The sequence below is a fragment of the Nothobranchius furzeri genome, chromosome 6, assembly GCF_043380555.1.
Source record: "Nothobranchius furzeri strain GRZ-AD chromosome 6, NfurGRZ-RIMD1, whole genome shotgun sequence".
In the NCBI taxonomy this organism is placed as follows: Eukaryota; Metazoa; Chordata; class Actinopteri; order Cyprinodontiformes; family Nothobranchiidae; genus Nothobranchius; species Nothobranchius furzeri.
In genome coordinates, this window is record NC_091746.1 from 2,664,748 (window position 1) to 2,736,836 (window position 72,089).

Consider the following 72,089-nt stretch of genomic DNA (forward strand, 5'->3'; position numbering starts at 1 on the left):
ACAAATCGACCCAGAATGATGTGAAATTGTGCTTCGTGCAACATAATTCTGGGTGCCATTTACAAACCACAAGTGCTCATGACTCCATTCCTTTTTGTGGTTGTAGGGGCTGTTGATTGGAGTACACTAAAACAAACCTGATCTCTCTAGGACATTCAGAAGCCAAGTTATAAGCCCACAAATGTGTAACTGGACTACTTCTTTAAATTGACACCAGATCCGGTGACCTTTGGGACATGGTTTGACCCCCTTAGGAAAGTGCTATCATCATGAAACGTTCAGATCACTTACAACTCAATAGATTCTACCTTCTTGTAACGTTTCAGCCTGATTGGACCTTGTTTTTACACAAATGAACCCAGAATGATGTGAAATTGTGCTTCGTGCAACATAATTCTGGGTGCCATTTAAAAACCATAAGTGCTAATGGCTCCATTCCTTTTTGTGGTTGTAGGGGCTGTTAATTGGAGTACTCTAAAACAAACCTGACCTCTCTAGGATATTCAGAAGCCAAGTTATAAGCCCACAAAGGTGTAACTGGACTACTTCTTTAAAGTGACACCAAGCCCGGTGACCTTTGGGACATGGTTTGAACCCCTATAGGAATGTGTAATCATCATGAAACGTTCAGATCACTTACAACTCAATAGATTCTACCTTCTTGTAACGTTTCAGCCTGATTGGACCTTGTTTTCACACAAATGGACCCAGAATGATGTGAAATTGTGCTTCGTGCAACATAATTCTGGGTGCCATTTACAAACCATAAGTGCTAATGACTCCATTCCTTTTTGTGGTTGTAGGGGCTGTTGATTGGAGTACACTAAAACAAACCTGATCTCTCTAGGACATTCAGAAGCCAAGTTATAAGCCCACAAATGTGTAACTGGACTACTTCTTTAAATTGACACCAGATCCGGTCACGTTTGGGACATGGTTTGACCCCATTAGGAAAGTGCTATCATCATGAAACGTTCAGATCACTTACAACTCAATAGATTCTACCTTCCTGTAACGTTTCAGCCTGATTGGACCTTGTTTTCACACAAATGGACCCAGAATGATGTGAAATTGTGCTTCGTGCAACATAATTCTGGGTGCCATTTACAAACCATAAGTGCTAATGACTCCATTGCTTTTTGTGGTTGTAGGGGCTGTTGATTGGAGTACTCTAAAACAAACCTGATCTCTCTAGGACATTCAGAAGCCAAGTTATAAGCCCACAAATGTATACCTGGACTACTTCTTTAAAGTGACACCAGGCCTGTTGACCTTTGGGACATGGTTTGACCCCCTATAGGAAAGTGCTATCATCATGAAACGTTCAGATCACTTACAACTCAATAGATTCTACCTTCCTGTAACGTTTCTGCCTGATTGGACCTTGTTTTCACACAAATGAACCCAGAATGATGTGAAATTGTGCTTCGTGCAACATAATTCTGGGTGCCATTTAAAAACCATAAGTGCTAATAACTCCATTCCTTTTTGTGGTTGTAGGGGCTGTTGATTTGAGTACACTAAAACAAACCTGATCTCTCTAGGACATTCAGAAGCCAAGTTATAAGCCCACAAAGGTGTAACTGGACTACTTCTTTAAAGTGACACCAGGCCCGGTGACCTTTGGGACATGGTTTTACCCCCTATAGGAATGTGTGATCATCATGAAACGTTCAGATCACTTACAACTCAGTAGATTCTACCTTCTTGTAACGTTTCAGCCTGATTGGACCTTGTTTTCACACAAATGGACCCAGAATGATGTGAAATTGTGCTTCGTGCAACATAATTCTGGGTGCCATTTACAAACCTTAAGTGCTAATGACTCCATTCCTTTTTGTGGTTGTAGGGGCTGTTGATTGGAGTACATTAAAACAAACCTGATCTCTCTAGGACATTCAGAAGCCAAGTTATAAGCCAACAAAGGTGTAACTGGACTACTTCTTTAAAGTGACACCAGGCCCGGTGACCTATGGGACATGGTTTGACCCCCTATAGGAATGTGCGATCATCATGAAACCTTCAGATCACTTACAACTCAATAGATTCTACCTTCTTGTAACGTTTCAGTCTGATTGGACCTTGTTTTCACACAAATGGACCCAGAATGATGTGAAATTGTGCTTTGTGCAACATAATTCTGGGTGCCATTTACAAACCATAAGTGCTAATGACTCCATTCCTTTTTGTGGTTGTAGGGGCTGTTGATTGGAGTACACTAAAACAAACCTGATCTCTCTAAGACATTCAGAAGCCAAAATATAAGCCCACAAATGTGTAACTGGACTACTTCTTTAAATTGACACCGGATCTGGTGACGTTTGGGACATGGTTTGACCTCCTTAGGAAAGTGCTATCATCATGAAACGTTCAGATCACTTACAACTCAATAGATTCTACCTTCCTGTAACGTTTCAGCCTGATTGGACCTTGTTTTCACACAAATGAACCCAGAATGATGTGAAATTGTGCTTCGTGCAACATAATTCTGGGTGCCATTTACAAACCATAAGTGCTAATGACTCCATTCCTTTTTGTGGTTGTAGGGCCTGTTGAATGGAGTACACTAAAACAACCCTGATCTCTCTAGGTCATTCAGAAGCCAAGTTATAAGCCCACAAATGTGTAACTGGACTACTTCTTTAAAGTGACACCAGGCCTGGTGACCTTTGGGACATTGTTTGACCCCCTATAGGAATGTGTGATCATCATGAAACGTTCAGATCACTTACAACTCAGTAGATTCTACCTTCTTGTAACGTTTCAGCCTGATTGGACCTTGTTTTCACACAAATGGACCCAGAATGATGTGAAATTGTGCTTCGTGCAACATAATTCTGGGTGCCCTTTAAAAACCATAAGTGCTAATGGCTCCATTCCTTTTTGTGGTTGTAGGGGCTGTTAATTGGAGTACACTAAAACAAACCTGATCTCTCTAGGACATGCAGAAGCCAAGTTATAAGCCCACAAATGTGTAACTGGACTACTTCTTTAAATTGACACCAAGCCCGGTGACCTTTGGGACATGGTTTGACCATCTATAGGAATGTGTAATCATCATGAAATGTTCAGATCACTTACAACTCAATAGATTCTACCTTCTTGTAACGTTTCAGCCTGATTGGACCTTGTTTTCACACAAATCGACCCAGAATGATGTGAAATTGTGCTTCGTGCAACATAATTCTGGGTGCCATTTACAAACCACAAGTGCTCATGACTCCATTCCTTTTTGTGGTTGTAGGGGCTGTTGATTGGAGTACACTAAAACAAACCTGATCTCTCTAGGACATTCAGAAGCCAAGTTATAAGCCCACAAATGTGTAACTGGACTACTTCTTTAAATTGACACCAGATCCGGTGACCTTTGGGACATGGTTTGACCCCCTTAGGAAAGTGCTATCATCATGAAACGTTCAGATCACTTACAACTCAATAGATTCTACCTTCTTGTAACGTTTCAGCCTGATTGGACCTTGTTTTTACACAAATGAACCCAGAATGATGTGAAATTGTGCTTCGTGCAACATAATTCTGGGTGCCATTTAAAAACCATAAGTGCTAATGGCTCCATTCCTTTTTGTGGTTGTAGGGGCTGTTAATTGGAGTACTCTAAAACAAACCTGACCTCTCTAGGATATTCAGAAGCCAAGTTATAAGCCCACAAAGGTGTAACTGGACTACTTCTTTAAAGTGACACCAAGCCCGGTGACCTTTGGGACATGGTTTGAACCCCTATAGGAATGTGTAATCATCATGAAACGTTCAGATCACTTACAACTCAATAGATTCTACCTTCTTGTAACGTTTCAGCCTGATTGGACCTTGTTTTCACACAAATGGACCCAGAATGATGTGAAATTGTGCTTCGTGCAACATAATTCTGGGTGCCATTTACAAACCATAAGTGCTAATGACTCCATTCCTTTTTGTGGTTGTAGGGGCTGTTGATTGGAGTACACTAAAACAAACCTGATCTCTCTAGGACATTCAGAAGCCAAGTTATAAGCCCACAAATGTGTAACTGGACTACTTCTTTAAATTGACACCAGATCCGGTCACGTTTGGGACATGGTTTGACCCCATTAGGAAAGTGCTATCATCATGAAACGTTCAGATCACTTACAACTCAATAGATTCTACCTTCCTGTAACGTTTCAGCCTGATTGGACCTTGTTTTCACACAAATGGACCCAGAATGATGTGAAATTGTGCTTCGTGCAACATAATTCTGGGTGCCATTTACAAACCATAAGTGCTAATGACTCCATTGCTTTTTGTGGTTGTAGGGGCTGTTGATTGGAGTACTCTAAAACAAACCTGATCTCTCTAGGACATTCAGAAGCCAAGTTATAAGCCCACAAATGTATACCTGGACTACTTCTTTAAAGTGACACCAGGCCTGTTGACCTTTGGGACATGGTTTGACCCCCTATAGGAATGTGCGATCATCATGAAACGTTCAGATCACTTACAACTCAATAGAGTCTACCTTCTTGTAACGTTTCAGCCTGATTGGACCTTGTTTTTACACAAATGAACCCAGAATGATGTGAAATTGTGCTTCGTGCAACATAATTCTGCGTGCCATTTAAAAACCATAAGTGCTAATGACTCCATTTCTTTTTGTGGTTGTAGGGGCTGTTGATTGGAGTACATTAAAACAAACCTGATCTCTCTAGGACATTCAGAAGCCAAGTTATAAGCCAACAAAGGTGTAACTGGACTACTTCTTTAAAGTGACACCAGGCCTGGTGACCTTTGGGACATGGTTTGACCCCCTATAGGAATGTGCGATCATCATGAAACGTTCAGATGACTTACAACTCAAGAGATTCTACCTTCTTGTAATGTTTCAGCCTGATTGGACCTTGTTTTCACACAAATGGACCCAGAATGATGTGAAATTGTGCTTCGTGCAACATAATTCTGGGTGCCATTTACAAACCATAAGTGCTAATGACTCCATTCCTTTTTGTGGTTGTAGGGGCTGTTGATTGGAGTACATTAAAACAAACCTGATCTCTCTAGGACATTCAGAAGCCAAGTTATAAGCCCACAAAGGTGTAACTGGACTACTTCTTTAAAGTGACACCAGGCCTGGTGACCTTTGGGACATGGTTTGACCCCCTATAGGAATGTGCGATCATCATGAAACGTTCAGATCACTTACAACTCAATAGATTCTACCTTCTTGTAACGTTTCAGCCTGATTGGACCTTGTTTTCACACAAATGAACCTAGAATGATGTGAAATTGTGCTTCGTGCAACATAATTCTGGGTGCCATTTAAAAACCATAAGTGCTAATGACTCCATTCCTTTTTGTGGTAATGGGGGCTGTTAATTGGAGTACTCTAAAACAAACCTGACCTCTCTAGGATATTCAGAAGCCAAGTTATAAGCCCACAAAGGTGTAACTGGACTACTTCTTTAAAGTGACACCAAGCCCGGTGACCTTTGGGACATGGTTTGAACCCCTATAGGAATGTGTAATCATCATGAAACGTTCAGATCACTTACAACTCAATAGATTCTACCTTCTTGTAACGTTTCAGCCTGATTGGACCTTGTTTTCACACAAATGGACCCAGAATGATGTGAAATTGTGCTTCGTGCAACATAATTCTGGGTGCCATTTACAAACCATAAGTGCTAATGACTCCATTCCTTTTTGTGGTTGTAGGGGCTGTTGATTGGAGTACACTAAAACAAACCTGATCTCTCTAGGACATTCAGAAGCCAAGTTATAAGCCCACAAATGTGTAACTGGACTACTTCTTTAAATTGACACCAGATCCGGTCACGTTTGGGACATGGTTTGACCCCCTTAGGAAAGTGCTATCATCATGAAACGTTCAGATCACTTACAACTCAATAGATTCTACCTTCCTGTAACGTTTCAGCCTGATTGGACCTTGTTTTCACACAAATGGACCCAGAATGATGTGAAATTGTGCTTCGTGCAACATAATTCTGGGTGCCATTTACAAACCATAAGTGCTAATGACTCCATTGCTTTTTGTGGTTGTAGGGGCTGTTGATTGGAGTACTCTAAAACAAACCTGATCTCTCTAGGACATTCAGAAGCCAAGTTATAAGCCCACAAATGTATACCTGGACTACTTCTTTAAAGTGACACCAGGCCTGTTGACCTTTGGGACATGGTTTGACCCCCTATAGGAATGTGCGATCATCATGAAACGTTCAGATCACTTACAACTCAATAGATTCTACCTTCTTGTAACGTTTCAGCCTGATTGGACCTTGTTTTTACACAAATGAACCCAGAATGATGTGAAATTGTGCTTCGTGCAACATAATTCTGCATGCCATTTAAAAACCATAAGTGCTAATGACTCCATTGCTTTTTGTGGTTGTAGGGGCTGTTGATTGGAGTACATTAAAACAAACCTGATCTCTCTAGGACATTCAGAAGCCAAGTTATAAGTCAACAAAGGTGTAACTGGACTACTTCTTTAAAGTGACACCAGGCCTGGTGACCTTTGGGACATGGTTTGACCCCCTATAGGAATGTGCGATCATCATGAAACGTTCAGATCACTTACAACTCAAGAGATTCTACCTTCTTGTAATGTTTCAGCCTGATTGGACCTTGTTTTCACACAAATGGACCCAGAATGATGTGAAATTGTGCTTCATGCAACATAATTCTGGGTGCCATTTACAAACCATAAGTGCTAATGACTCCATTCCTTTTTGTGGTTGTAGGGGCTGTTGATTGGAGTACATTAAAACAAACCTGATCTCTCTAGGACATTCAGAAGCCAAGTTATAAGCCCACAAAGGTGTAACTGGACTACTTCTTTAAAGTGACACCAGGCCTGGTGACCTTTGGGACATGGTTTGACCCCCTATAGGAATGTGCGATCATCATGAAACGTTCAGATCACTTACAACTCAATAGATTCTACCTTCTTGTAACGTTTCAGCCTGATTGGACCTTGTTTTCACACAAATGAACCTAGAATGATGTGAAATTGTGCTTCGTGCAACATAATTCTGGGTGCCATTTAAAAACCATAAGTGCTAATGACTCCATTCCTTTTTGTGGTAATGGGGGCTGTTAATTGGAGTACTCTAAAACAAACCTGACCTCTCTAGGATATTCAGAAGCCAAGTTATAAGCCCACAAAGGTGTAACTGGACTACTTCTTTAAAGTGACACCAAGCCCGGTGACCTTTGGGACATGGTTTGAACCCCTATAGGAATGTGTAATCATCATGAAACGTTCAGATCACTTACAACTCAATAGATTCTACCTTCTTGTAACGTTTCAGCCTGATTGGACCTTGTTTTCACACAAATGGACCCAGAATGATGTGAAATTGTGCTTCGTGCAACATAATTCTGGGTGCCATTTACAAACCATAAGTGCTAATGACTCCATTCCTTTTTGTGGTTGTAGGGGCTGTTGATTGGAGTACACTAAAACAAACCTGATCTCTCTAGGACATTCAGAAGCCAAGTTATAAGCCCACAAATGTGTAACTGGACTACTTCTTTAAATTGACACCAGATCCGGTCACGTTTGGGACATGGTTTGACCCCCTTAGGAAAGTGCTATCATCATGAAACGTTCAGATCACTTACAACTCAATAGATTCTACCTTCCTGTAACGTTTCAGCCTGATTGGACCTTGTTTTCACACAAATGGACCCAGAATGATGTGAAATTGTGCTTTGTGCAACATAATTCTGGGTGCCATTTACAAACCATAAGTGCTAATGACTCCATTGCTTTTTGTGGTTGTAGGGGCTGTTGATTGGAGTACTCTAAAACAAACCTGATCTCTCTAGGACATTCAGAAGCCAAGTTATAAGCCCACAAATGTATACCTGGACTACTTCTTTAAAGTGACACCAGGCCTGTTGACCTTTGGGACATGGTTTGACCCCCTATAGGAATGTGCGATCATCATGAAACGTTCAGATCACTTACAACTCAATAGATTCTACCTTCTTGTAACGTTTCAGCCTGATTGGACCTTGTTTTTACACAAATGAACCCAGAATGATGTGAAATTGTGCTTCGTGCAACATAATTCTGCGTGCCATTTAAAAACCATAAGTGCTAATGACTCCATTGCTTTTTGTGGTTGTAGGGGCTGTTGATTGGAGTACATTAAAACAAACCTGATCTCTCTAGGACATTCAGAAGCCAAGTTATAAGTCAACAAAGGTGTAACTGGACTACTTCTTTAAAGTGACACCAGGCCTGGTGACCTTTGGGACATGGTTTGACCCCCTATAGGAATGTGCGATCATCATGAAACGTTCAGATCACTTACAACTCAAGAGATTCTACCTTCTTGTAATGTTTCAGCCTGATTGGACCTTGTTTTCACACAAATGGACCCAGAATGATGTGAAATTGTGCTTCATGCAACATAATTCTGGGTGCCATTTACAAACCATAAGTGCTAATGACTCCATTCCTTTTTGTGGTTGTAGGGGCTGTTGATTGGAGTACATTAAAACAAACCTGATCTCTCTAGGACATTCAGAAGCCAAGTTATAAGCCCACAAAGGTGTAACTGGACTACTTCTTTAAAGTGACACCAGGCCTGGTGACCTTTGGGACATGGTTTGACCCCCTATAGGAATGTGCGATCATCATGAAACGTTCAGATCACTTACAACTCAATAGATTCTACCTTCTTGTAACGTTTCAGCCTGATTGGACCTTGTTTTCACACAAATGAACCTAGAATGATGTGAAATTGTGCTTCGTGCAACATAATTCTGGGTGCCATTTAAAAACCATAAGTGCTAATGACTCCATTCCTTTTTGTGGTAATGGGGGCTGTTAATTGGAGTACTCTAAAACAAACCTGACCTCTCTAGGATATTCAGAAGCCAAGTTATAAGCCCACAAAGGTGTAACTGGACTACTTCTTTAAATTGACACCAGATCCGGTGACCTTTGGGACATGGTTTGACCCCCTTAGGAAAGTGCTATCATCATGAAACGTTCAGAACACTTACAACTCAATAGATTCTACCTTCCTGTAACGTTTCAGCTGATTGGACCTTGTTTACACACAAATGAACCCAGAATGATGTGAAATTGTGCTTCGTGCAACATAATTCTGCGTGCCATTTAAAAACCATAAGTGCTAATGACTCCATTCCTTTTTGTGGTTGTAGGGGCTGTTGATTGGAGTACACTAAAACAACCCTGATCTCTCTAGGACATTCAGAAGCCAAGTTATAAGCCCACAAATGTGTAACTGGACTACTTCTTTAAATTGACACCAGATCCGGTGACCTTTGGGACATGGTTTGACACCTTATAGGAATGTGCGATCATCATGAAACATTCAGATCACTTACAACTCAATAGATTCTACCTTCTTGTAACGTTTCAGCCTGATTGGACCTTGTTTTCACACAAATGGACCCAGAATGATGTGAAATTGTGCTTCGTGCAACATAATTCTGGGTGCCATTTACAAACCATAAGTGCTAATGACTCCATTCCTTTTTGTGGTTGTAGGGGCTGTTGATTGGAGTACATTAAAACAAACCTGATCTCTCTAGGACATTCAGAAGCCAAGTTATAAGCCCACAAAGGTGTAACTGGACTACTTATTTAAAGTGACACCAGGCCCGGTGACCTTTGGGACATGGTTTGACCCCCTATAGGAATGTGCGATCATCATGAAACGTTCACATCACTTACAACTCAATAGATTCTACCTTCTGCTAACGTTTCAGCCTGATTGGACCTTGTTTTCACACAAATGAACCCAGAATGATGTGAAATTGGGCTTCGTGCAACATAATTCTGGGTGCCATTTAAAAACCATAAGTGCTAATGACTCCATTCCTTTGTTTGGTAATGGGGGCTGTTAATTGGAGTACTCTAAAACAAACCTGACCTCTCTAGGTTATTCAGAAGCCAAGTTATAAGCCCACAAAGGTGTAACTGGACTACTTCTTTAAATTGAAACCAGATCCGGTGACCTTTGGGACATGGTTTGACCACCTTAGGAAAGTGCTATCATCATGAAACATTCAGATCACTTACAACTCAATAGATTCTACCTTCCTGTAACGTTTCTGCCTGATTGGACCTTGTTTTCACACAAATGAACCCAGAATGATGTGAAATTGTGCTTCGTGCAACATAATTCTGGGTGCCATTTAAAAACCATAAGTGCTAATGACTCCATTCCTTTTTGTAGTTGTAGGGGCTGTTGATTGGAGTACACTAAAACAAACCTGATCTCTCTAGGACATTCAGAAGCCAAGTTATAAGCCCACAAAGGTGTAACTGGACTACTTCTTTAAATTGACACCAGATCCGGTGACCTTTGGGACATGGTTTGACCCCCTTAGGAAAGTGCTATCATCATGAAACGTTCAGATCACTTACAACTCAATAAATTCTACCTTCTTGTAACGTTTCAGCCTGATTGGACCTTGTTTTCACACAAATGGACCCAGAATGATGTGAAATTGTGCTTCGTGCAACATAATTCTGGGTGCCATTTACAAACCACAAGTGCTAATGACTCCATTCCTTTTTGTGGTTGTAGGGGCTGTTGATTGGAGTACATTAAAACAGACCTGATCTCTCTAGGACATTCAGATGCCAAGTTATAAGCCCACAAATGTGTAACTGGACTACTTCTTTAAATTGACACCAGATCCGGTGACATTTGGGACATGGTTTGACCCCCTTAGGAAAGTGCTATCATCATGAAACGTTCAGATCACTTACAACTCAATAGATTCTGCCTTCCTGTAACGTTTCAGCATGATTGGACCTTGTTTTCACACAAATGGACCCAGAATGATGTGAAATTGTGCTTCGTGCAACATAATTCTGGGTGCCATTTACAAACCATAAGTGCTAATGACTCCATTCCTTTTTGTGGTTGTAGGGGCTGTTGATTGGAGTACTCTAAAACAAACCTGACCTCTCTAGGATATTCAGAAGCCAAGTTATAAGCCCACAAAGGTGTAACTGGACTACTTCTTTAAAGTGACACCAAGCCCGGTGACCTTTGGGACATGGTTTGAACCCCTATAGGAATGTGTAATCATCATGAAACGTTCAGATCACTTACAACTCAATAGATTCTACCTTCTTGTAACGTTTCAGCCTGATTGGACCTTGTTTTCACACAAATGGACCCAGAATGATGTGAAATTGTGCTTCGTGCAACATAATTCTGGGTGCCATTTACAAACCATAAGTGCTAATGACTCCATTCCTTTTTGTGGTTGTAGGGGCTGTTGATTGGAGTACACTAAAACAAACCTGATCTCTCTAGGACATTCAGAAGCCAAGTTATAAGCCCACAAATGTGTAACTGGACTACTTCTTTAAATTGACACCAGATCCGGTCACGTTTGGGACATGGTTTGACCCCCTTAGGAAAGTGCTATCATCATGAAACGTTCAGATCACTTACAACTCAATAGATTCTACCTTCCTGTAACGTTTCAGCCTGATTGGACCTTGTTTTCACACAAATGGACCCAGAATGATGTGAAATTGTGCTTCGTGCAACATAATTCTGGGTGCCATTTACAAACCATAAGTGCTAATGACTCCATTGCTTTTTGTGGTTGTAGGGGCTGTTGATTGGAGTACTCTAAAACAAACCTGATCTCTCTAGGACATTCAGAAGCCAAGTTATAAGCCCACAAATGTATACCTGGACTACTTCTTTAAAGTGACACCAGGCCTGTTGACCTTTGGGACATGGTTTGACCCCCTATAGGAATGTGCGATCATCATGAAACGTTCAGATCACTTACAACTCAATAGATTCTACCTTCTTGTAACGTTTCAGCCTGATTGGACCTTGTTTTTACACAAATGAACCCAGAATGATGTGAAATTGTGCTTCGTGCAACATAATTCTGCGTGCCATTTAAAAACCATAAGTGCTAATGACTCCATTGCTTTTTGTGGTTGTAGGGGCTGTTGATTGGAGTACATTAAAACAAACCTGATCTCTCTAGGACATTCAGAAGCCAAGTTATAAGTCAACAAAGGTGTAACTGGACTACTTCTTTAAAGTGACACCAGGCCTGGTGACCTTTGGGACATGGTTGGAACCCCTATAGGAATGTGCGATCATCATGAAACGTTCAGATCACTTACAACTCAAGAGATTCTAACTTCTTGTAATGTTTCAGCCTGATTGGACCTTGTTTTCACACAAATGGACCCAGAATGATGTGAAATTGTGCTTCATGCAACATAATTCTGGGTGCCATTTACAAACCATAAGTGCTAATGACTCCATTCCTTTTTGTGGTTGTAGGGGCTGTTGATTGGAGTACACTAAAACAAACCTGATCTCTCTAGGACATTCAGAAGCCAAGTTATAAGCCCACAAATGTGTAACTGGACTACTTCTTTAAATTGACACCAGATCCGGTCACGTTTGGGACATGGTTTGACCCCCTTAGGAAAGTGCTATCATCATGAAACGTTCAGATCACTTACAACTCAATAGATTCTACCTTCCTGTAACGTTTCAGCCTGATTGGACCTTGTTTTCACACAAATGGACCCAGAATGATGTGAAATTGTGCTTCGTGCAACATAATTCTGGGTGCCATTTACAAACCATAAGTGCTAATGACTCCATTGCTTTTTGTGGTTGTAGGGGCTGTTGATTGGAGTACTCTAAAACAAACCTGATCTCTCTAGGACATTCAGAAGCCAAGTTATAAGCCCACAAATGTATACCTGGACTACTTCTTTAAAGTGACACCAGGCCTGTTGACCTTTGGGACATGGTTTGACCCCCTATAGGAATGTGCGATCATCATGAAACGTTCAGATCACTTACAACTCAATAGATTCTACCTTCTTGTAACGTTTCAGCCTGATTGGACCTTGTTTTTACACAAATGAACCCAGAATGATGTGAAATTGTGCTTCGTGCAACATAATTCTGCGTGCCATTTAAAAACCATAAGTGCTAATGACTCCATTGCTTTTTGTGGTTGTAGGGGCTGTTGATTGGAGTACATTAAAACAAACCTGATCTCTCTAGGACATTCAGAAGCCAAGTTATAAGTCAACAAAGGTGTAACTGGACTACTTCTTTAAAGTGACACCAGGCCTGGTGACCTTTGGGACATGGTTTGACCCCCTATAGGAATGTGCGATCATCATGAAACGTTCAGATCACTTACAACTCAAGAGATTCTACCTTCTTGTAATGTTTCAGCCTGATTGGACCTTGTTTTCACACAAATGGACCCAGAATGATGTGAAATTGTGCTTCATGCAACATAATTCTGGGTGCCATTTACAAACCATAAGTGCTAATGACTCCATTCCTTTTTGTGGTTGTAGGGGCTGTTGATTGGAGTACATTAAAACAAACCTGATCTCTCTAGGACATTCAGAAGCCAAGGGTACCACTTTACAATAAGGCTCCCTTATAATTGGCTAATAAATGGTTTATAAATGTCTTATTAATCCATCTATAATGCCTTATATATGACTAATAAACATTTATTATGCATTAATTAAGGGTGAAAAAGACACTAAACTTACTAGTTTCTTGCCAAATAGTGAACCAAATCTGTTGACTTATGTACTTTATCTAGACTTCATATATTAAACATTTCAAACTAAGAAACTACCTTTTAAGCACTATTAGCATTTGTAAACAAGGTTTTGGGCAACTAATAATGTACCTTATAACTGCATTATAAATACTTACAATGATTAAAGGGAGGCTTATTGTAAAGTGTAAAATATGTCTTTATTCATTAATAGTTAATAAACATTTATAAATACAAACTGGAGCCTTATTGTAAAGTGTAAAACATGTCTTTATTTATTAATGATTAATAAACATTTATAAATACAAACTGGAGCCTTATTGTAAAGTGTAAAATATGTCTTTATTTATTAATAGTTAATAAACATTTATAATTACAAAAGGGAGCCTTATTGTAAAGTATAAAACATATCAGTGTTTATTAATGACTCTTAAACATTTTTAAATGTAAAATGAAACTTTTTTAGTATGAAACTAGTTAACATTTATTTATAACCAGTAAACTTTTTGAAGACTAGGGGCCTTACTATGAAAAGTATAACAAGCTGCCTTATAACATTAGACAATACTCTATCTTAACAAGTGCAGTTGTTTTGGTTACTCTTAGGACACACAAAACCTTCTAAACAAAAATGACAAGAAAAATCTTTGTTGTGTGGAAACTGAACACATAACTGAACAGATCGTTAAAAAATTACCAGTTTCACACACATCTGTTCTATAGCTAAATATGCTGAAACAGAACAAGTCAGATAACTGAGTAGGCTTTCAGACAGACTTGCCTCTTCGAATTGGAAGCAAAGTACCATCAGCCTTCATGCTTTCTATTTTGTTTTTCACTTCATCATTGCTTTGAATCTCTTCCTCACATCGCTTAGCAAAATGGAGTACCGTCTCTCCACTGGGCTTGTTGGAGATCAGCTCCTGGTAAACAAGAGGAGCTGCGATAGCGAGCTCAGCAACTGATGCCGTGGACACAACTGTGTTTCTGTCAATCCCATGCTTCTGAAAAGCTTTGGACAAGGTCTTCATCTTTGGAAATGTCTTGAGGAGGGACTTGTATCTCTGCACAATCTCACTTGGTGTTCGGACTGAGAATCAAATTAAAACAAAGAAAACTGTTAGAAACAAATGCTCATGGCACACAATACAATCTGTTACTATAATTTACACACACACATGCATATACGTGTGTGTGTGTGTGTGTATGCATTTCTAAAAATGCGCATCAGTCCAAACCTTATATTCAAGTTTGGTGTCAAATACAATGTAGTTTGAAGAAAATGTTTAAATGGTAATTTTATCTCCAAAGAACATATCTTCTAGCCTGGCCTGCCAGACTAGACTTCTGCACAGAGAGTCTGGTAACTCACAGGCAGAGAGGCACATGAGGGGCGGGATTAGCCAGCTCAAAAATGACCAATCAAAAAAAAAAAAAAGGTGGAAATGCCAACTGTACCATGTGACACAGTAGTTTTTTTAGCTGTAGTAAAAAATGGAGCCTGGTAATGGCGCAAACATCTTTCTTTAGAAGAAAGATTTTTAGCGGTTCTTGTTGTGGTTTCAAAGACATGTCCAAGTCTTTTACAACAGAGGAAAGAGCCGCGGTGAACTCCGCTTCAGACATAATTGTTTATGAGAATTTGAGCTTCACTGTGTGTGTGACATACGCTGCTCAGTGATGATTGGTTTGGTTAGCATTTTCAGGGGGGTGGGGTTATTTACATAGGAGAGTTACCAGACTCTTTCTCTGTGCAGAATTAAACAGAGGAGGACTCTGGCAGGCCAGGCTACATATCTTCTGAATATAAGTATTTTGCTCACCACGCTGCCGGAACTTCTTTTCCTCCTTCTTGTATTTCTTGGCTTTTGAATGCTTGTTTTTGAATTTGCGCTTTTGCTTCTTTGGGGGTGAAGATGAGGATGAGGATGACCACTCAGATGATGCAGATGAAGATGTGGAAGATGAATCCAAGTTTTCAGAAGGATTGTTGAAAAACGTATCATTTAATGGTTCGTCTTTAGGTTGCGCTGCAGAAAAAAATGGATGAATTTAGAATTTTTTTTAACACATATCAGGTAACACAGAGTGAAACAAACATGCAAAGTAGCTGCCAATTTCATTTCATTACACAATGGATGATTTTGTCAGCTTATGTGCTTTGACAGAATGAGAATGATGCACCCTTCTGAGTGAAATAATATACATGTGGCTGGGCAAATCTAATTTTTGTAGACTATAGAATAATAAAACAGTATAATGACTGAGTGTTGTTGTCCAATACAACATTAAATGTCAATAATTGGCAGTAATTACCTATTACCGTGGTGTTTAAAGGAGAAAAAGGGGAAAACTAAGTTGCTGGTACTAAGAGATAAAGTGGCACAACTACAAACCATCTAAATGAACACTTTGATGTCGAAATGTGTATTTTAAATTAATTATTAAAGTATGTAAATGAAAATGTATTTATTCGTGAGAGCACAGACAACTGTAAGAAAACAGATAATAAACAGATAATAGGTAATGGCATAATACATGCCAATTAATTAATCAATAGGTTTAAACCCAATTAGAACAAGTTATTTTTAAGAGTTAACTGGCATAACACCAAAGAGTAACAATTTTTTTTATCAACACAGTGACAATAAGGGATCTTCATGTATATTTATAAATTATCTGATTTTTATCACAATAATCTAAAATTAAACAATGTTTATGAAACTAGTTTAATGTCATACTTGACAGAGATGATAGCTGACTTCGGAGGAAATCCCTCTCTCCTTCCAGTTCTTCAATTCTCATCTTTTGCCACTCCAGCTTCTCCTTAAGAAAAGCAACTTCCTGTCTCTCCTTATTAAGAAGCACAGTTGCAGTAGGGGCAAGGCCAGAAGAAGTATCTAAAAAAGACAAAATTTAGACACACATTAACAACAGTAGCAGAATCTCTAATCTAAACTAGGCAAACTAAATGACAGCAGAAACAAAAATATCTACTTTAAATGGTAACAATACAAATGTAAAAAAAGTTCTGAGACAAACACCTGTTGTAGAGCAGACACTTCCAGAACAAAATAAATTATTCCTCCATGTTACCACACTGGGGTTATTCATAATGATATAAATGTATATACATTTACTAACTATTAAAAAATATAAAACTTTGTGAGGTGTCACTTTCGTAATAATTAATAGTACCAGAGATAGCTAGGCACTGTAGCAGCCAAATGGTTCATTGTTAGCATTAAAACATTCCTCACCATCACGTTTCTCTGTTGACAGCGTTGGTTTAGTGTTAACGTTATCCAGTCGCTGCTTTTTGTTTTTCTTTGAACGCGTGCTGACCGCAGGTGTCGCAGTGGAACAGGAATCTTTCTCTTCAGGTCCATCCATGGCGCTGCCGTAGCTAGCGTCAGTCCGTGTCGGTTTGACTGGTGGATCCACCTCAGCTCCGACGCACACCGATGGGAGGGACTTCCGTATTAAGATTCACTGTGATTGGATGTTTGCACTAAGCTCATCTCTGTATGGCTAATTTTCGTTTTATTCCCTTTGGCGCGACGATGGCTAGTTTTCATATGCAACCTAAAAATCCAGCGGGAAACGCTTCATAACTGAGTCCAATGCACTATAAGAGGTAAGCAAATTGTTTTATTTTTTGTATGCAGGGTTGTTCTTTTAATTATAATTCACTTTTAAATATTACTTTAGCTGATGAAGAAAAATCATTTTTAAGAATGAAAATGTTTTGTGTAAATGTAGCATGTTTTGTATTAACTTAACTAAATATTCTTGTTCCTGTTGTGTTAGCCATTTTTACATTTTTCTTTGAAAATTATCAGCATTTACAAGTTCGCTTGCAGGGAAGAGTAGTCATAAATAATGATAATTAACATATTTATTAAAAACCCATTTATCTTTCTTTTTTTGGTCATTCTTAGTAAGTCAACATAATTATAAATTCAGGTTTTTATTTAGCAAGTGTTACTTCCTGTTGAGCTGTGTATTGTAAAAAGAAAAAAAAAACAACACAAATAGATTGCAGAGGCAATACAGTTAGTAACTGTATGTGCTGTGTTTTTTAAGTAAGTAAAATAAACTGGAACTAGAAATGTTTATATCTTGATTTTTTTTGTGTGTTGAATTTTTTGGTCAAATTAATGGTTTTACATTTTTCCTTGACTTTTCAAAGAATGCTTTGAGAATTATACAAAGACTTGATCTGTTGCTATATCAGTGACCTTTTTTTACCTATGACATTCTGAAGATACCAGTATTTCAATGTAATAATATAATTAAATAAATCTATAATTTTTCCTACTAGAATGCCTCTTGGGATGAAGTTGCGCACTCATACAGAGGGAAAACAAACTAAAAAGAAGACTCTGAGGCTGATTAAATGGCTGCAAAAGAAACACCTTCTAAAGAAGAAGCTGAGATGCCCTGTTTGCCACCATAAGATGAAAATGATATCTGTGGTGAAGAAAGACCAATTTATGTGGTATGAATGCATGATAATGTAGAACATTTAACATCACATTCTGATATTAAAGGCAGGGTACGTAAGTTGGAATTGTTAAAATAATTTTGACCATCTGACCTTGTTCTATGAGAAAAAGTGTGATCTTTCATATTTTATTTTTCTCCTAAGTCCCTCCCCTGGCTTTACAGCTAAACTAATAATTTCTGCAAGCCTACCACATTGGCCAATAGCACTACATTTCAGATGTTCTCTCACTTGACTCGGCTTTCCCTGCATGTGCACGTTAGGAGGCGTGGCTTTCGGCTCATTCAGGAAGGTCGGGGATAGAGCAACAGCCCTTCAAATTTTAAAAGCAAGACACAGTGCTAACTTTATCTCAATACTTATTTATTTTTTAATATAATTTTGTGATAATGTTTATAGGTTCATTTATTTACCTCACTTTTTGGTTTGTTCTCAGGTGCTGCAAAAGAGCAAGTCATAGAAAAGTCTCCAGAACAATTAGAACTGGCTCCCTCTTTGAGAAATCAAAATCTTCTCTTTTCAGTTGGATGAAGTTCATCTACAGGTAGCCTGTGTGTATAAATGTCAACAGGAATAGCAGTTAATAATAGGGCCTCAGTGAGTTTTGATTGGTTTTCATTTCTGTCGCAGATTTTCACAAGGGCTCAGGCTCAGGCAGATAGATATGATTGATGATGATGTGGCTGGCAGCTCCAAAACATTAAGTGCCATGGCAAAGCGTATTCGACAAGTCTGCATCAGTGCAATGGAAAGACACGGAGTAAATAAAGGGCACTGTCTTGGTGGTCACAAAGAATTTGTGGTTATGGATGAAAGCTGTCTCCGTCATCAGCGAAAGGTTGTAAACTCTCAGACCCCTTTGTTATTATCAGTCCAGATCTGAACATGTCCCCTAAACATATAAGTTTTAAGTTTTTACCATTACATTTAAGAATCAATATAGTAAAACTGTTACAACCAAACAAAAACAATCTGTTAATAAACATATTATTATATCAATTACTATGATGATTTGAATCACTTGAGTCAGAATTTAACTAAATTAAAGTTTGTAAAAGTAGTCAATTAATCCATAAAGGAAATGAATGACAGAAAACAGCTTTTTTATTCAACATCTTTGTCATGCTGTTAATAAAGTTAAAATACAATTTACTTTAATAACAGCAATTCAATTAAAATGTTAAGATGCAAACTGCATTTAAGAATATACTTTGTAAATATTCTGTTTAACCTTAATCTTTTTTTATTTTCAGTATGCACGTGGACGCTTCGGAAATGCTTGGAAAAGAAAGAAATGGGTCTTTGGACTGATGGGAGTGAAAGACAAAAGGCGAAGGCTCGTGTTAAAACTTGTAGAGAAACGAACAAGGCGTCACCTTGTTCCTCTGATCAGACAGCATGTTAAGTCAGGTAGTGCCATTATCAGTGATGAGTGGAGAGCCTACAAGAATGTCTTGACAAACATGGGGTACAAACATTACACAGTAAATCACAGCAGGTGGTTTGTTGATCCTCACTCGGGCAGTCATACACAACATATTGAAAGAGCTTGGATGACAATTAAAGGACATATTCGCAGACTAAGAGGAAATCGTACAGAGATGTTGTTGGAGGAACATCTTAAAGTTCTCGAATGGTCATCTTGGCTTGGTTCAAAACATCCTGATGGACCACTGGGACGCTTATTCAAGGACATATGGAAATCATTCCCAGTTTAACCTGAATCTCTTCTACAACAGTTTTTTTTAGGGAGGGGGTATTTGGTGTGTTTGATGAGTTTGGATGTTAAATGTGCTACACTTACAATACATGACCATTTTTGACAGTAGTTAACATGGTTTGTACAAATATTTTAAGCATTTAGTGTAACTCTGAAGTTTAACAAATTTAAACATTTAAGACTAATTTTTAGTATTTATAAATGTTTATTAGTCATTAATAAATAAAGATATGTTTTATACTTTACAATAAGGCTCCAGTTTGTATTTATAAATGTTTATTAATCATTAATAAATAAAAACATGTTTTACACTTTACAATAAGGCTCCAGTTGTATTTACAAATGTTTATTAATCATTAATAAATAAAAACATGCTTTGCACTTTATAATAAGGCTCCCTTTTGTATTTATAAATGTTTATTAATCATTAATAAATAAAGACATGTTTTACACTTTACAATAAGGCTCCAGTTTGTATTTATAAATGTTTATTAATCATTAATAATCATTAATAAATAAAGACATGTTTTACACTTTATAAGAAGGCTCCAGTTTGTATTTATAAATGTTAATTAATCATTAATAAATAAAGACATGTTTTACACTTTACAATAGCGCTCCCTTTAATCATTGTAAGTATTTATAATGCAGTTATAAGGTACATTAATTATTTGCCCAAAACTGTGTTTACAAATGCTAATAGTGCTTAAAAGATAGGTTCTTAGTTTGAAATGTTTAATATATGAAGTCTAGATAAAGTACATAAGTCAACAGATTTGGTTCACTATTTGGCAAAAAACTAGTAGGTTTAGTCTCTTTCTCACCCTTAATTAATGCATAATAAACATTAATTAGTCATATATAAGGCATTATAGATGGATTAATAATACATTTATAAACCATTTATTAGCCATTCATAAGGGAGCCTTATTGTAAAGTGGTACCAAGCCAAGTTATAAGCCCACAAAGGTGTAACTGGACTACTTCTTTAAAGTGACACCAGGCCTGGTGACCTTTGGGACATGGTTTGACCCCCTATAGGAATGTGCGATCATCATGAAACGTTCAGATCACTTACAACTCAATAGATTCTACCTTCTTGTAACGTTTCAGCCTGATTGGACCTTGTTTTCACACAAATGAACCTAGAATGATGTGAAATTGTGCTTCGTGCAACATAATTCTGGGTGCCATTTAAAAACCATAAGTGCTAATGACTCCATTCCTTTTTGTGGTAATGGGGGCTGTTAATTGGAGTACTCTAAAACAAACCTGACCTCTCTAGGATATTCAGAAGCCAAGTTATAAGCCCACAAAGGTGTAACTGGACTACTTCTTTAACCCTTTGGTGCATAATGGTCACTACAGTGGACAGGTACTCAAAATTGTTATTTATTTATTTTTGCTATTAAGCACAGCTGTTGAAGACTTTATTGCATGTGAGCCCCTCCATTTGGACTTCAGTAAGTCAAGCCAACATATTTCATGTTCAGAATGCACGCTGTCCACTGAGATGGACATGTAATAAACTATGTGTAAATTAAATGTTACAAAAAATGTGTAAATATGAAATTTTTTTCATTCACACCTAAAGATGAATGAAAAAAATTGTTTAAAAAATCATGGTTGAAGATTTCATAATTCATGCATCAAAGGGTTAAAGTGACACCAAGCCCGGTGACCTTTGGGACATGGTTTGAACCCCTATAGGAATGTGTAATCATCATGAAACGTTCAGATCACTTACAACTCAATAGATTCTACCTTCTTGTAACGTTTCAGCCTGATTGGACCTTGTTTTCACACAAATGGACCCAGAATGATGTGAAATTGTGCTTCGTGCAACATAATTCTGGGTGCCATTTACAAACCATAAGTGCTAATGACTCCATTCCTTTTTGTGGTTGTAGGGGCTGTTGATTGGAGTACACTAAAACAAACCTGATCTCTCTAGGACATTCAGAAGCCAAGTTATAAGCCCACAAATGTGTAACTGGACTACTTCTTTAAATTGACACCAGATCCGGTCACGTTTGGGACATGGTTTGACCCCCTTAGGAAAGTGCTATCATCATGAAACGTTCAGATCACTTACAACTCAATAGATTCTACCTTCCTGTAACGTTTCAGCCTGATTGGACCTTGTTTTCACACAAATGGACCCAGAATGATGTGAAATTGTGCTTTGTGCAACATAATTCTGGGTGCCATTTACAAACCATAAGTGCTAATGACTCCATTGCTTTTTGTGGTTGTAGGGGCTGTTGATTGGAGTACTCTAAAACAAACCTGATCTCTCTAGGACATTCAGAAGCCAAGTTATAAGCCCACAAATGTATACCTGGACTACTTCTTTAAAGTGACACCAGGCCTGTTGACCTTTGGGACATGGTTTGACCCCCTATAGGAATGTGCGATCATCATGAAACGTTCAGATCACTTACAACTCAATAGATTCTACCTTCTTGTAACGTTTCAGCCTGATTGGACCTTGTTTTTACACAAATGAACCCAGAATGATGTGAAATTGTGCTTCGTGCAACATAATTCTGCGTGCCATTTAAAAACCATAAGTGCTAATGACTCCATTGCTTTTTGTGGTTGTAGGGGCTGTTGATTGGAGTACATTAAAACAAACCTGATCTCTCTAGGACATTCAGAAGCCAAGTTATAAGTCAACAAAGGTGTAACTGGACTACTTCTTTAAAGTGACACCAGGCCTGGTGACCTTTGGGACATGGTTTGACCCCCTATAGGAATGTGCGATCATCATGAAACGTTCAGATCACTTACAACTCAAGAGATTCTACCTTCTTGTAATGTTTTAGCCTGATTGGACCTTGTTTTCACACAAATGGACCCAGAATGATGTGAAATTGTGCTTCATGCAACATAATTCTGGGTGCCATTTACAAACCATAAGTGCTAATGACTCCATTCCTTTTTGTGGTTGTAGGGGCTGTTGATTGGAGTACATTAAAACAAACCTGATCTCTCTAGGACATTCAGAAGCCAAGTTATAAGCCCACAAAGGTGTAACTGGACTACTTCTTTAAAGTGACACCAGGCCTGGTGACCTTTGGGACATGGTTTGACCCCCTATAGGAATGTGCGATCATCATGAAACGTTCAGATCACTTACAACTCAATAGATTCTACCTTCTTGTAACGTTTCAGCCTGATTGGACCTTGTTTTCACACAAATGAACCTAGAATGATGTGAAATTGTGCTTCGTGCAACATAATTCTGGGTGCCATTTAAAAACCATAAGTGCTAATGACTCCATTCCTTTTTGTGGTAATGGGGGCTGTTAATTGGAGTACTCTAAAACAAACCTGACCTCTCTAGGATATTCAGAAGCCAAGTTATAAGCCCACAAAGGTGTAACTGGACTACTTCTTTAAATTGACACCAGATCCGGTGACCTTTGGGACATGGTTTGACCCCCTTAGGAAAGTGCTATCATCATGAAACGTTCAGAACACTTACAACTCAATAGATTCTACCTTCCTGTAACGTTTCAGCTGATTGGACCTTGTTTACACACAAATGAACCCAGAATGATGTGAAATTGTGCTTCGTGCAACATAATTCTGCGTGCCATTTAAAAACCATAAGTGCTAATGACTCCATTCCTTTTTGTGGTTGTAGGGGCTGTTGATTGGAGTACACTAAAACAACCCTGATCTCTCTAGGACATTCAGAAGCCAAGTTATAAGCCCACAAATGTGTAACTGGACTACTTCTTTAAATTGACACCAGATCCGGTGACCTTTGGGACATGGTTTGACACCTTATAGGAATGTGCGATCATCATGAAACATTCAGATCACTTACAACTCAATAGATTCTACCTTCTTGTAACGTTTCAGCCTGATTGGACCTGGTTTTCACACAAATGGACCCAGAATGATGTGAAATTGTGCTTCGTGCAACATAATTCTGGGTGCCATTTACAAACCATAAGTGCTAATGACTCCATTCCTTTTTGTGGTTGTAGGGGCTGTTGATTGGAGTACATTAAAACAAACCTGATCTCTCTAGGACATTCAGAAGCCAAGTTATAAGCCCACAAAGGTGTAACTGGACTACTTATTTAAAGTGACACCAGGCCCGGTGACCTTTGGGACATGGTTTGACCCCCTATAGGAATGTGCGATCATCATGAAACGTTCACATCACTTACAACTCAATAGATTCTACCTTCTGCTAACGTTTCAGCCTGATTGGACCTTGTTTTCACACAAATGAACCCAGAATGATGTGAAATTGGGCTTCGTGCAACATAATTCTGGGTGCCATTTAAAAACCATAAGTGCTAATGACTCCATTCCTTTGTTTGGTAATGGGGGCTGTTAATTGGAGTACTCTAAAACAAACCTGACCTCTCTAGGTTATTCAGAAGCCAAGTTATAAGCCCACAAAGGTGTAACTGGACTACTTCTTTAAATTGAAACCAGATCCGGTGACCTTTGGGACATGGTTTGACCACCTTAGGAAAGTGCTATCATCATGAAACATTCAGATCACTTACAACTCAATAGATTCTACCTTCCTGTAACGTTTCTGCCTGATTGGACCTTGTTTTCACACAAATGAACCCAGAATGATGTGAAATTGTGCTTCGTGCAACATAATTCTGGGTGCCATTTAAAAACCATAAGTGCTAATGACTCCATTCCTTTTTGTAGTTGTAGGGGCTGTTGATTGGAGTACACTAAAACAAACCTGATCTCTCTAGGACATTCAGAAGCCAAGTTATAAGCCCACAAAGGTGTAACTGGACTACTTCTTTAAATTGACACCAGATCCGGTGACCTTTGGGACATGGTTTGACCCCCTTAGGAAAGTGCTATCATCATGAAACGTTCAGATCACTTACAACTCAATAAATTCTACCTTCTTGTAACGTTTCAGCCTGATTGGACCTTGTTTTCACACAAATGGACCCAGAATGATGTGAAATTGTGCTTCGTGCAACATAATTCTGGGTGCCATTTACAAACCACAAGTGCTAATGACTCCATTCCTTTTTGTGGTTGTAGGGGCTGTTGATTGGAGTACATTAAAACAGACCTGATCTCTCTAGGACATTCAGATGCCAAGTTATAAGCCCACAAATGTGTAACTGGACTACTTCTTTAAATTGACACCAGATCCGGTGACATTTGGGACATGGTTTGACCCCCTTAGGAAAGTGCTATCATCATGAAACGTTCAGATCACTTACAACTCAATAGATTCTGCCTTCCTGTAACGTTTCAGCATGATTGGACCTTGTTTTCACACAAATGGACCCAGAATGATGTGAAATTGTGCTTCGTGCAACATAATTCTGGGTGCCATTTACAAACCATAAGTGCTAATGACTCCATTCCTTTTTGTGGTTGTAGGGGCTGTTGATTGGAGTACACTTAAACAAACCTGATCTCTCTAGGACATTCAGAAGCCAAGTTATAAGCCCACAAATGTGTAACTGGACTACTTCTTTAAAGTGACACCGGGCCTGGTGACCTTTGGGACATGGTTTGACCCCCTATAGGAATGTGCGATCATCATGAAACGTTCAGATCACTTACAACTCAATAGATTATACCTTCTTGTAACGTTTCAGCCTGATTGGACCTTGTTTTCACACAAATGGACCCAGAATGATGTGAAATTGTGCTTCGTGCAACATAATTCTGGGTGCCATTTAAAAACCATAAGTGCTAATGGCTCCATTCCTTTTTGTGGTTGTAGGGGCTGTTAATTGGAGTACTCTAAAACAAACCTGACCTCTCTAGGATATTCAGAAGCCAAGTTATAAGCCAACAAAGGTGTAACTGGACTACTTCTTTAAAGTGACACCAAGCCCGGTGACCTTTGGGACATGGTTTGACCCCCTATAGGAATGTGTAATCATCATGAAACGTTCAGATCACTTACAACTCAATAGATTCTACCTTCTTGTAACGTTTCAGCCTGATTGGACCTTGTTTTCACACTAATGGACCCAGAATGATGTGAAATTGGGCTTCGTGCAACATAATTCTGGGTGCCATTTACAAACCATAAGTGCTAATGACTCCATTCCTTTTTGTGGTTGTAGGGGCTGTTGATTGGAGTACACTAAAACAAACCTGATCTCTCTAGGACATTCAGAAGCCAAGTTATAAGCCCACAAAGGTGTAACTGGACTACTTCTTTAAATTGACACCAGATCCGGTGACGTTTGGGACATGGTTTGACCCCCTTAGGAAAGTGCTATCATCATGAAACGTTCAGATCACTTACAACTCAATAGATTCTACCTTCCTGTAACATTTCAGCCTGATTGGACCTTGTTTTCACACAAATGGACCCAGAATGATGTGAAATTGGGCTTCGTGCAACATAATTCTGGGTGCCATTTAAAAACCATAAGTGCTAATGACTCCATTCCTTTTTGTGGTTGTAGGGGCTGTTGATTGGAGTACACTAAAACAAACCTGATCTCTCTAGGACATGCAGAAGCCAAGTTATAAGCCCACAAATGTGTAACTGGACTACTTCTTTAAATTGACACCAGATCCGGTGACCTTTGGGACATGGTTTGACCCCTTATAGGAATGTGCGATCATCATGAAACATTCAGATCACTTACAACTCAATAGATTCTACCTTCTTGTAACGTTTCAGCCCGATTGGACCTTGTTTTCACACAAATGGACCCAGAATGATGTGAAATTGTGCTTCGTGCAACATAATTCTGGGTGCCATTTACAAACCATAAGTGCTAATGACTCCATTCCTTTTTGTGGTTGTAGGGGCTGTTGATTGGAGTACACTTAAACAAACCTGATCTCTCTAGGACATTCAGAAGCCAAGTTATAAGCCCACAAATGTGTAACTGGACTACTTCTTTAAAGTGACACCAGGCCTGGTGACCTTTGGGACATGGTTTGACCCCCTATAGGAATGTGCGATCATCATGAAACGTTCAGATCACTTACAACTCAATAGATTCTACCTTCTTGTAACGTTTCAGCCTGATTGGACCTTGTTTTCACACAAATGGACCCAGAATGGTGTGAAATTGTGCTTCGTGCAACATAATTCTGGGTGCCATTTACAAACCATAAGTGCTAATGACTCCATTCCTTTTTGTGGTTGTAGGGGCTGTTGATTGGAGTACACTAAAACAAACCTGATCTCTCTAGGACATTCAGAAGCCAAGTTATAAGCCCACAAAGGTGTAACTGGACTACTTCTTTAAATTGACAACAGATCCGGTGACCTTTGGGACATGGTTTGACCCCCTTAGGAAAGTGCTATCATCATGAAACGTTCAGATCACTTACAACTCAATAAATTCTACCTTCTTGTAACGTTTCAGCCTGATTGGACCTTGTTTTCACACAAATGAACCCAGAATGATGTGAAATTGTGCTTCGTGCAAAATAATTCTGGGTGCCATTTAAAAACCATAAGTGCTAATGACTCCATTCCTTTTTGTGGTTGTTGGGGCTGTTGATTGGAGTACACTAAAACAAACCTGATCTCTCTAGGACATGCAGAAGCCAAGTTATAAGCCCACAAATGTGTAACTGGACTACTTTAAATTGACACCAGATCCGGTGACCTTTGGGACATGGTTTGACCCCTTATAGGAATGTGCGATCATCATGAAACATTCAGATCACTTACAACTCAATAGATTCTACCTTCTTGTAACGTTTCAGCCCGATTGGACCTTGTTTTCACACAAATGGACCCAGAATGATGTGAAATTGTGCTTCGTGCAACATAATTCTGGGTGCCATTTACAAACCATAAGTGCTAATGACTCCATTCCTTTTTGTGGTTGTAGGGGCTGTTGATTGGAGTACACTTAAACAAACCTGATCTCTCTAGGACATTCAGAAGCCAAGTTATAAGCCCACAAATGTGTAACTGGACTACTTCTTTAAAGTGACACCAGGCCTGGTGACCTTTGGGACATGGTTTGACCCCCTATAGGAATGTGCGATCATCATGAAACGTTCAGATCACTTACAACTCAATAGATTCTACCTTCTTGTAACGTTTCAGCCTGATTGGACCTTGTTTTCACACAAATGGACCCAGAATGGTGTGAAATTGTGCTTCGTGCAACATAATTCTGGGTGCCATTTAAAAACCATAAGTGCTAATGGCTCCATTCCTTTTTGTGGTTGTAGGGGCTGTTAATTGGAGTACTCTAAAACAAACCTGACCTCTCTAGGATATTCAGAAGCCAAGTTATAAGCCAACAAAGGTGTAACTGGACTACTTCTTTAAAGTGACACCAAGCCCGGTGACCTTTGGGACATAGTTTGACCCCCTATAGGAATGTGTAATCATCATGAAACGTTCAGATCACTTACAACTCAATAGATTCTACCTTCTTGTAACGTTTCAGCCTGATTGGACCTTGTTTTCACACAAATGGACCCAGAATGATGTGAAATTGTGCTTCGTGCAACATAATTCTGGGTGCCATTTACAAACCATAAGTGCTAATGACTCCATTCCTTTTTGTGGTTGTAGGGGCTGTTGATTGGAGTACACTTAAACAAACCTGATCTCTCTAGGACATTCAGAAGCCAAGTTATAAGCCCACAAATGTGTAACTGGACTACTTCTTTAAAGTGACACCAGGCCTGGTGACCTTTGGGACATGGTTTGACCCCCTATAGGAATGTGCGATCATCATGAAACGTTCAGATCACTTACAACTCAATAGATTATACCTTCTTGTAATGTTTCAGCCTGATTGGACCTTGTTTTCACACAAATGGACCCAGAATGATGTGAAATTGTGCTTCGTGCAACATAATTCTGGGTGCCATTTAAAAACCATAAGTGCTAATGGCTCCATTCCTTTTTGTGGTTGTAGGGGCTGTTAATTGGAGTACTCTAAAACAAACCTGACCTCTCTAGGATATTCAGAAGCCAAGTTATAAGCCAACAAAGGTGTAACTGGACTACTTCTATAAATTGACACCAGATCCGGTGACATTTGGGACATGGTTTGACCCCCTTAGGAAAGTGCTATCATCATGAAACGTTCAGATCACTTACAACTCAATAGATTCTACCTTCCTGTAACGTTTCAGCCTGATTGGACCTTGTTTTCACACAAATGGACCCAGAATGATGTGAAATTGTGCTTCGTGCAACATAATTCTGGGTGCCATTTACAAACCATAAGTGCTAATGACTCCATTCCTTTTTGTGGTTGTAGGGGCTGTTGATTGGAGTACACTAAAACAAACCTGATCTCTCTAGGACATTCAGAAGCCAAGTTATAAGCCCACAAATGTATACCTGAACTACTTCTTTAAAGTGACACCAGGCCTGGTGACCTTTGGGACATGGTTTGACCCCCTATAGGAATGTGCGATCATCATGAAACGTTCAGATCACTTACAACTCAATAGATTCTACCTTCTTGTAACGTTTCAGCCTGATTGGACCTTGTTTTTACACAAATGAACCCAGAATGATGTGAAATTGTGCTTCGTGCAACATAATTCTGGGTGCCATTTAAAAACCATAAGTGCTAATGGCTCCATTCCTTTTTGTGGTTGTAGGGGCTGTTAATTGGAGTACACTAAAACAAACCTGACCTCTCTAGGATATTCAGAAGCCAAGTTATAAGCCCACAAAGGTGTAACTGGACTACTTCTTTAAAGTGACACCAAGCCCGGTGACCTTTGGGACATGGTTTGACCCCCTATAGGGATGTGTAATCATCATGAAACGTTCAGATCACTTACATCTCAATAGATTCTACCTTCTTGTAACGTTTCACCCTTATTGGACCTTGTTTTCACACAAATGGACCCAGAATGATGTGAAATTGTGCTTCGTGCAACATAATTCTGGGTGCCATTTACAAACCATAAGTGCTAATGACTCCATTCCTTTTTGTGGTTGTAGGGGCTGTTGATTGGAGTACACTAAAACAAACCTGATCTCTCTAGGAGATTCAGAAGCCAAGTTATAAGCCCACAAATGTGTAACTGGACTACTTCTTTAAAGTGACACCAGGCCTGGTGACCTTTGGGACATGGTTTGACCCCCTATAGGAATGTGCGATCATCATGAAACGTTCAGATCACTTACAACTCAATAGATTCTACCTTCTTGTAACGTTTCAGCCTGATTGGACCTTGTTTTTACACAAATGAACCCAGAATGATGTGAAATTGTGCTTCGTGCAACATAATTCTGGGTGCCATTTAAAAACCATAAGTGCTAATGGCTCCATTCCTTTTTGTGGTTGTAGGGGCTGTTAATTGGAGTACTCTAAAACAAACCTGACCTCTCTAGGATATTCAGAAGCCAAGTTATAAGCCCACAAAGGTGTAACTGGACTACTTCTTTAAAGTGACACCAAGCCCGGTGACCTTTGGGACATGGTTTGACCCCCTATAGGAATGTGTGATCATCATGAAACGTTCAGATCACTTACAACTCAATAGATTCTTTTTTTTTTTTTTTAACGTGTCCTGTCTGGCTGTGAAGCAAGCAGAATTGATGTCTGAATGCTGGTAACAAGCCTTACAGTTTTACTCTCAGGTGGAGCATCAGAGCATCTGCTTTTAATGTCTCAGGTGGAGCATCAAAGAGTCTGCTTTTAATGTCGCACCTGATATTTAAAACTTTATTGTTATTGTTTTTGAATGCTTTGTAATTTCGACCAGACACGGAGACAGAGGTGAAAGAGAAAGGAAAAGAGAAAAGGTGGGGAGAGAGGGGGTTAGGTGGGGGGGGGGATTCAACAAAAATAAACAATAATGAACAAGAGTCTGCTTCTAGACCTGCAAAATGAGACGAGAAAAAAGCAAAACATAACAAAAAAATGGGACACAACACCAATATAACAAAATCAAGCTATCACTGCGTCAACTTGATGAAGAAATATATAATCAATCATTGTTTAACTAAACAGTCACACGATAATATACCACAGTGCATTGAGTGCCCACCATAGTCTTAAGACATGTGTTGAACGTGCCCCAAGCCCATACTTATGAGAGCACCATGTGAGCACCTGTGTGTGTACACGCGCTTGTTTATGTAAGGTTTATCTATAGGAGCGTCCAATAGAGAGTGTGAGGGACCACAGATCTGCCCCCCAAAGACGCGTAGGAGACGGGGGGGAGCTCCAAGTCCCAGAGATCCAGGCGCTGCCCCAGAACACAGGAATCCCAAGGAGCCCGCAACCAGAAAGGCCCCCGCCCCCCTCGAGAGGCACAGAGGATCGCCCCGGGGGGGCACAACCAGCAGCCGGCAGAGCCCCGGGAGATATCAGCGGCAAGTCCTCAGGCCTGCCCGCAGCCTCCCACCCCCTAGCCGGCCGAGTCCGGGACCCAGCGACCCGGGACCCAGGGGCGACCACCCCCGCCGGGGACCCAGCAGAGCCCAGGGACCCAGACCCCCCCGGGCCGCCACCGGGATTGATCAGGCAGATGCCAAAAATCTTAAACTCCCTGACCCGGGAGCCACGAACACTCAGGCAGACCAAGGCATCACACCCCCACCAGGTGTAACAGGGGGGAGGGGAGACGAAGATCTATATCATCAAAGGAGGTCCCAGGAGAAGGGAGGAGTCAAAGGCCCCACCTGACATATACAGTCATACACAAACACAGTCACACACTCCCTCCCTCATGCTCACACATGCACATACAACCAAAGACTTACAAAAATACACGCCGGACACCCATTCATGCTCCCCATACACACCCTATTCACTCTGGTCCCGGTAATGCTGCACATGGGGTACAACCACCACCGGTTACCAGAGTTTGACCCTTTCTGCTGGGGTGCTGATGAGCAGGCTCCCCCGCCCACCGCCGAGCACAGCAACCCACCACCCCAGACCCCAACCAGACGGCCAGATCTCCCTCCTAGTCTCCAGCCCCAGGCAGCCAAGCAACAACAGAGGTGTGCTAAGACCCCCTGGTCTCCCTCCACCTGCTCCAACATAGTGTTGTGTGTTAATGAGGTGTATTCTATTGCTGTGGTGAGCGGGCAGTGCGGGCATTTTCTGGCCTATGCCAGCTGATGCCACTGCACCACCCTACTTGCACCCACAGCCCTTGGTGTCTAAATGCAGTTTAAAATTCGAAGTGGGCACCGGCACTCGGGAGGAGGCTGAGAACTCCCCCTGCCAAGTGCCGTTGAATGTGCTCACTCCCAAGGCCCTAAGTGTATGTTTGCGTGGAATGTCGTCGGTGGAAGTGCATAAGGTGCAAATAAAATTGGGGGGCAGGAAGCCACAGGAATGCGGAAATGGGGTCCATACCCGCACTCCCCGACTTGTCCACCCCCCAAGGTCCTATGTGCATGTTTGTGTGATGATGTGAGGGAGCAGGAGGAGAGAAATAAACGGGGATGGGGAGGAATGGCTGGTAGGGCTTAGCCCTCCAGGGAGCCAGCTCCCCCACTGACCCCAATAGGCACCTCCGTTGTCATACCGCCGCCCAGGGCATGGAGACCCCAGCCCATCCTGCCAGGGCCCAAAGCAGCAGCATCACAGAGCCCCACAGAGCCCGAGGGAGCCGACCCAGCCCCACCCCAGCAGAATATCTATGCCCATCCCTGCATTTGCACAACTTCCAGAATATATAAGACATAAGACATCCAGGTAAGGTTGGGTCCTCCCCCTCCTGGACCTCCCCCTCCCCTGTGATGGGACAACAGAGGAGCCAGGGCCTGCCCTACGCCCCCGAACCCGGGCCAGGTACTTCTGCGTATTCCTGCCTTCTTCCCCGGCAGCGTACATGTAGGGACCCGACCCCCAAGGCCCAGCCCAGATCCCCACACGGGGCCGGCCACCCCAACACCCCGAGCCCCCAGGCCCCCACCCAGACCCACCCAGGGGCAATGCAGCCGCCAGGCAGTAACCCATGGCCGCCGCCAAGACCTCCAAGGGGCCCCACTCACAACCGCCAGCAGTACACCCCCCGAGGCAACCCAAGCACCTCCAGAGGGGGGGAACAGCCCCCCAGTGCCAGACATCCCCAGTGAACCCATCCCCAGGGAACATCCAGATACTCCAAACTCAGACCCTCCACCCCCCCACCCACATCATCCCGCAGGACATCATCAACGGCCCCCCATCACCGCTATGTGATGGAACCGATCAAAGGAGCCCAGAGAGATTTATTTGAAGTGGAAGCAGAGGCTAAATCAAGTGCAATATGATCTAACAAAAGATTTCTATACTGGTTAATGCAGAGATTTTCTCTATTTTTCCAATTCAAGAGGATAGTTTTCTTAGCGATGCATATGGCAGTCAGAACCACGTGAACCAAAGATTTTTCAATCGGGACATCATCCAGGTTTCCCAGTAAACAAAGAGAGGGGGTGATTGGGATATGACATTTCAGAGACTTTGACAGGTCTTCACATACTCTACCCCAAAATTCCTGGACAGGTGGACAGGACCACAGTGCATGAACGTAATTGTCAGGAATGTTGTTTGTGCAGTGTGTACAGATGTCAGACGACACAAACCCCATCTTGAACATCCGATGACCTGTATAGTGTACTCTGTGTAGAACTTTGTACTGAATTAATTGTAAATTGGGGTGTCTGATCATTTTAAAAGTTTTTAAACAAGTTTGGGACCAGAAGTTCTGGTCAAAGCTGACTGATAGATCCACCTCCCATTTTTCAATAGGGATTGCTATTCTATCGTCTATTTTGGACAGTGTCTTATATACTTTAGACAGTAGTTTAGGGGGTTTGAGATTGCAGAAGTCTAAAACCCTTGGCGGGGTTTGTAATTCTATTTTATTGAGCTTAAATTTTTGTTTGACTACAGATTTGATTTGGTGGTATTCTAAAAAGCTATTCTTTTCTATTCCAAATTGGGAGACTATTCTATTAAATGGGATGAAGTCCAATCCTTCATATATGTTTTCCAGGTATAGGATTCCTTTATTTTTCCAGTCCAGAAGGTTCATCATTTTATTATTTTGCAAAATATCAGGATTATTCCAGATAGGTGTGCGTCTGCATGGTACTAGTGAAGACTCTGTCATTTTAAGATACTCCCACCATGCTGTCAGAGAAGTGCTGATACTAATACTTTTGAAGCCTTCATGTTTTCTTACGCTTGAGCTAATAAATGGTAAGTCTGAAAGCTCTATCGTATTGCAAATTGTCTGTTCTATGTCTAACCAGGACTCATCTAGTGGGTTATCTTGCAACCATCTTGGTATATATTGCAGCCTGTTGGCTAAAAAATAATAATAAAAGTTGGGTAGATCCAGTCCTCCTCTGTCTTTGCTCTTCTGAAGCGTTTTTAAGCTAATTCGTGGAGGTTTATCCTGCCAGAGGAATTTGGTAATTGAGGAGTCCAGAGATCTAAACCAGTCAGCTGGTGGTTTGTTTGGGATCATTGAAAATAAGTAATTTATTCTGGGTAAGACCATCATTTTAATTGTAGCAACTCTTCCCATCAGTGATATTGGTAAGGATTTCCATCTAGCAAGATCATCCTCCACTTTCTTTAAAAGTGGGATGTAGTTTAATTTGGTTAGATCTGCTAACTTGGGAGAGACATTAATTCCCAGGTATGTGATATTACCTGACTCCAGTTGAGTATTAAGTAAATTGACAAAAGAGAAATTAATTGGTAGAACTGTTGATTTTAACCAGTTTATAGAGTAATCTGAAACTTTTGAAAAAGAGTTTATCAGTTCTATTGAATGAGACAGAGACGATTGAGAATTCTGGAGGAAGAGTAAAACATCATCTGCATAAAGACTGATCTTATGTTCTATTTTATTACACTTTATCCCTTTAATACCTGTTGTTTGCCTAATTGCTGCTGCTAGTGGTTCGATAAAGATAGCAAACAGTGAGGGGGAGAGTGGGCATCCCTGCCTGGTCCCCCTCTGAAGACAGAAGCTAGCTGATATTTGGTCGTTCGTCCTAACACGTGCAATTGGCGAACTGTATAATGTTTGTAGCCAGTTTATGAAGAAGTTCCCAAAACCAAATTTATGTAAAGTTGCAAATAAGAACTTCCAGTTAACTCTATCAAAAGCCTTTTCTGCATCTAGAGATAATATACTAGTTTCTATGTTTCTACTGTAAGAGAAATCTATCAAATTAAGTAATCTACGCGAATTAGTGGACGACTGTCTACCCTTTATGAAACCAGTTTGGTCAGGGTGTATTAAGAAGGGGGTTACCTTCTCTAATCTTTTTGCCAGGGCTTTACAAATTATTTTGAGATCAACATTAATAAGAGAAATTGGGCGATAGCTGGTTGGAAATGCTGGGTCTTTGCCTGGTTTTAACAAGAGACTAATATTGGCTGAGTTCATGTTTGGCTGTAATCTGCCGCTCTCTTCGATTTCCCTCACCATTCTGAAAAATGTTGGAGCCAAAATGGTCCAGAATTCTTTGTAGAACTCTGCTGGGAACCCGTCTGGACCTGGAGCTTTCCCATTAGTCATGGATTTAAGGGCTTCCTGGAGCTCTGCTGATGTTAGTGGCGAGTCCAGGACTGCAATTTGGCTAACTGTTAATTTTGGAAGTGTTATCCTATCAAGGAACTCATCGATCTCGTCATCTGATGGGTTTATCTGTGGTGAGTACAAAGTTTGGTAAAAGTCTCTGAAAGTGTTGTTTATTCTTTCAGGGTCATAAACTATATTCCCAGTTGAGTCTTTAACAGCAGATATGGTAGTTTTCTCTTTATTAATTTTTAATTGGCTGGCCAGAAATTTACCGGATTTATTACTATGTTCAAAGTTTTCTATTCGTAGTCTTTGTGCTAAAAATTGTGTTTTTTTGTCAATAATTCCATGAAGTTCTAATTTAGCTTTACGTAATTTGCTCAGTAACTCTTCTTCTGTGGATGTCTCTAAAGACTTAATGATTTCTTCTAACTCCTGGATACGTTTATTTTCTGTTTTTTTCTTATGTGATGAGAAAGAGATTATTTTACCTCTCATCACTGCCTTTCCTCAGGACATTCAGAAGCCAAGTTATAAGCCCACAAATGTATACCTGAACTACTTCTTTAAAGTGACACCAGGCCTGGTGACCTTTGGGACATGGTTTGACCCCCTATAGGAAAGTGCGATCATCATGAAACGTTCAGATCACTTACAACTCAATAGATTCTACCTTCTTGTAACGTTTCAGCCTGATTGGACCTTGTTTTTACACAAATGAACCCAGAATGATGTGAAATTGTGCTTCGTGCAACATAATTCTGGGTGCCATTTAAAAACCATAAGTGCTAATGGCTCCATTCCTTTTTGTGGTTGTATGGGCTGTTAATTGGAGTACTCTAAAACAAACCTGACCTCTCTAGGATATTCAGAAGCCAAGTTATAAGCCCACAAAGGTGTAACTGGACTACTTCTTCAAAGTGACACCAAGCCCGGTGACCTTTGGGACATGGTTTGACCCCCTATAGGAATGTGTAATCATCATGAAACGTTCAGATCACTTACAACTCAATAGATTCTACCTTCTTGTAACGTTTCAGCCTGATTGGACCTTGTTTTCACACTAATGGACCCAGAATGATGTGAAATTGTGCTTCGTGCAACATAATTCTGGGTGCCATTTACAAACCATAAGTGCTAATGACTCCATTCCTTTTTGTGGTTGTAGGGGCTGTTGATTGGAGTACACTAAAACAAACCTGATCTCTCTAGGACATTCAGAAGCCAAGTTATAAGCCCACAAAGGTGTAACTGGACTACTTCTTTAAATTGAAACCAGATCCGGTGACCTTTGGGACATGGTTTGACCCCCTTAGGAAAGTGCTATCATCATGAAACATTCAGATCACTTTCAACTCAATAGATTCTACCTTCCTGTAACGTTTCTGCCTGATTGGACCTTGTTTTCACACAAATGAACCCAGAATGATGTGAAATTGTGCTTCGTGCAACATAATTCTGGGTGCCATTTAAAAACCATGAGTGCTAATGACTCCATTCCTTTTTGTGGTTGTAGGGGCTGTTGATTGGAGTACACTAAAACAAACCTGATCTCTCTAGGACATTCAGAAGCCAAGTTATAAGCCCACAAAGGTGTAACTGGACTACTTCTTTAAATTGACACCAGATCCGGTGACCTTTGGGACATGGTTTGACCCCCTTAGGAAAGTGCTATCATCATGAAACGTTCAGATCACTTACAACTCAATAGATTCTACCTTCTTGTAACGTTTCAGCCTGATTGGACCCTGTTTTCACACAAATGAACCCAGAATGATGTGAAATTGTGCTTCGTGCAACATAATTCTGGGTGCCATTTACAAACCATAGGTGCTAATGACTCCATTCCTTTTTGTGGTTGTAGGGGCTGTTGATTGGAGTACACTAAAACAAACCTGATCTCTCTAGGACATGCAGAAGCCAAGTTATAAGCCCACAAATGTGTAACTGGACTACTTCTTTAAATTGACACCAGATCCGGTGACCTTTGGGACATGGTTTGACCCCCTATAGGAATGTGCGATCATCATGAAACGTTCCGATCACTTACAACTCAATAGATTCTACCTTCTTGTAACGTTTCAGCCTGATTGGACCTTGTTTTCACACAAATGGACCCAGAATGATGTGAAATTGTGCTTCGTGCAACATAATTCTGGGTGCCATTTACAAACCATAATTGCTAATGACTCCATTCCTTTTTGTGGTTGTAGGGGCTGTTGATTGGAGTACACTTAAACAAACCTGATCTCTCTAGGACATTCAGAAGCCAAGTTATAAGCCCACAAATGTGTAACTGGACTACTTCTTTAAAGTGACACCAGGCCTGGTGACCTTTGGGACATGGTTTGACCCCCTATAGGAATGTGCGATCATCATGAAACGTTCAGATCACTTACAACTCAATAGATTCTACCTTCTTGTAACGTTTCAGCCTGATTGGACCTTGTTTTCACACAAATGGACCCAGAATGATGTGAAATTGTGCTTCGTGCAACATAATTCTGGGTGCCATTTAAAAAACATAAGTGCTAATGGCTCCATTCCTTTTTGTGGTTGTAGGGGCTGTTAATTGGAGTACTCTAAAACAAACCTGACCTCTCTAGGATATTCAGAAGCCAAGTTATAAGCCAACAAAGGTGTAACTGGACTACTTCTTTAAAGTGACACCAAGCCCGGTGACCTTTGGGACATGGTTTGACCCCCTATAGGAATGTGTAATCATCATGAAACGTTCAGATCACTTACAACTCAATAGATTCTACCTTCTTGTAACGTTTCAGCCTGATTGGACCTTGTTTTCACACAAATGGACCCAGAATGATGTGAAATTGTGCTTCGTGCAACATAATTCTGGGTGCCATTTACAAACCACAAGTGCTAATGACTCCATTCCTTTTTGTGGTTGTAGGGGCTGTTGATTGGAGTACACTAAAACAAACCTGATCTCTCTAGGACATTCAGAGGCCAAGTTATAAGCCCACAAATGTGTAACTGGACCACTTCTTTAAATTGACACCAGATCCGGTGACATTTGGGACATGGTTTGACCCCCTTAGGAAAGTGCTATCATCATGAAACGTTCAGATCACTTACAACTCAATAGATTCTACCTTCCTGTAACGTTTCAGCCTGATTGGACCTTGTTTTCACACAAATGGACCCAGAATGATGTGAAATTGTGCTTCGTGCAATATAATTCTGGGTGCCATTTACAAACCATAAGTGCTAATGACTCCATTCCTTTTTGTGGTTGTAGGGGCTGTTGATTGGAGTACACTAAAACAAACCTGATCTCTCTAGGACATTCAGAAGCCAAGTTATAAGCCCACAAATGTGTAACTGGACTACTTCTTTAAAGTGACACCAGGCCTGGTGACCTTTGGGACATGGTTTGACCCCCTATAGGAATGTGCGATCATCATGAAACGTTCAGATCACTTACAACTCAAGAGATTCTACCTTCTTGTAATGTTTCAGCCTGATGTGACCTTGTTTTCAAACAAATGGACCCAGAATGATGTGAAATTGTGCTTCGTGCAACATAATTCTGGGTGCCATTTACAAACCATAAGTTCTAATGACTCCATTCCTTTTTGTGGTTGTAGGGACTGTTGATTGGAGTACATTAAAACAAACTTGATCTCTCTAGGACATTCAGAAGCCAAGTTATAAACCCACAAAGGTGTAACTGGACTACTTCTTTAAATTGACACCATATCCGGTGACCTTTGGGAGATGGTTTGACCCCCTAAAGGAATGTGCTATCATCATGAAACTTTCAGATCACTTACAACTCAATAAATTTTACCTTCCTGTAACGTTTCAGCCTGATTGGACCTTGTTTTCACACAAATGAACCCAGAATGATGTGAAATTGTGCTTCGTGCAACATAATTCTGGGTGCCATTTAAAAACCATAAGTGCTAATGACTCCATTCCTTTTTGTGGTTGTAGGGGCTGTTGATTGGAGTACACTAAAACAAACCTGATCTCTCTAGGACATTCAGAAGCCAAGTTATAAGCCCACAAATGTGTAACTGGTCTACTTCTTTAAAGTTGACACCAGGCCTGGTTACCTTTGGGACATGGTTTGACCCCCTATAGGAATGTGCGATCATCATGAAACGTTCAGGTCACTTAACACTCAGTAGATTCTACCTTCTTGTAACGTTTCAGCCTGATTGGACCTTGTTTTCACACAAATGGACCCAGAATGATGTGAAATTGTGCTTCGTGCAACATAATTCTGGGTGCCATTTACAAACCATAAGTGCTAATGACTCCATTACTTTCTGTGGTTGTAGGGGCTGTTGATTGGAGTACATTAAAACAAACCTGATCTCTCTAGGACATTCAGAAGCCAAGTTATAAGCCAACAAAGGTGTAACTGGACTACTTCTTTAAAGTGACACCAGGCCCGGCGACCTATGGGACATGGTTTGAGCCCCTATAGGAATGTGCGATAATCATGAAACGTTCAGATCACTTACAACTCAATGGATTCTACCTTCTTGTAACGTTTCAGCATGATTGGACCTTGTTTTCACACAAATGAACCCAGAATGATGTGAAATTGTGCTTCGTGCAACATAATTCTGGGTGCCTTTTAAAAACCATAAGTGCTAATTACTCCATTCCTTTTTGTGGTTGTAGGGGCTGTTGATTGGAGTACACTAAAACAAACCTGATCTCTCTAGGACATGCAGAAGCCAAGTTATAAGCCCACAAATGTGTAACTGGACTACTTCTTTAAATTGACACCAGATCCGGTGACCTTTGGGACATGGTTTGACCCCTTATAGGAATGTGCGATCATCATGAAACGTTCAGATCACTTACAACTCAATAGATTCTACCTTCCTGTAAAGTTTCAGCCTGATTGGACCTTGTTTTCACACAAATGAACCCAGAATGATGTGAAATTGTGCTTCGTGCAACATAATTCTGGGTGCCATTTAAAAACCATAAGTGCTAATGGCTCCATTCCTTTTTGTGGTTGTAGGGGCTGTTAATTGGAGTACACTAAAATAAACCTGATCTCTCTAGGACATTCAGAAGCCAAGTTATAAGCGCACAAAGGTGTAACTGGACTACTTATTTAAAGTGACACCAAGCCCGGTGACCTTTGGGACATGTTTTGACCCCCTATAGGAATGTGCGATCATCATGAAACGTTCAGATCACTTACAACTCAATAGATTCTACCTTCTTGTAACGTTTCAGCCTGATTGGACCTTGTTTTCACACAAATGAACCCAGAATGATGTGAAATTGTGCTTCGTGCAACATAATTCTGGGTGCCATTTAAAAACCATAAGTGCTAATGACTCCATTCCTTTTTGTGGTAATGGGGGCTGTTAATTGGAGTACTCTAAAATAAACCTGACCTCTCTAGGATATTCAGAAGCCAAGTTATAAGTCCACAAAGGTGTAACTGGACTACTTCTTTAAATTGATACCAGATCCGGTGACCTTTGGGACATGGTTTGACCCCCTTAGGAAAGTGCTATCATCATGAAACATTCAGATCACGTACAACTCAATAGATTCTACCTTCCTGTAACGTTTCTGCCTGATTGGACCTTGTTTTCACACAAATGAACCCAGAATGATGTGAAATTGTGCTTCGTGCAACATAATTCTGGGTGCCATTCAAAAACCATAAGTGCTAATGACTCCATTCCTTTTTGTGGTTGTAGGGGCTGTTGATTGGAGTACACTAAAACAAACCTGATCTCTCTAGGACATTCAGAAGCCAAGTTATAAGCCCACAAATGTGTAACTGGTCTACTTCTTTAAAGTTGACACCAGGCCTGGTTACCTTTGGGACATGGTTTGACCCCCTATAGGAATGTGCGATCATCATGAAACGTTCAGATCACTTACAACTCAGTAGATTCTACCTTCTTGTAACGTTTCAGCCTGATTGGACCTTGTTTTCACACAAATGGACCCAGAATGATGTGAAATTGTGCTTCGTGCAACATAATTCTGGGTGCCATTTAAAAACCATAAGTGCTAATGGCTCCATTCCTTTTTGTGGTTGTAGGGGCTGTTAATTGGAGTACACTAAAATAAACCTGATCTCTCTAGGACATTCAGAAGCCAAGTTTTAAGCGCACAAAGGTGTAACTGGACTACTTATTTAAAGTGACACCAAGCCCGGTGACCTTTGGGACATGTTTTGACCCCCTATAGGAATGTGCGATCATCATGAAACGTTCAGATCACTTACAACTCAATAGATTCTACCTTCTTGTAACGTTTCAGCCTGATTGGACCTTGTTTTCACACAAATGAACCCAGAATGATGTGAAATTGTGCTTCGTGCAACATAATTCTGGGTGCCATTTAAAAACCATAAGTGCTAATGACTCCATTCCTTTTTGTGGTAATGGGGGCTGTTAATTGGAGTACTCTAAAATAAACCTGACCTCTCTAGGATATTCAGAAGCCAAGTTATAAGTCCACAAAGGTGTAACTGGACTACTTCTTTAAATTGATACCAGATCCGGTGACCTTTGGGACATGGTTTGACCCCCTTAGGAAAGTGCTATCATCATGAAACATTCAGATCACGTACAACTCAATAGATTCTACCTTCCTGTAACGTTTCTGCCTGATTGGACCTTGTTTTCACACAAATGAACCCAGAATGATGTGAAATTGTGCTTCGTGCAACATAATTCTGGGTGCCATTCAAAAACCATAAGTGCTAATGACTCCATTCCTTTTTGTGGTTGTAGGGGCTGTTGATTGGAGTACACTAAAACAAACCTGATCTCTCTAGGACATTCAGAAGCCAAGTTATAAGCCCACAAATGTGTAACTGGTCTACTTCTTTAAAGTTGACACCAGGCCTGGTTACCTTTGGGACATGGTTTGACCCCCTATAGGAATGTGCGATCATCATGAAACGTTCAGATCACTTACAACTCAGTAGATTCTACCTTCTTGTAACGTTTCAGCCTGATTGGACCTTGTTTTCACACAAATGGACCCAGAATGATGTGAAATTGTGCTTCGTGCAACATAATTCTGGGTGCCATTTACAAACCATAAGTGCTAATGACTCCATTACTTTCTGTGGTTGTAGGGGCTGTTGATTGGAGTACATTAAAACAAACCTGATCTCTCTAGGACATTCAGAAGCCAAGTTATAAGCCAACAAAGGTGTAACTGGACTACTTCTTTAAAGTGACACCAGGCCCGGCGACCTATGGGACATGGTTTGAGCCCCTATAGGAATGTGCGATAATCATGAAACGTTCAGATCACTTACAACTCAATGGATTCTACCTTCTTGTAACGTTTCAGCATGATTGGACCTTGTTTTCACACAAATGAACCCAGAATGATGTGAAATTGTGCTTCGTGCAACATAATTCTGGGTGCCTTTTAAAAACCATAAGTGCTAATTACTCCATTCCTTTTTGTGGTTGTAGGGGCTGTTGATTGGAGTACACTAAAACAAACCTGATCTCTCTAGGACATGCAGAAGCCAAGTTATAAGCCCACAAATGTGTAACTGGACTACTTCTTTAAATTGACACCAGATCCGGTGACCTTTGGGACATGGTTTGACCCCTTATAGGAATGTGCGATCATCATGAAACGTTCAGATCACTTACAACTCAATAGATTCTACCTTCCTGTAAAGTTTCAGCCTGATTGGACCTTGTTTTCACACAAATGAACCCAGAATGATGTGAAATTGTGCTTCGTGCAACATAATTCTGGGTGCCATTTAAAAACCATAAGTGCTAATGGCTCCATTCCTTTTTGTGGTTGTAGGGGCTGTTAATTGGAGTACACTAAAATAAACCTGATCTCTCTAGGACATTCAGAAGCCAAGTTTTAAGCGCACAAAGGTGTAACTGGACTACTTATTTAAAGTGACACCAAGCCCGGTGACCTTTGGGACATGTTTTGACCCCCTATAGGAATGTGCGATCATCATGAAACGTTCAGATCACTTACAACTCAATAGATTCTACCTTCTTGTAACGTTTCAGCCTGATTGGACCTTGTTTTCACACAAATGAACCCAGAATGATGTGAAATTGTGCTTCGTGCAACATAATTCTGGGTGCCATTTAAAAACCATAAGTGCTAATGACTCCATTCCTTTTTGTGGTAATGGGGGCTGTTAATTGGAGTACTCTAAAATAAACCTGACCTCTCTAGGATATTCAGAAGCCAAGTTATAAGTCCACAAAGGTGTAACTGGACTACTTCTTTAAATTGATACCAGATCCGGTGACCTTTGGGACATGGTTTGACCCCCTTAGGAAAGTGCTATCATCATGAAACATTCAGATCACGTACAACTCAATAGATTCTACCTTCCTGTAACGTTTCTGCCTGATTGGACCTTGTTTTCACACAAATGAACCCAGAATGATGTGAAATTGTGCTTCGTGCAACATAATTCTGGGTGCCATTCAAAAACCATAAGTGCTAATGACTCCATTCCTTTTTGTGGTTGTAGGGGCTGTTGATTGGAGTACACTAAAACAAACCTGATCTCTCTAGGACATTCAGAAGCCAAGTTATAAGCCCACAAATGTGTAACTGGTCTACTTCTTTAAAGTTGACACCAGGCCTGGTTACCTTTGGGACATGGTTTGACCCCCTATAGGAATGTGCGATCATCATGAAACGTTCAGATCACTTACAACTCAGTAGATTCTACCTTCTTGTAACGTTTCAGCCTGATTGGACCTTGTTTTCACACAAATGGACCCAGAATGATGTGAAATTGTGCTTCGTGCAACATAATTCTGGGTGCCATTTACAAACCATAAGTGCTAATGACTCCATTCCTTTCTGTGGTTGTAGGGGCTGTTGATTGGAGTACATTAAAACAAACCTGATCTCTCTAGGACATTCAGAAGCCAAGTTATAAGCCAACAAAGGTGTAACTGGACTACTTCTTTAAAGTGACACCAGGCCCGGCGACCTATGGGACATGGTTTGAGCCCCTATAGGAATGTGCGATAATCATGAAACGTTCAGATCACTTACAACTCAATGGATTCTACATTCTTGAAACGTTTCAGCATGATTGGACCTTGTTTTCACACAAATGAACCCAGAATGATGTGAAATTGTGCTTCGTGCAACATAATTCTGGGTGCCATTTAAAAACCATAAGTGCTAATTACTCCATTCCTTTTTGTGGTTGTAGGGACTGTTGATTGGAGTACACTAAAACAAACCTGATCTCTCTAGGACATGCAGAAGCCAAGTTATAAGCCCACAAATGTGTAACTGGACTACTTCTTTAAATTGACACCAGATCCGGTGACCTTTGGGACATGGTTTGACCCCTTATAGGAATGTGCAATCATCATGAAACGTTCAGATCACTTACAACTCAATAGATTCTACCTTCCTGTAACGTTTCAGCCTGATTGGACCTTGTTTTCACACAAATGAACCCAGAATGATGTGAAATTGTGCTTCGTGCAACATAATTCTGGGTGCCATTTAAAAACCATAAGTGCTAATGGCTCCATTCCTTTTTGTGGTTGTAGGGGCTGTTAATTGGAGTACACTAAAATAAACCTGATCTCTCTAGGACATTCAGAAGCCAAGTTATAAGCCCACAAAGGTGTAACTGGACTACTTATTTAAAGTGACACCAAGCCCGGTGACCTTTGGGACATGGTTTGACCCCCTATAGGAATGTGCGATCATCATGAAACGTTCAGATCACTTACAACTCAATAGATTCTACCTTCTTGTAACGTTTCAGCCTGATTGGACCTTGTTTTCACACAAATGGACCCAGAATGATGTGAAATTGTGCTTCGTGCAACATAATTCTGGGTGCCATTTACAAACCATAAGTGCTAATGACTCCATTGCTTTTTGTGGTTGTAGGGGCTGTTGATTGGAGTACACTAAAACAAACCTGATCTCTCTAGGACATGCAGAAGCCAAGTTATAAGCCCACAAATGTGTAACTGGACTACTTCTTTAAATTGACACCAGATTCGGTGACCTTTGGGACATGGTTTGACACCTTATAGGAATGTGCGATCATCATGAAACATTCAGATCACTTACAACTCAATAGATTCTACCTTTTTGTAACGTTTCAGCCTGATTGGACCTTGTTTTCACACAAATGGACCCAGAATGATGTGAAATTGTGCTTCGTGCAACATAATTCTGGGTGCCATTTACAAACCATAAGTGCTAATGACTCCATTCCTTTTTGTGGTTGTAGGGGCTGTTGATTGGAGTACATTAAAACAAACCTGATCTCTCTAGGACATTCAGAAGCCAAGTTATAAGCCCACAAATGTGTAACTGGACTACTTCTTTAAAGTGACACCAGGCCTGGTGACCTTTGGGACATGTTTTGACCCCCTATAGGAATGTGCGATCATCATGAAACGTTCAGATCACTTACAACTCAATAGATTCTACCTTCTTGTAACGTTTCAGCCTGATTGGACCTTGTTTTCACACAAATGAACCCAGAATGATGTGAAATTGTGCTTCGTGCAACATAATTCTGGGTGCCATTTAAAAACCATAAGTGCTAATGACTCCATTCCTTTTTGTGGTAATGGGGGCTGTTAATTGGAGTACTCTAAAATAAACCTGACCTCTCTAGGATATTCAGAAGCCAAGTTATAAGTCCACAAAGGTGTAACTGGACTACTTCTTTAAATTGATACCAGATCCGGTGACCTTTGGGACATGGTTTGACCCCCTTAGGAAAGTGCTATCATCATGAAACATTCAGATCACGTACAACTCAATAGATTCTACCTTCCTGTAACGTTTCTGCCTGATTGGACCTTGTTTTCACACAAATGAACCCAGAATGATGTGAAATTGTGCTTCGTGCAACATAATTCTGGGTGCCATTCAAAAACCATAAGTGCTAATGACTCCATTCCTTTTTGTGGTTGTAGGGGCTGTTGATTGGAGTACACTAAAACAAACCTGATCTCTCTAGGACATTCAGAAGCCAAGTTATAAGCCCACAAATGTGTAACTGGTCTACTTCTTTAAAGTTGACACCAGGCCTGGTTACCTTTGGGACATGGTTTGACCCCCTATAGGAATGTGCGATCATCATGAAACGTTCAGATCACTTACAACTCAGTAGATTCTACCTTCTTGTAACGTTTCAGCCTGATTGGACCTTGTTTTCACACAAATGGACCCAGAATGATGTGAAATTGTGCTTCGTGCAACATAATTCTGGGTGCCATTTACAAACCATAAGTGCTAATGACTCCATTCCTTTCTGTGGTTGTAGGGGCTGTTGATTGGAGTACATTAAAACAAACCTGATCTCTCTAGGACATTCAGAAGCCAAGTTATAAGCCAACAAAGGTGTAACTGGACTACTTCTTTAAAGTGACACCAGGCCCGGCGACCTATGGGACATGGTTTGAGCCCCTATAGGAATGTGCGATAATCATGAAACGTTCAGATCACTTACAACTCAATGGATTCTACCTTCTTGAAACGTTTCAGCATGATTGGACCTTGTTTTCACACAAATGAACCCAGAATGATGTGAAATTGTGCTTCGTGCAACATAATTCTGGGTGCCATTTAAAAACCATAAGTGCTAATTACTCCATTCCTTTTTGTGGTTGTAGGGACTGTTGATTGGAGTACACTAAAACAAACCTGATCTCTCTAGGACATGCAGAAGCCAAGTTATAAGCCCACAAATGTGTAACTGGACTACTTCTTTAAATTGACACCAGATCCGGTGACCTTTGGGACATGGTTTGACCCCTTATAGGAATGTGCGATCATCATGAAACGTTCAGATCACTTACAACTCAATAGATTCTACCTTCCTGTAACGTTTCAGCCTGATTGGACCTTGTTTTCACACAAATGAACCCAGAATGATGTGAAATTGTGCTTCGTGCAACATAATTCTGGGTGCCATTTAAAAACCATAAGTGCTAATGGCTCCATTCCTTTTTGTGGTTGTAGGGGCTGTTAATTGGAGTACACTAAAATAAACCTGATCTCTCTAGGACATTCAGAAGCCAAGTTATAAGCCCACAAAGGTGTAACTGGACTACTTATTTAAAGTGACACCAAGCCCGGTGACCTTTGGGACATGGTTTGACCCCCTATAGGAATGTGCGATCATCATGAAACGTTCAGATCACTTACAACTCAATAGATTCTACCTTCTTGTAACGTTTCAGCCTGATTGGACCTTGTTTTCACACAAATGGACCCAGAATGATGTGAAATTGTGCTTCGTGCAACATAATTCTGGGTGCCATTTACAAACCATAAGTGCTAATGACTCCATTGCTTTTTGTGGTTGTAGGGGCTGTTGATTGGAGTACACTAAAACAAACCTGATCTCTCTAGGACATGCAGAAGCCAAGTTATAAGCCCACAAATGTGTAACTGGACTACTTCTTTAAATTGACACCAGATTCGGTGACCTTTGGGACATGGTTTGACACCTTATAGGAATGTGCGATCATCATGAAACATTCAGATCACTTACAACTCAATAGATTCTACCTTCTTGTAACGTTTCAGCCTGATTGGACCTTGTTTTCACACAAATGGACCCAGAATGATGTGAAATTGTGCTTCGTGCAACATAATTCTGGGTGCCATTTACAAACCATAAGTGCTAATGACTCCATTCCTTTTTGTGGTTGTAGGGGCTGTTGATTGGAGTACATTAAAACAAACCTGATCTCTCTAGGACATTCAGAAGCCAAGTTATAAGCCAACAAAGGTGTAACTGGACTACTTATTTAAAGTGACACCAGGCCCGGTGACCTTTGGGACATGGTTTGACCCCCTATAGGAATGTGCGATCATCATGAAACGTTCAGATCACTTACAACTCAATAGATTCTACCTTCTTGTAACGTTTCAGCCTAATTGGACCTTGTTTTCACACAAATGAACCCAGAATGATGTGAAATTGGGCTTCGTGCAACATAATTCTGGGTGCCATTTAAAAACCATAAGTGCTAATGACTCCATTCTTTTTTGTGGTTGTAGGGGCTGTTGATTGGAGTACACTAAAACAAACCTGATCTCTCTAGGACATGCAGAAGCCAAGTTATAAGCCCACAAAGGTGTAACTGGACTACTTCTTTAAAGTGACACCAGGCCTGGTGACCTTTGGGACATGGTTTGACCCCCTATAGGAATGTGCGATCATCATGAAACGTTCAGATCACTTACAACTCAATAGATTCTACCTTCTTGTAACGTTTCAGCCTGATTGGACCTTGTTTTCACACAAATGGACCCAGAATGATGTGAAATTGTGCTTCGTGCAACATAATTCTGGGTGCCATTTAAAAACCATAAGTGCTAATGGCTCCATTCCTTTTTGTGGTTGTAGGGGCTGTTAATTGGAGTACTCTAAAACAAACCTGACCTCTCTAGGATATTCAGAAGCCAAGATATAAGCCAACAAAGGTGTAACTGGACTACTTCTTTAAAGTGACACCAAGCCCGGTGACCTTTGGGACATGGTTTGACCCCCTATAGGAATGTGTAATCATCATGGAACGTTCAGATCACTTACAACTCAATACATTCTACCTACTTGTAACGTTTCAGCCTGATTGGACCTTGTTTTCACACAAATGGACACAGAATGATGAGAAATTGTGCTTCGTGCAACATAATTCTGGGTGCCATTCACAAACCACAAGTGCTAATGACTCCATTCCTTTTTGTGGTTGTAGGGGCTGTTGATTGGAGTACACTAAAACAAACCTGATCTCTCTAGGACATTCAGAAGCCAAGTTATAAGCCCACAAATGTGTAACTGGACTACTTCTTTAAATTGACACCAGATCCGGTGACCTTTGGGACATGGTTTGACCCCCTTAGCAAAGTGCTATCATCATGAAACGTTCAGATCACTTACAACTCAATAGATTCTACCTTCCTGTAACGTTTCAGCCTGATTGGACCTTGTTTTCACACAAATGGACCCAGAATGATGTGAAATTGTGCTTCGTGCAACATAATTCTGGGTGCCATTTACAAACCATAAGTGCTAATGACTCCATTCCTTTTTGTGGTTGTAGGGGCTGTTGATTGGAGTACACGAAAACAAACCTGATCTCTCTAGGACATTCAGAAGCCAAGTTATAAGCCCACAAATGTATACCTGAACTACTTCTTTAAAGTGACACCAGGCCTGGTGACCTTTGGGACATGGTTTGACCCCCTATAGGAATGTGCGATCATCATGAAACGTTCAGATCACTTACAACTCAATAGATTCTACCTTCTTGTAACGTTTCAGCCTGATTGGACCTTGTTTTTACACAAATGAACCCAGAATGATGTGAAATTGTGCTTCGTGCAACATAATTCTGGGTGCCATTTAAAAACCATAAGTGCTAATGGCTCCATTTCTTTTTGTGGTTGTAGGGGCTGTTAATTGGAGTACTCTAAAACAAACCTGACCTCTCTAGGATATTCAGAAGCCAAGTTATATGCCCACAAAGGTGTAACTGGACTACTTCTTTAAAGTGACACCAAGCCCGGTGACCTTTGGGACATGGTTTGACCCCCTATAGGAATGTGTAATCATCATGAAACGTTCAGATCACTTACAACTCAATAGATTCTACCTTCTTGTAACGTTTCACCCTTATTGGACCTTGTTTTCACACAAATGGACCCAGAATGATGTGAAATTGTGCTTCGTGCAACATAATTCTGGGTGCCATTTACAAACCATAAGTGCTAATGACTCCATTCCTTTTTGTGGTTGTAGGGGCTGTTGATTGGAGTACACTAAAACAAACCTGATCTCTCTAGGACATTCAGAAGCCAAGTTATAAGCCCACAAATGTGTAACTGGACTACTTCTTTAAATTGACACCAGATCCGGTGACGTTTGGGACATGGTTTGACCCCCTTAGGAACTATCATCATGAAACGTTCAGATCACTTACAACTCAATAGATTCTACCTTCTTGTAACGTTTCAGCCTGATTGGACCTTGTTTTTACACAAATGAACCCAGAATGATGTGAAATTGTGCTTCGTGCAACATAATTCTGGGTGCCATTTACAAACCATAAGTGCTAATGACTCCATTCCTTTTTGTGGTTGTAGGGGCTGTTGATTGGAGTACACTAAAACAAACCTGATCTCTCTAGGACATTCAGAAGCCAAGTTATAAGCCCACAAAGGTGTAACTGGACTACTTCTTTAAATTGACACCAGATCCGGTTACCTTTGGGACATGGTTTGACCCCCTTAGGAAAGTGCTATCATCATGAAACGTTCAGATCACTTACAACTCAATAAATTCTACCTTCTTGTAACGTTTCAGCCTGATTGGACCTTGTTTTCACACAAATGGACCCAGAATGATGTGAAATTGTGCTTCGTGCAACATAATTCTGGGTGCCATTTACAAACCATAAGTGCTAATGACTCCATTGCTTTTTGTGGTTGTACGGGCTGTGGATTGGAGTACTCTAAAACAAACCTGATCTCTCTAGGACATTCAGAAGCCAAGTTATAAGCCAACAAAGGCGTATATGGACTACTTCTTTAAAGTGACACCAGGCCTGGTGACCTTTGGGACATGGTTTGACCCCCTATAGGAATGTGCGATCATCATGAAACGTTCAGATCACTTACAACTCAAGAGATTCTACCTTCTTGTAATGTTTCAGCCTGATTGGACCTTGTTTTCAAACAAATGGACCCAGAATGATGTGAAATTGTGCTTCGTGCAACATAATTCTGGGTGCCATTTACAAACCATAAGTGCTAATGACTCCATTCCTTTTTGTGGTTGATTGGAGTACATTAAAACAAACTTGATCTCTCTAGGACATTCAGAAGCCAAGTTATAAGCCCACAAAGGTGTAACTGGACTACTTCTTTAAAACGACACCAGGCCTGGTGACCTTTGGGACATGGTTTGACCCCCTATAGGAATGTGCGATCATCATGAAACGTTCAGATCACTTACAACTCAATAGATTCTACCTTCTTGTAACGTTTCAGCCTGATTGGACCTTGTTTTCACACAAATGAACCTAGAATGATGTGAAATTGTGCTTCGTGCAACATAATTCTGGGTGCCATTTAAAAACCATAAGTGCTAATGACTCCAATCCTTTTTGTGGTAATGGGGGCTGTTAATTGGAGTACTATAAAACAAACCTGACCTCTCTAGGATATTCAGAAGCCAAGTTATAAACCCACAAAGGTGTAACTGGACTACTTCTTTAAATTGACACCATATCCGGTGACCTTTGGGACATGGTTTGACCCCCTAAAGGAATGTGCTATCATCATGAAACTTTCAGATCACTTACAACTCAATAAATTTTACCTTCCTGTAACGTTTCAGCCTGATTGGACCTTGTTTTCACACAAATGAACCCAGAATGATGTGAAATTGTGCTTCGTGCAACATAATTCTGGGTGCCATTTAAAAACCATAAGTGCTAATGACTCCATTCCTTTTTGTGGTTGTAGGGGCTGTTGATTGGAGTACACTAAAACAAACCTGATCTCTCTAGGACATTCAGAAGCCAAGTTATAAGCCCACAAATGTGTAACTGGTCTACTTCTTTAAAGTTGACACCAGGCCTGGTTACCTTTGGGACATGGTTTGACCCCCTATAGGAATGTGCGATCATCATGAAACGTTCAGATCACTTACAACTCAGTAGATTCTACCTTCTTGTAACGTTTCAGCCTGATTGGACCTTGTTTTCACACAAATGGACCCAGAATGATGTGAAATTGTGCTTCGTGCAACATAATTCTGGGTGCCATTTACAAACCATAAGTGCTAATGACTCCATTACTTTCTGTGGTTGTAGGGGCTGTTGATTGGAGTACATTAAAACAAACCTGATCTCTCTAGGACATTCAGAAGCCAAGTTATAAGCCAACAAAGGTGTAACTGGACTACTTCTTTAAAGTGACACCAGGCCCTGCGACCTATGGGACATGGTTTGAGCCCCTATAGGAATGTGCGATAATCATGAAACGTTCAGATCACTTACAACTCAATGGATTCTACCTTCTTGTAACGTTTCAGCATGATTGGACCTTGTTTTCACACAAATGAACCCAGAATGATGTGAAATTGTGCTTCGTGCAACATAATTCTGGGTGCCTTTTAAAAACCATAAGTGCTAATTACTCCATTCCTTTTTGTGGTTGTAGGGGCTGTTGATTGGAGTACACTAAAACAAACCTGATCTCTCTAGGACATGCAGAAGCCAAGTTATAAGCGCACAAAGGTGTAACTGGACTACTTATTTAAAGTGACACCAAGCCCGGTGACCTTTGGGACATGGTTTGACCCCCTATAGGAATGTGCGATCATCATGAAACGTTCAGATCACTTACAACTCAATAGATTCTACCTTCTTGTAACGTTTCAGCCTGATTGGACCTTGTTTTCACACAAATGAACCCAGAATGATGTGAAATTGTGCTTCGTGCAACATAATTCTGGGTGCCATTTAAAAACCATGAGTGCTAATGGCTCCATTCCTTTTTGTGGTAATGGGGGCTGTTAATTGGAGTACTCTAAAATAAACCTGACCTCTCTAGGATATTCAGAAGCCAAGTTATAAGTCCACAAAGGTGTAACTGGACTACTTCTTTAAATTGATACCAGATCCGGTGACCTTTGGGACATGGTTTGACCCCCTTAGGAAAGTGCTATCATCATGAAACATTCAGATCACGTACAACTCAATAGATTCTACCTTCCTGTAACGTTTCTGCCTGATTGGACCTTGTTTTCACACAAATGAACCCAGAACGATGTGAAATTGTGCTTCGTGCAACATAATTCTGGGTGCCATTCAAAAACCATAAGTGCTAATGACTCCATTCCTTTTTGTGGTTGTAGGGGCTGTTGATTGGAGTACACTAAAACAAACCTGATCTCTCTAGGACATTCAGAAGCCAAGTTATAAGCCCACAAATGTGTAACTGGTCTACTTCTTTAAAGTTGACACCAGGCCTGGTTACCTTTGGGACATGGTTTGACCCCCTATAGGAATGTGCGATCATCATGAAACGTTCAGATCACTTACAACTCAGTAGATTCTACCTTCTTGTAACGTTTCAGCCTGATTGGACCTTGTTTTCACACAAATGGACCCAGAATGATGTGAAATTGTGCTTCGTGCAACATAATTCTGGGTGCCATTTACAAACCATAAGTGCTAATGACTCAATTCCTTTCTGTGGTTGTAGGGGCTGTTGATTGGAGTACATTAAAACAAACCTGATCTCTCTAGGACATTCAGAAGCCAAGTTATAAGCCAACAAAGGTGTAACTGGACTACTTCTTTAAAGTGACACCAGGCCCGGCGACCTATGGGACATGGTTTGAGCCCCTATAGGAATGTGCGATAATCATGAAACGTTCAGATCACTTACAACTCAATGGATTCTACCTTCTTGTAACGTTTCAGCATGATTGGACCTTGTTTTCACACAAATGAACCCAGAATGATGTGAAATTGTGCTTCGTGCAACATAATTCTGGGTGCCATTTAAAAACCATAAGTGCTAATTACTCCATTCCTTTTTGTGGTTGTAGGGACTGTTGATTGGAGTACACTAAAACAAACCTGATCTCTCTAGGACATGCAGAAGCAAGGTTATAAGCCCACAAATGTGTAACTGGACTACTTCTTTAAATTGACACCAGATCCGGTGACCTTTGGGACATGGTTTGACCCCTTATAGGAATGTGCGATCATCATGAAACGTTCAGATCACTTACAACTCAATAGATTCTACCTTCCTGTAACGTTTCAGCCTGATTGGACCTTGTTTTCACACAAATGAACCCAGAATGATGTGAAATTGTGCTTCGTGCAACATAATTCTGGGTGCCATTTAAAAACCATAAGTGCTAATGACTCCATTCCTATTTGTGGTTGTAGGGGCTGTTGATTGGAGTACACTAAAACAAATCTGATCTCTCTAGGACATTCAGAAGCCAAGTTATAAGCCCACAAAGGTGTAACTGGACTACTTATTTAAAGTGACACCAAGCCCGGTGACCTTTGGGACATGGTTTGACCCCCTATAGGAATGTGCGATCATCATGAAACGTTCAGATCACTTACAACTCAATAGATTCTACCTTCTTGTAACGTTTCAGCCTGATTGGACCTTGTTTTCACACAAATGGACCCAGAATGATGTGAAATTGTGCTTCGTGCAACATAATTCTGGGTGCCATTTACAAACCATAAGTGCTAATGACTCCATTGCTTTTTGTGGTTGTACGGGCTGTGGATTGGAGTACTCTAAAACAAACCTGATCTCTCTAGGACATTCAGAAGCCAAGTTATAAGCCCACAAATGTATACCTGGACTACTTCTTTAAAGTGACACCAGGCCTGTTGACCTTTGGGACATGGTTTGACCCCCTATAGGAATGTGCGATCATCATGAAACGTTCAGATCACTTACAACTCAATAGATTCTACCTTCTTGTAACGTTTCAGCCTGATTGGACCTTGTTTTTACACAAATGAACCCAGAATGATGTGAAATTGTGCTTCGTGCAACATAATTCTGGGTGCCATTTACAAACCATAAGTGCTAATGACTCCATTCCTTTTTGTGGTTGTAGGGGCTGTTGATTGGAGTACATTAAAACAAACCTGATCTCTCTAGGACATTCAGAAGCCAAGTTATAAGCCAACAAAGGTGTAACAGGACTACTTCTTTAAAGTGACACCAGGCCTGGTGACCTTTGGGACATGGTTTGACCCCCTATAGGAATGTGCGATCATCATGAAACGTTCAGATCACTTACAACTCAAGAGATTCTACCATCTTGTAATTTTTCAGCCTGATTGGACCTTGTTTTCAAACAAATGGACCCAGAATGATGTGAAATTGTGCTTCGTGCAACATAATTCTGGGTGCCATTTACAAACCATAAGTGCTAATGACTCCATTCCTTTTTGTGGTTGTAGGGGCTGTTGATTGGAGTACATTAAAACAAACTTGATCTCTCTAGGACATTCAAAAGCCAAGTTATAAGCCCACAAAGGTGTAACTGGACTACTTCTTTAAAACGAGACCAGGCCTGGTGACCTTTGGGACATGGTTTGACCCCCTATAGGAATGTGCGATCATCATGAAACGTTCAGATCACTTACAACTCAATAGATTCTACCTTCTTGTAACGTTTCAGCCTGATTGGACCTTGTTTTCACACAAATGAACCTAGAATGATGTGAAATTGTGCTTCGTGCAACATAATTCTGGGTGCCATTTAAAAACCATAAGTGCTAATGACTCCAATCCTTTTTGTGGTAATGGGGGCTGTTAAATGGAGTACTATAAAACAAACCTGACCTCTCTAGGATATTCAGAAGCCAAGTTATAAGCCCACAAAGGTGTAACTGGACTACTTCTTTAAATTGACACCAGATCCGGTGACCTTTGGGACATGGTTTGACCCCCTAAAGGAATGTGCGATCATCATGAAACGTTCAGATCACTTACAACTCAGTAGATTCTACCTTCTTGTAACGTTTCAGCCTGATTGGACCTTGTTTTCACACAAATGGACCCAGAATGATGTGAAATTGTGCTTCGTGCAACATAATTCTGGGTGCCATTTACAAACCATAAGTGCTAATGACTCCATTCCTTTCTGTGGTTGTAGGGGCTGTTGATTGGAGTACATTAAAACAAACCTGATCTCTCTAGGACATTCAGAAGCCAAGTTATAAGCCAACAAAGGTGTAACTGGACTACTTCTTTAAAGTGACACCAGGCCCTGCGACCTATGGGACATGGTTTGAGCCCCTATAGGAATGTGCGATAATCATGAAACGTTCAGATCACTTACAACTCAATGGATTCTACCTTCTTGTAACGTTTCAGCATGATTGGACCTTGTTTTCACACAAATGAACCCAGAATGATGTGAAATTGTGCTTCGTGCAACATAATTCTGGGTGCCTTTTAAAAACCATAAGTGCTAATTACTCCATTCCTTTTTGTGGTTGTAGGGGCTGTTGATTGGAGTACACTAAAACAAACCTGATCTCTCTAGGACATGCAGAAGCCAAGTTATAAGCGCACAAAGGTGTAACTGGACTACTTATTTAAAGTGACACCAAGCCCGGTGACCTTTGGGACATGGTTTGACCCCCTATAGGAATGTGCGATCATCATGAAACGTTCAGATCACTTACAACTCAATAGATTCTACCTTCTTGTAACGTTTCAGCCTGATTGGACCTTGTTTTCACACAAATGAACCCAGAATGATGTGAAATTGTGCTTCGTGCAACATAATTCTGGGTGCCATTTAAAAACCATAAGTGCTAATGGCTCCATTCCTTTTTGTGGTAATGGGGGCTGTTAATTGGAGTACTCTAAAATAAACCTGACCTCTCTAGGATATTCAGAAGCCAAGTTATAAGTCCACAAAGGTGTAACTGGACTACTTCTTTAAATTGATACCAGATCCGGTGACCTTTGGGACATGGTTTGACCCCCTTAGGAAAGTGCTATCATCATGAAACATTCAGATCACGTACAACTCAATAGATTCTACCTTCCTGTAACGTTTCTGCCTGATTGGACCTTGTTTTCACACAAATGAACCCAGAACGATGTGAAATTGTGCTTCGTGCAACATAATTCTGGGTGCCATTCAAAAACCATAAGTGCTAATGACTCCATTCCTTTTTGTGGTTGTAGGGGCTGTTGATTGGAGTACACTAAAACAAACCTGATCTCTCTAGGACATTCAGAAGCCAAGTTATAAGCCCACAAATGTGTAACTGGTCTACTTCTTTAAAGTTGACACCAGGCCTGGTTACCTTTGGGACATGGTTTGACCCCCTATAGGAATGTGCGATCATCATGAAACGTTCAGATCACTTACAACTCAGTAGATTCTACCTTCTTGTAACGTTTCAGCCTGATTGGACCTTGTTTTCACACAAATGGACCCAGAATGATGTGAAATTGTGCTTCGTGCAACATAATTCTGGGTGCCATTTACAAACCATAAGTGCTAATGACTCCATTCCTTTCTGTGGTTGTAGGGGCTGTTGATTGGAGTACATTAAAACAAACCTGATCTCTCTAGGACATTCAGAAGCCAAGTTATAAGCCAACAAAGGTGTAACTGGACTACTTCTTTAAAGTGACACCAGGCCCGGCGACCTATGGGACATGGTTTGAGCCCCTATAGGAATGTGCGATAATCATGAAACGTTCAGATCACTTACAACTCAATGGATTCTACCTTCTTGTAACGTTTCAGCATGATTGGACCTTGTTTTCACACAAATGAACCCAGAATGATGTGAAATTGTGCTTCGTGCAACATAATTCTGGGTGCCATTTAAAAACCATAAGTGCTAATTACTCCATTCCTTTTTGTGGTTGTAGGGACTGTTGATTGGAGTACACTAAAACAAACCTGATCTCTCTAGGACATGCAGAAGCAAGGTTATAAGCCCACAAATGTGTAACTGGACTACTTCTTTAAATTGACACCAGATCCGGTGACCTTTGGGACATGGTTTGACCCCTTATAGGAATGTGCGATCATCATGAAACGTTCAGATCACTTACAACTCAATAGATTCTACCTTCCTGTAACGTTTCAGCCTGATTGGACCTTGTTTTCACACAAATGAACCCAGAATGATGTGAAATTGTGCTTCGTGCAACATAATTCTGGGTGCCATTTAAAAACCATAAGTGCTAATGGCTCCATTCCTTTTTGTGGTTGTAGGGGCTGTTAATTGGAGTACACTAAAATAAACCTGATCTCTCTAGGACATTCAGAAGCCAAGTTATAAGCCCACAAAGGTGTAACTGGACTACTTATTTAAAGTGACACCAAGCCCGGTGACCTTTGGGACATGGTTTGACCCCCTATAGGAATGTGCGATCATCATGAAACGTTCAGATCACTTACAACTCAATAGATTCTACCTTCTTGTAACGTTTCAGCCTGATTGGACCTTGTTTTCACACAAATGGACCCAGAATGATGTGAAATTGTGCTTCGTGCAACATAATTCTGGGTGCCATTTACAAACCATAAGTGCTAATGACTCCATTGCTTTTTGTGGTTGTACGGGCTGTGGATTGGAGTACTCTAAAACAAACCTGATCTCTCTAGGACATTCAGAAGCCAAGTTATAAGCCCACAAATGTATACCTGGACTACTTCTTTAAAGTGACACCAGGCCTGTTGACCTTTGGGACATGGTTTGACCCCCTATAGGAATGTGCGAACATCATGAAACGTTCAGATCACTTACAACTCAATAGATTCTACCTTCTTGTAACGTTTCAGCCTGATTGGACCTTGTTTTTACACAAATGAACCCAGAATGATGTGAAATTGTGCTTCGTGCAACATAATTCTGGGTGCCATTTACAAACCATAAGTGCTAATGACTCCATTCCTTTTTGTGGTTGTAGGGGCTGTTGATTGGAGTACATTAAAACAAACCTGATCTCTCTAGGACATTCAGAAGCCAAGTTATAAGCCAACAAAGGTGTAACAGGACTACTTCTTTAAAGTGACACCAGGCCTGGTGACCTTTGGGACATGGTTTGACCCCCTATAGGAATGTGCGATCATCATGAAACGTTCAGATCACTTACAACTCAAGAGATTCTACCATCTTGTAATGTTTCAGCCTGATTGGACCTTGTTTTCAAACAAATGGACCCAGAATGATGTGAAATTGTGCTTCGTGCAACATAATTCTGGGTGCCATTTACAAACCATAAGTGCTAATGACTCCATTCCTTTTTGTGGTTGTAGGGGCTGTTGATTGGAGTACATTAAAACAAACTTGATCTCTCTAGGACATTCAAAAGCCAAGTTATAAGCCCACAAAGGTGTAACTGGACTACTTCTTTAAAACGAGACCAGGCCTGGTGACCTTTGGGACATGGTTTGACCCCCTATAGGAATGTGCGATCATCATGAAACGTTCAGATCACTTACAACTCAATAGATTCTACCTTCTTGTAACGTTTCAGCCTGATTGGACCTTGTTTTCACACAAATGAACCTAGAATGATGTGAAATTGTGCTTCGTGCAACATAATTCTGGGTGCCATTTAAAAACCATAAGTGCTAATGACTCCAATCCTTTTTGTGGTAATGGGGGCTGTTAAATGGAGTACTATAAAACAAACCTGACCTCTCTAGGATATTCAGAAGCCAAGTTATAAGCCCACAAAGGTGTAACTGGACTACTTCTTTAAATTGACACCAGATCCGGTGACCTTTGGGACATGGTTTGACCCCCTAAAGGAATGTGCGATCATCATGAAACGTTCAGATCACTTACAACTCAGTAGATTCTACCTTCTTGTAACGTTTCAGCCTGATTGGACCTTGTTTTCACACAAATGGACCCAGAATGATGTGAAATTGTGCTTCGTGCAACATAATTCTGGGTGCCATTTACAAACCATAAGTGCTAATGACTCCATTCCTTTCTGTGGTTGTAGGGGCTGTTGATTGGAGTACATTAAAACAAACCTGATCTCTCTAGGACATTCAGAAGCCAAGTTATAAGCCAACAAAGGTGTAACTGGACTACTTCTTTAAAGTGACACCAGGCCCGGCGACCTATGGGACATGGTTTGAGCCCCTATAGGAATGTGCGATAATCATGAAATGTTCAGATCACTTACAACTCAATGGATTCTACCTTCTTGTAACGTGTCAGCATGATTGGACCTTGTTTTCACACAAATGAACCCAGAATGATGTGAAATTGTGCTTCGTGCAACATAATTCTGGGTGCCATTTAAAAACCATAAGTGCTAATTACTCCATTCCTTTTTGTGGTTGTAGGGGCTGTTAATTGGAGTACACTAAAATAAACCTGATCTCTCTAGGACATTCAGAAGCCAAGTTATAAGCCCACAAAGGTGTAACTGGACTACTTATTTAAAGTGACACCAAGCCCGGTGACCTTTGGGACATGGTTTGACCACCTATATGAATGTGCGATCATCATGAAACGTTCAGATCACTTACAACTCAATAGATTCTACCTTCTTGTAACGTTTCAGCCTGATTGGACCTTGTTTTCACACAAATGAACCCAGAATGATGTGAAATTGTGCTTCGTGCAACATAATTCTGGGTGCCATTTAAAAACCATAAGTGCTAATGACTCCATTCCTTTTTGTGGTAATGGGGGCTGTTAATTGGAGTACTCTAAAATAAACCTGATCTCTCTAGGATATTCAGAAGCCAAGTTATAAGTCCACAAAGGTGTAACTGGACTACTTCTTTAAATTGATACCAGATCCGGTGACCTTTGGGACATGGTTTGACCCCCTTAGGAAAGTGCTATCATCATGAAACGTTCAGATCACTTACAACTCAATAGATTCTACCTTCTTGTAACGTTTCAGCCTGATTGGACCTTGTTTTCACACAAATGAACCCAGAATGATGTGAAATTGTGCTTCGTGCAACATAATTCTGGGTGCCATTTACAAACCATAAGTGCTAATGACTCCATTCCTTTTTGTGGTTGTAGGGGCTGTTGATTGGAGTACACTAAAACAAACCTGATCTCTCTAGGACATGCAGAAGCCAAGTTATAAGCCCACCAATGTGTAACTGGACTACTTCTTTAAATTGACACCAGATCCGGTGACCTTTGGGACATGGTTTGACCCCTTATAGGAATGTGCGATCATCATGAAACATTCAGATCACTTACAACTAAATAGATTCTACCTTCTTGTAACGTTTCAGCCTGATTGGACCTTGTTTTCACACAAATGGACCCAGAATGATGTGAAATTGTGCTTCGTGCAACATAATTCTGGGTGCCATTTACAAACCATAAGTGCTAATGACTCCATTCCTTTTTGTGGTTGTAGGGGCTGTTGATTGGAGTACACTTAAACAAACCTGATCTCTCTAGGACATTCAGAAGCCAAGTTATAAGCCCACAAATGTGTAACTGGACTACTTCTTTAAAGTGACACCAGGCCTGGTGACCTTTGGGACATGGTTTTACCCCCTATAGGAATGTGCGATCATCATGAAACGTTCAGATCACTTACAACTCAATAGATTCTACCTTCTTGTAACGTGTCAGCATGATTGGACCTTGTTTTCACACAAATGAACCCAGAATGATGTGAAATTGTGCTTCGTGCAACATAATTCTGGGTGCCATTTAAAAACCATAAGTGCTAATTACTCCATTCCTTTTTGTGGTTGTAGGGGCTGTTAATTGGAGTACACTAAAATAAACCTGATCTCTCTAGGACATTCAGAAGCCAAGTTATAAGCCCACAAAGGTGTAACTGGACTACTTATTTAAAGTGACACCAAGCCCGGTGACCTTTGGGACATGGTTTGACCACCTATATGAATGTGCGATCATCATGAAACGTTCAGATCACTTACAACTCAATAGATTCTACCTTCTTGTAACGTTTCAGCCTGATTGGACCTTGTTTTCACACAAATGAACCCAGAATGATGTGAAATTGTGCTTCGTGCAACATAATTCTGGGTGCCATTTAAAAACCATAAGTGCTAATGACTCCATTCCTTTTTGTGGTAATGGGGGCTGTTAATTGGAGTACTCTAAAATAAACCTGATCTCTCTAGGATATTCAGAAGCCAAGTTATAAGTCCACAAAGGTGTAACTGGACTACTTCTTTAAATTGATACCAGATCCGGTGACCTTTGGGACATGGTTTGACCCCCTTAGGAAAGTGCTATCATCATGAAACGTTCAGATCACTTACAACTCAATAGATTCTACCTTCTTGTAACGTTTCAGCCTGATTGGACCTTGTTTTCACACAAATGAACCCAGAATGATGTGAAATTGTGCTTCGTGCAACATAATTCTGGGTGCCATTTACAAACCATAAGTGCTAATGACTCCATTCCTTTTTGTGGTTGTAGGGGCTGTTGATTGGAGTACACTAAAACAAACCTGATCTCTCTAGGACATGCAGAAGCCAAGTTATAAGCCCACCAATGTGTAACTGGACTACTTCTTTAAATTGACACCAGATCCGGTGACCTTTGGGACATGGTTTGACCGCTTATAGGAATGTGCGATCATCATGAAACATTCAGATCACTTACAACTCAATAGATTCTACCTTCTTGTAACGTTTCAGCCTGATTGGACCTTGTTTTCACACAAATGGACCCAGAATGATGTGAAATTGTGCTTCGTGCAACATAATTCTGGGTGCCATTTACAAACCATAAGTGCTAATGACTCCATTCCTTTTTGTGGTTGTAGGGGCTGTTGATTGGAGTACACTTAAACAAACCTGATCTCTCTAGGACATTCAGAAGCCAAGTTATAAGCCCACAAATGTGTAACTGGACTACTTCTTTAAAGTGACACCAGGCCTGGTGACCTTTGGGACATGGTTTTACCCCCTATAGGAATGTGCGATCATCATGAAACGTTCAGATCACTTACAACTCAATAGATTCTACCTTCTTGTAACGTTTCAGCCTGATTGGACCTTGTTTTCACACAAATGGACCCAGAATGATGTGAAATTGTGCTTTGTGCAACATAATTCTGGGTGCCATTTAAAAACCATAAGTGCTAATGGCTCCATTCCTTTTTGTGGTTGTAGGGGCTGTTAATTGGAGTACTCTAAAACAAACCTGACCTCTCTAGGATATTCAGAAGCCAAGTTATAAGCCCACAAAGGTGTAACTGGACTACTTCTTTAAAGTGACACGAAGCCCGGTGACCTTTGGGACATGGTTTGACCCCCTATAGGAATGTGTAATCATCATGAAACGTTCAGATCACTTACAACTCAATAGATTCTACCTTCTTGTAACGTTTCAGCCTGATTGGACCTTGTTTTCACACAAATGGACCCAGAATGATGTGAAATTGTGCTTCGTGCAACATAATTCTGGGTGCCATTTACAAACCATAAGTGCTAATGACTCCATTCCTTTTTGTGGTTGTAGGGGCTGTTGATTGGAGTACACTAAAACAAACCTGATCTCTCTAGGACATTCAGAAGCCAAGTTATAAGCCCACAAATGTGTAACTGGACTACTTCTTTAAATTGACACCAGATCCGGTGACGTTTGGGACATGGTTTGACCCCCTTAGGACAGTGCTATCATCATGAAACGTTCAGATCACTTACAACTAAATAGATTCTACCTTCCTGTAACGTTTCAGCCTGATTGGACCTTGTTTTCACACAAATGGACCCAGAATGATGTGAAATTGTGCTTCGTGCAACATAATTCTGGGTGCCATTTACAAACCATAAGTGCTAATGACTCCATTCCTTTTTGTGGTTGTAGGGGCTGTTGATTGGAGTACACTAAAACAAACCTGATCTCTCTAGTACATTCAGAAGCCAAGTTATAAGCCCACAAAGGTGTAACTGGACTGCTTCTTTAAATTGACACCAGATCCAGTGACCTTTGGGACATCGTTTGACCCCCTTAGGAAAGTGCTATCATCATGAAACGTTCAGATCACTTACAACTCAATAGATTCTACCTTCTTGTAACGTTTCAGCCTGATTGGACCTTGTTTTCACACAAATGAACCCAGAATGATGTGAAATTGTGCTTCGTGCAACATAATTCTGGGTGCCATTTAAAAACCATAAGTGCTAATGACTCCATTCCTTTTTGTGGTAATGGGGGCTGTTACTTGGAGTACTCTAAAACAAACCTGACCTCTCTAGGATATTCAGTAGCCAAGTTATAAGCCCACAAATGTGTAACTGGACTACTTCTTTAAATTGACACCAGATCCGGTGACCTTTGGGACATGGTTTGACCCCCTTAGGAAAGTGCTATCATCATGAAACGTTCAGATCACTTACAACTCAATAGATTCTACCTTCCTGTAACGTTTCTGCCTGATTGGACCTTGTTTTCACACAAATGAACCCAGAATGATGTGAAATTGTGCTTCGTGCAACATAATTCTGGGTGCCATTTAAAAACCATAAGTGCTAATGACACCATTCCTTTTTGTGGTCGTATGGGCTGTTGATTGGAGTACACTAAAACAAACCTGATCTCTCTAGGACATTCAGAAGCAAAGTTATAAGCCCACAAATGTGTAACTGGACTACTTCTTTAAAGTGACACCAGGCCTGGTGACCTTTGGGACATGGTTTTACCCCCTATAGGAATGTGCGATCATCATGAAACGTTCAGATCACTTACAACTCAATAGATTCTACCTTCTTGTAACGTTTCAGCCTGATTGGACCTTGTTTTCATACAAATGGACCCAGAATGATGTGAAATTGTGCTTCGTGCAACATAATTCTGCGTGCCATTTAAAAACCATAAGTGCTAATGGCTCCATTCCTTTTTGTGGTTGTAGGGGCTGTTAATTGGAGTACTCTAAAACAAACCTGACCTCTCTAGGATATTCAGAAGCCAAGTTATAAGCCCACAAAGGTGTAACTGGACTACTTCTTTAAAGTGACACGAAGCCCGGTGACCTTTGGGACATGGTTTGACCCCCTATAGGAATGTGTAATCATCATGAAACGTTCAGATCACTTACAACTCAATAGATTCTACCTTCTTGTAACGTTTCAGCCTGATTGGACCTTGTTTTCACACAAATGGACCCAGAATGATGTGAAATTGTGCTTCGTGCAACATAATTCTGGGTGCCATTTACAAACCATAAGTGCTAATGACTCCATTCCTTTTTGTGGTTGTAGGGGCTGTTGATTGGAGTACACTAAAACAAACCTGATCTCTCTAGGACATTCAGAAGCCAAGTTATAAGCCCACAAATGTGTAACTGGACTACTTCTTTAAATTGACACCAGATCCGGTGACGTTTGGGACATGGTTTGACCCCCTTAGGACAGTGCTATCATCATGAAACGTTCAGATCACTTACAACTCAATAGATTCTACCTTCCTGTAACGTTTCAGCCTGATTGGACCTTGTTTTCACACAAATGGACCCAGAATGATGTGAAATTGTGCTTCGTGCAACATAATTCTGGGTGCCATTTATAAACCATAAGTGCTAATGACTCCATTCCTTTTTGTGGTTGTAGGGGCTGTTGATTGGAGTACACTAAAACAAACCTGATCTCTCTAGTACATTCAGAAGCCAAGTTATAAGCCCACAAAGGTGTAACTGGACTGCTTCTTTAAATTGACACCAGATCCGGTGACCTTTGGGACATGGTTTGACTCCCTTAGGAAAGTGCTATCATCATGAAACGTTCAGATCACTTACAACTCAATAGATTCTACCTTCCTGTAATGTTTCTGCCTGATTGGACCTTGTTTTCACACAAATGAACCCAGAATGATGTCAAATTGTGCTTCGTGCAACATAATTCTGGGTGCCATTTACAAACCATAAGTGCTAATGACTCCATTCCTTTTTGTGGTTGTAGGGGCTGTTGATTGGAGTACACTAAAACAAACCTGATCTCTCTAGGACATTCAGAAGCCAAGTTATAAGCCCACAAATGTGTAACTGGACTACTTCTTTAAATTGACACCGGATCCGGTGACGTTTGGGACATGGTTTGACCCCCTTAGGAATGTGCGATCATCATGAAACGTTCAGATCACTTACAACTCAGTAGATTCTACCTTCCTGTAACGTTTCAGCCTGATTGGACCTTGTTTTCACACAAATGAACCCAGAATGATGTGAAATTGTGCTTCGTGCAACATAATTCTGGGTGCCATTTAAAAACCATACGTGCTAATGGCTCCATTCCTTTTTGTGGTTGTAGGGGCTGTTAATTGGAGTACACTAAAAAAAACCTGATCTCTCTAGGACATTCAGAAGCCAAGTTATAAGCCCACAAATGTGTAACTGGACTACTTCTTTAAAGTAACACCAGGCCTGGTGACCTTTGGGACATGGTTTGACCCCCTATAGGAATGTGCGATCATCATGAAACGTTCAGATCACTTACAACTCAATAGATTCTACCTTCTTGTAACGTTTCAGCCTGATTGGACCTTGTTTTCACACAAATGAACCCAGAATGATGTGAAATTGTGCTTCGTGCAACATAATTCTGGGTGCCATTTAAAAACCATAAGTGCTAATGACTCCATTCCTTTTTGTGGTAATGGGGGCTGTTACTTGGAGTACTCTAAAACAAACCTGACCTCTCTAGGATATTCAGTAGCCAAGTTATAAGCCCACAAAGGTGTAACTGGACTACTTCTTTAAATTGACACCAGATCCGGTGACCTTTGGGACATGGTTTGACCCCCTTAGGAAAGTGCTATCATCATGAAACGTTCAGATCACTTACAACTCAATAGATTCTACCTTCCTGTAACGTTTCTGCCTGATTGGACCTTGTTTTCACACAAATGAACCCAGAATGATGTGAAATTGTGCTTCGTGCAACATAATTCTGGGTGCCATTTAAAAACCATAAGTGCTAATGACACCATTCCTTTTTGTGGTTGTATGGGCTGTTGATTGGAGTACACTAAAACAAACCTGATCTCTCTAGGACATTCAGAAGCAAAGTTATAAGCCCACAAAGGTGTAACTGGACTACTTCTTTAAATTGACACCAGATCCGGTGACCTTTGGGACATGGTTTGAGGAAAGTGCTATCATCATGAAACGTTCAGATTACTTACAACTCAATAGATTCTACCTTCTTGTAACGTTTCAGCCTGATTGGACCTTGTTTTCACACAAATGAACCCAGAATGATGTGAAATTGTGCTTCGTGCAACATAATTCTGGGTGCCATTTAAAAACCATAAGTGCTAATGACTCCATTCCTTTTTGTGGTTGTAGGGGCTGTTGATTGGAGTACACTAAAACAAACCTGATCTCTCTAGGACATGCAGAAGCCAAGTTATATGCCCACAAAGGTGTAACTGGACTACTTCTTTAAATTGACACCAGATCCGGTGACCTTTGGGACATGGTTTGACCCCTTATGGGAATGTGTGATCATCATGAAACGTTCAGATCACTTACAACTCAATAGATTCTACCTTCCTGTAACGTTTCAGCCTGATTGGACCTTGTTTTCACACAAATGGACCCAGAATGATGTGAAATTGTGCTTCGTGCAACATAATTCTGGGTGCCATTTACAAACCATAAGTGCTAATGACTCCATACCTTTCTGTGGTTGTAGGGGCTGTTGATTGGAGTACACTAAAACAAACCTGATCTCTCTAGGACATGCAGAAGCCAAGTTATAAGCCCACAAATGTGTAACTGGACTACTTCTTTAAATTGACACCAGATCCGGTGACCTTTGGGACATGGTTTGACCCCTTATAGGAATGTGTGATCATCATGAAACGTTCAGATCACTTACAACTCAATAGATTCTACCTTCCTGTAACGTTTCAGCCTGATTGGACCTTGTTTTCACACAAATGAACCCAGAATGATGTGAAATTGTGCTTCGTGCAACATAATTCTGGGTGCCATTTAAAATCCATAAGTGCTAATGGCTCCATTCCTTTTTGTGGTTGTAGGGGCTGTTAATTGGAGTACACTAAAATAAACCTGATCTCTCTAGGACCTTCAGAAGCCAAGTTATAAGCCCACAAACGTGTAACTGGACTACTTATTTAAAGTGACACCAAGCCCGGTGACCTTTGGGACATGGTTTGACCCCCTATAGGAATGTGCGATCATCATGAAACGTTCCGATCACTTACAACTCAATAGATTCTACCTTCTTGTAACGTTTCAGCCTGATTGGACCTTGTTTTCACACAAATGAACCCAGAATGATGTGAAATTGTGCTTCGTGCAACATAATTCTGGGTGCCATTTAAAAACCATAAGTGCTAATGACTCCATTCCTTTTTGTGGTAATGGGGGCTGTTAATTGGAGTACTCTAAAACAAACCTGATCTCTCTAGGATATTCAGAAGCCAAGTTATAAGTCCACAAAGATGTAACTGGACTACTTTTTTAAGTTGATACCAGATCCGGTGACCTTTGGGACATGGTTTGACCCCCTTAGGAAAGTGCTATCATCATGAAACGTTCAGATCACGTACAACTCAATAGATTCTACCTTCCTGTAACGTTTCTGCCTGATTGGACCTTGTTTTCACACAAATGAACCCAGAATGATGTGAAATTGTGCTTCGTGCAACATAATTCTGGGTGCCATTCAAAAACCATAAGTGCTAATGACACCATTCCTTTTTGTGGTTGTAGGGGCTGTTGATTGGAGTACACTAAAAAAACCTGATCTCTCTAGGACATTCAGAAGCAAAGTTATAAGCCCACAAAGGTGTAACTGGACTACTTCTTTAAATTGACACCAGATCCGGTGACCTTTGGGACATGGTTTGACCCCCTTAGGAAAGTGCTATCATCATGAAACGTTCAGATCACTTACAACTCAATAGATTCTACCTTCTTGTAACGTTTCAGCCTGATTGGACCTTGTTTTCACACAAATGAACCCAGAATGATGTGAAATTGTGCTTCGTGCAACATAATTCTGGGTGCCATTTACAAACCATAAGTGCTAATGACTCCATTCCTTTTTGCGATTGTAGGGGCTGTTGATTGGAGTACACTAAAACAAACCTGATCTCTCTAGGACATGCAGAAGCCAAGTTATAAGCCCACAAATGTGTAACTGGACTACTTCTTTAAAGTGACACCAGGCCTGGTGACCTTTGGGACATGGTTTTACCCCCTATAGGAATGTGCGATCATCATGAAACGTTCATATCACTTACAACTCAATAGATTCTACCTTCTTGTAACGTTTCAGCCTGATTGGACCTTGTTTTCACACAAATGGACCCAGAATGATGTGAAATTGTGCTTCGTGCAACATAATTCTGCGTGCCATTTAAAAACCATAAGTGCTAATGGCTCCATTCCTTTTTGTGGTTGTAGGGGCTGTTAATTGGAGTACTCTAAAACAAACCTGACCTCTCTAGGATATTCAGAAGCCAAGTTATAAGCCCACAAAGGTGTAACTGGACTACTTCTTTAAAGTGACACGAAGCCCGGTGACCTTTGGGACATGGTTTGACCCCCTATAGGAATGTGTAATCATCATGAAACGTTCAGATCACTTACAACTCAATAGATTCTACCTTCTTGTAACGTTTCAGCCTGATTGGACCTTGTTTTCACACAAATGGACCCAGAATGATGTGAAATTGTGCTTCGTGCAACATAATTCTGGGTGCCATTTACAAACCATAAGTGCTAATGACTCCATTCCTTTTTGTGGTTGTAGGGGCTGTTGATTGGAGTACACTAAAAAAAACCTGATCTCTCTAGGACATTCAGAAGCCAAGTTATAAGCCCACAAATGTGTAACTGGACTACTTCTTTAAATTGACACCAGATCCGGTGACGTTTGGGACATGGTTTGACCCCCTTAGGACAGTGCTATCATCATGAAACGTTCAGATCACTTACAACTCAATAGATTCTACCTTCCTGTAACGTTTCAGCCTGATTGGACCTTGTTTTCACACAAATGGACCCAGAATGATGTGAAATTGTGCTTCGTGCAACATAATTCTGGGTGCCATTTACAAACCATAAGTGCTAATGACTCCATTCCTTTTTGTGGTTGTAGGGGCCGTTGATTGGAGTACACTAAAACAAACCTGATCTCTCTAGTACATTCAGAAGCCAAGTTATAAGCCCACAGTGGTGTAACTGGACTGCTTCTTTAAATTGACACCAGATCCGGTGACCTTTGGGACATGGTTTGACCCCCTTAGGAAAGTGCTATCATCATGAAACGTTCAGATCACTTACAACTCAATAGATTCTACCTTCCTGTAACGTTTCTGCCTGATTGGACCTTGTTTTCACACAAATGAACCCAGAATGATGTCAAATTGTGCTTCGTGCAACATAATTCTGGGTGCCATTTACAAACCATAAGTGCTAATGACTCCATTCCTTTTTGTGGTTGTAGGGGCTGTTGATTGGAGTACACTAAAAAAAACCTGATCCCTCTAGGACATTCAGAAGCCAAGTTATAAGCCCACAAATGTGTAACTGGACTACTTCTTTAAATTGACACCGGATCCGGTGACGTTTGGGACATGGTTTGACCCCCTTAGGAATGTGCGATCATCATGAAACGTTCAGATCACTTACAACTCAGTAGATTCTACCTTCCTGTAATGTTTCAGCCTGATTGGACCTTGTTTTCACACAAATGAACCCAGAATGATGTGAAATTGTGCTTCGTGCAACATAATTCTGGGTGCCATTTAAAAACCATAAGTGCTAATGGCTCCATCCCTTTTTGTGGTTGTAGGGGCTGTTAATTGGAGTACACTAAAATAAACCTGATCTCTCTAGGACATTCAGAAGCCAAGTTATAAGCCCACAAATGTGTAACTGGACTACTTCTTTAAAGTGACACCAGGCCTGGTGACCTTTGGGACATGGTTTGACCCCCTATAGGAATGTGCGATCATCATGAAACGTTCAGATCACTTACAACTCAATAGATTCTACCTTCTTGTAACGTTTCAGCCTGATTGGACCTTGTTTTCACACAAATGAACCCAGAATGATGTGAAATTGTGCTTCGTGCAACATAATTCTGGGTGCCATTTAAAAACCATAAGTGCTAATGACTCCATTCCTTTTTGTGGTAATGGGGGGCTGTTACTTGGAGTACTCTAAAACAAACCTGACCTCTCTAGGATATTCAGTAGCCAAGTTATAAGCCCACAAAGGTGTAACTGGACTACTTCTTTAAATTGACACCAGATCCGGTGACATTTGGGACATGGTTTGACCCCCTTAGGAAAGTGCTATCATCATGAAACGTTCAGATCACTTACAACTCAATAGATTCTACCTTCCTGTAACGTTTCTGCCTGATTGGACCTTGTTTTCACACAAATGAACCCAGAATGATGTGAAATTGTGCTTCGTGCAACATAATTCTGGGTGGCATTTAAAAACCATAAGTGCTAATGACTCCATTCCTTTTTGTGGTTGTAGGGGCTGTTGATTGGAGTACTCTAAAACAAACCTGACCTCTCTAGGATATTCAGTAGCCAAGTTATAAGCCCACAAAGGTGTAACTGGACTACTTCTTTAAATTGACACCAGATCCGGTGACCTTTGGGACATGGTTTGACCCCCTTAGGAAAGTGCTGTCATCATGAAACGTTCAGATCACTTACAACTCAATAGATTCTACCTTCCTGTAACGTTTCTGCCTGATTGGACCTTGTTTTCACACAAATGAACGCAGAATGATGTGAAATTGTGCTTCGTGCAACATAATTCTGGGTGCCATTTAAAAACCATAAGTGCTAATGACTCCATTCCTTTTTGTGGTTGTAGGGGCTGTTGATTGGAGTACACTAAAACAAACCTGATCACTCTAGGACATGCAGAAGCCAAGTTCTAAGCCCACAAAGGTGTAACTGGACTACTTCTTTAAATTGACACCAGATCCGGTGACCTTTGGGACATGGTTTGACCCCTTATAGGAATGTGCGATCATCATGAAACATTCAGATCACTTACAACTCAATAGATTCTACCTTCTTGTAACGTTTCAGCCTGATTGGACCTTGTTTTCACACAAATGGACCCAGAATGATGTGAAATTGTGCTTAGTGCAACATAATTCTGGGTGCCATTTACAAACCATAAGTGCTAATGACTCCATTCCTTTTTGTGGTTGTAGGGGCTGTTGATTGGAGTACAGTAAAACAAACCTGATCTCTCTAGGACATTCAGAAGCCAAGTTATAAGCCCACAAATGTGTAACTGGACTACTTCTTTAAA

At 40.6% G+C, this 72,089-nt stretch overlaps 2 protein-coding genes across 3 annotated transcripts; one reads left to right on the top strand and one right to left on the bottom strand.

Moving 5' to 3' along the window:
• Window positions 1-13,498: 13,498 nt before the first annotated feature.
• On the bottom strand, window positions 13,499-16,981 carry LOC129160561 (coiled-coil domain-containing protein 106-like). Its single transcript, XM_054737404.2, has 4 exons — window positions 16,830-16,981; window positions 16,311-16,469; window positions 15,393-15,599; window positions 13,499-14,659 (listed from the first exon to the last, which is right to left on the bottom strand). The coding sequence occupies exons 1-4, from the start codon at window positions 16,960-16,962 to the stop codon at window positions 14,337-14,339; spliced, it is 822 nt and encodes a 273-aa protein (XP_054593379.2). The 5' UTR covers window positions 16,963-16,981; the 3' UTR covers window positions 13,499-14,336.
• A 138-nt stretch (window positions 16,982-17,119) lies between these two features.
• Window positions 17,120-20,115, top strand: LOC139070501 (uncharacterized). 2 transcript variants are annotated; one of them, XM_070552850.1, is made up of 5 exons: window positions 17,120-17,206; window positions 17,894-18,070; window positions 18,513-18,620; window positions 18,707-18,836; window positions 19,330-20,115. In XM_070552850.1, exons 1-5 carry the CDS (start codon window positions 17,193-17,195, stop codon window positions 19,792-19,794), a joined length of 894 nt encoding a protein of 297 aa, XP_070408951.1. In that variant the 5' UTR covers window positions 17,120-17,192; the 3' UTR covers window positions 19,795-20,115. The 2 variants fall into 2 exon arrangements, with proteins under 2 accessions (XP_070408951.1, XP_070408950.1); XM_070552849.1 differs by having other exon boundaries at window positions 18,707-18,914; window positions 19,330-19,964.
• The last annotated feature ends 51,974 nt before the right edge of the window (window positions 20,116-72,089 follow it).

Bases quoted from the DNA above. Each gene is read 5' to 3' on its own strand.
- LOC129160561 (XM_054737404.2), bottom strand. From the start codon at position 16,962: ATGGATGGACCTGAAGAGAAAGATTCCTGTTCCACTGCGACACCTGCG. The intron at 16,470-16,829 runs GTGAGGAATGTT...TGTCTTTTTTAG, and splicing joins GTCAACAGAGAAACGTGATG to ATACTTCTTCTGGCCTTGCC. The intron at 15,600-16,310 runs GTATGACATTAA...TTTTTTCTGCAG, and splicing joins TCAGCTATCATCTCTGTCAA to CGCAACCTAAAGACGAACCA.
- LOC139070501 (XM_070552849.1), top strand. The intron at 18,071-18,512 runs GTATGAATGCAT...GTTTGTTCTCAG, and splicing joins AAGAAAGACCAATTTATGTG to GTGCTGCAAAAGAGCAAGTC. The intron at 18,621-18,706 runs GTAGCCTGTGTG...TTTCTGTCGCAG, and splicing joins TGGATGAAGTTCATCTACAG to ATTTTCACAAGGGCTCAGGC.